General features: G+C 44.6%; 3 pseudogenes; 2 read left to right on the forward strand and 1 right to left on the reverse strand.

Annotated features, from left to right (window-relative positions):
- Positions 1–16,670: 16,670 nt before the first annotated feature.
- Positions 16,671–25,072, reverse strand: LOC102017057 (annotated as a pseudogene).
- A 124-nt stretch (positions 25,073–25,196) lies between these two features.
- Positions 25,197–27,619, forward strand: LOC106149081 (annotated as a pseudogene).
- Positions 27,620–27,637: 18 nt separating this feature from the next.
- Positions 27,638–30,127, forward strand: LOC102004518 (annotated as a pseudogene).
- Positions 30,128–72,089: the final 41,962 nt, after the last annotated feature.

Below are 72,089 nucleotides of genomic sequence, written 5' to 3' on the forward strand. Positions count from 1 at the left end.
TTGAAGCAGTGTCCTAAATGGTACTTTCTCCTATGATTAGGGTTCGTGAGTTCAGGAATCAAGGGGTGGAGGTGAGAAAGGTATCACTCACCATTAATGCTAGTGACCCTGTAGCAAGATTTCTGCTTCTTGGCCCTGTGACTTTACACTCTATTGGACTAGAAGTCTTAGTTTCAGAGAAATAAAGGCTTATACCAGGAGAAATAATTCAGTTGAACTGGAAGCCAAAATATCCCCTGCTCATTTTGGAGTCTTCATTCCTCTGAGTAAATAAGCTAAAAAGTTGTCAATGATGATCCAGGTTACCAGGGATAAATTAGACTATTACTCCACAATGGAGATCAGGAGGAATGTATTTGGAGTGCAGAAAATCCCTTCAAGGCATCTCCTATCACTACACTCTTATTAAGGTCAATAAGAAACAGCCTAATCCAGGCAGGATGACAAAGGAACCAGAACCTTCAGGAATGAAGGTATGGGCCACCCAACCAGGACCAGAACTAAGACATGCTGAGGTGTTTGCAGAAGGTAGAGGGAATACAGGATGTAGCAGAAGGCAGCTCTTCTAAATAGCAGCTATTACCACATGACCCATTACAGAAAGGGGGATAATTGTTCTTTCCCATTTTGTTCTTACATATTATGCAGATATCTTAGCACTATGGTACAAAGAAAGTAAGACTTCATATTAGTTTCTAAGTATTGCTGTACCTAGGTTTAAGTTATGCTAGTAAACATCACCAAAAGAAGCCTTTGCACCTTCTATTCTGGACAAGGAATTAGCGTGCTCTTATTTGTACACAGGATAGTTATATAAGGTATAATTATGAACTCACTATTGTATCTGGAGACTAAGTAAAGGTTAAGGAGATGTGGCTAGCTGTCAAGTCAACAAGGGGTGGATTGTGATAGCTAATTGTGGTGTCACCTTCAATAAGAAATGTTTAGTGGATTAATTTAGTACAGTTCTCTGTGTGTTTGGATGACTGACTCCCTAAAGAGGAAAGACCCACCCTGGGTGTGGGTGGAACCAACCTATCGGCTTGTGGCCTGGATGGAATAAAAAGGGAAAGGAGGAAGTCTCACACTTCTTTGTACCAGCTCTACTTTTTGCCATTGCCTTTAAACATCAGTCTCCAGGCTTCCAACAGCTGTTTTGGCTTCATGACATGGATTCAGATGGGACTGCAGTGTGTTCCGGGTCTTTGATCTTTGCCTGGGTCCTCCAGTTCTCTGTGCACAGTCCGTCCTTTTGCGTTCCTCTCTATCCAACTCTAGATAGCCACTATGATTCATATACATATATATATTTATATATATATTTTATATATAAAATCTGTTCCTCCAGTATGCTCTAATTGATACAATGGGTGATCAGGGGGCTAAGAGCCATTACCTCAAAGTTATAATCCCTCACACTCATTTCCTAGACATGAACCTCATTTTAGACCTGAACACTTTGATGACATGGCCAGGTCCCCTGAAGAAAGGCTTTGACACCACCAAATATACTTCTGGTCCTCCTACAAAGACCTACTTGTGTAGATGATAGGAATACCCAGTCATTCAGCTTTCTTGGGCACAAGGTCAAGTTGACAATGGGCATCTGGAGATGAGAAACTCCATCCTGACTTTTTAGTGTGGACCTATAGTAGTGATGGCAAACCTGTTAGAGCTTTAATGATAAACAGCCAGCTGCAGCACATGTGCTACAGTTTCACTACCACTGACCTACAGAGTTCGGAAGTAACTTAATGGTGCTGTAGTCAGCATGGGAGTCAGTGGATCCACCCAGAGGTCATTCCTGTCCCTGGGTACCTAATTGGCATTGGCATACAATTGAAGTAATCTCTACACTGGCTTCTTGGGTGGAAGGACAGGTAAGTGCTACCATGGGGAATGCAGAGTGAAAGTCTCTGAAGCTATTCAATCCCTTAGGTGAGAGCAAATCAAATGCTACATTTTGGAGTAAGATACATGGCATGTGTTCCTGCCAACTTCAAGAATTTTAAAGTTTTCAGATATGTGCTCTTCATAACAGTTCTACTTAATTTGCTTTTCTGGCTTACATGAACTTGGAGGGATCAGTTATTTATTGGTAGCTGTAGTTGTGGCTGCTATAGGAGCAACCATCTGGTTAGAGCTAATTAAGACCTCAGATATGGTAAGTGGCCATGGACAAGGTGAAAGGGTTCCTTTCTATCCTAAGAACAAAATTATCAGCAGTGAATTCATGTGGAATTAAAGTTTGAATATTTAGGAAGTTAATATAGCCCTGGGGAAAATCTCAAGTCTGTCGCAATATATGCAGAAGACCCAGGTCCATTGGGGTATCTCACAGAACACATTAATCCAATATAAGTGGGAGGCCTGATCACACAAGTCAAGGATACAGTACACCGGCAGCTTTCATGAATTACATGCACTTTAGAGGATGAATTATGAACTATAAAGATCAGAGACCTGTGCCTTCCCCTTAGAGAAGTCTAAAGTGGATGAAATGAATAATAACCCACCCAGACTAAGATAAGTTTAAGCAGCAAAGGACACAATGCCTTATCGGCAAGATCTATCTAACAATACCACTTCAACCCATACAAATTCACCCAAAGTATAGCTGGACTCTAGTAGAGTTAGACTGTAATATAATCACATTTCCCCCTTCAGGCCACATAATATGGCGAGCTTATGGACATGTCCATTACCATATGGTGATGGTTTCACAGGTCTTTACAATGCGTATGTTCAAACTTGAGTTGTATAATTATGTGCAGTTATTTGTATATAATTATATTAAAGGGGCTGAGGATATAGCTCAGTGGCATAGTGCCCGCCTGGCAAGTGCAAAGTCCTGAGTTTGATTCCCAGCACCAAAAAAATAATTATATGAAAAGCTGTTAAAATAGATCATGAGGTAAAGCAGCACCAGTGGTGGGCAAAGACGCAATTTGGAATTTTTCAGTCTGCAGTGAGACACACAATGCAGTCCCCCTGGGGTTCAATAGCAAGGCCACACCATTTGTAGCAGACAATTAGATCTTCTAAGGAAATTGTTTCTGTCCTACTGGACCCTGGTAGAATGACAGCCTTCACCAAGTGGTCCTAAATGGCTACACATCTGAAATCTCCTGTTATGTGCCAGAGCCAGTTAGACCCAATAAATCAAATTTGGCCACACTCAGGATCAATCAGACTGAAGTAATACCAGAGGTCATACAGTACATACAGATGGCTCAGGGCCCCTTTGCACCCATGTCTCTTGCCCTAGGATCTGTGAAGTTCACACCTATGGTATATGGTGGCCTGTTATGGCCACATGAAAGAAAAAGTACAGCCTCTGTTTCCACATGGATTGGTTTAGCATGCACAGCTGAAGTTTGTGGAAGCCCTAACATTCATTGGCATTTGGAAATATAGCAACAAGGAGAACTTTTCCCAGTGGAGTACTTTGAGCACTACACTATGGAAGGAAGAAGTCTTCTAATGGAAATACAGAATTCTGGGTACCTTTTAAGTGGCTTGGCTGGCTGGTCAGGGACTTAGAAGTAAAAAGGCTAGAATATCACAAGTCAGTCTGTGGCAGACGCATTTGGAAGAACATTTTTGGGAGTAGTCCTAAAGTGCAAAGACTTACATGACATGTTAATGCGTAATAGAATGCACTCAACATAACAAAGTAACTTGACCAGATGGCATTAGCCTTATCACTGCCATTCAAGAGCTCTCATGATGGCCGAATACATAGATTATGCACAGAGGCAGAGATGGTGGCTATGCAGGCCCATAAAAACATGATTCCCACATGCTAACATCAATATAGATCTATCTAGATCTGTCTATCTATCTAGATCAATCAATCTAGATCTATCTATCTATATGTATACCACCATCTATAAATGCCCACCACCAATCACCAATGAGCCTGATATAGTACTGTCCTTCAAGGAGATAGGCTACCTCCACTAGGCCCCCTTTCATACAAGAAGGGCAGCAATTCTTATAGGTGTAGACATGTGTCTTGAGCATGGGTTGAACATACTGCTCAGAGCTTCCTGCAACACTCATCTCTAGGGCCCACCCTATAGTGACTACTTATAGGCAGAGAATCTCCACAATATGGCTATGACCAAAGACATAAGCGTAAATGTATGGGAGAGTGCCTACGACAACCTTAGAGTATTGCAATGACATTTTATGAGCTGAGTTGGAGGCATTACTCTTCGTGGGTAGCAAAGTATCTCCAAAAATGTGCTGCATGCACATGGACTTCTATATAGGTACATATCCCACAAGGAAGATCAATGACATGAGAGCTTAGGGTACAAGCACAAAATTGTTGTACTTTTGCTCCCACAGCCTCACTGGTGAGTATGGGCTCTGCAATGCCAGACAGAGCCCACTTTGAGAAAGATCCCATTACCAATGACCAGTGTAATCATCTGACCACAATTTTTGAAGCCACTGTAGCATTTGCAGTGAGACCCTCCTCTCCCAATAAGTCAATCCTCAGAAGAATCACTAAAGGCTGGAGGGCCTACAACATCTGTCCTAAAAATGGAAACTCAATAGAGAATATTTGAGCTCAAGCTTCCCTGTGGTCTGAGGTACTTACCACCACACAATTCCCTCCAATAGTTGTCAGCTGGTTTGTATTTGAAGGACTTTCCTGGATATACCCGCCACCCCAGCTTCCAACAATGAACTCCAGTCTATCTCTGTACTTCTTATTCCAAAGATTCAACCAAACCTTTGGGTATGTGTCCAGTTTCTTGGACAGGACCATGCATAGGCTCAGTATTCAAATGTATACATATTGAGGTAGTTGCTTTTTTCCCTTCATAAAAGAAACCCCCAAATCTTCAAAGTCAGTTATAAAGGCTATACCTAGTAACTATGAAAGCAATGTAGCTGGTGCTTGATAGTGTTTTTCCTTTAGTTAGAATTACAGTACAGATCTGTGTCAGTAGTTGTGGGGGTCATGAGTCACCTTGGACACCTGTGCCACATGCACTCCCTTCACTGAAGTCACCCTAAGGGGAGAGGTCTGTCTGGATTACTGGAATCATCTTCCCCAGGAAGGGCACATAAATTCTACCAAGTTGATCTATATAATAGGGAATAAGGCCCAAGGTCAAATTTTCCAGATATATGTCATCTCCTGGACATCACAATACTGAGTGTCCAACAATGAACACAGGGGTTTAATCTCTCCTAGAGCTGAACATCAGAGGGCTTCTGTGGATCATGGTCATTGGCACAGTCATCTGAACTCCCAACACTTAGGTATTGGTAATAAATCAACATCTTTGAGGACATCAATACTTCCAATTGCTCTGGACGAAAGTTGATACATAGCTGGAAAGTATATTGTCGCTTTGCCAACAATGCAGCTGTAGGACAGCACAGTAATTCAATATACTGCATGATCTTGGGCTCCTCAGTTTATGTGCCCAGTGCTCAAATATTTAAATAGAACCCAGCGCAGAGCTAGAAAGGCAGAGAATTTCAACTTTCACTTTGACATTTTCGCTAGGGTAAGTAGGAAGCTAATGATTGGGGCCAAATATGGGGAGTAGAGATGTTTGTGTTGAATATTACACGGCCTAGAACATGAGTAGGTATCACCAGAAACAATATTTTGCCTTGATAAGTTGTCTGAAAGGGTGAAAAATAAGGACTATAGTAGAATAGAGACTTAAAACCATTTCCAACCCTTTAGAAGCATTGTATCTATAAAAGCATGGCATCCCACCATAGTACACCTTCTGCACCAGCCGGGAACATCATGGCAGAAGAGCGTGGTGGGGAAAAGATGTTTAAGTGCATCATATCCAGGAAGCAGAGCAGGGAAGCTATGCCAGAGACCATAGGTCGTACCCAAGGTCACACCACAACATACCCAGACTCACTTAGAAATGTACTTCAAAGTTGACACAATTACAGGTAATGTTCACATATGTAGAGTACATGAAATTGGATATCATACATTAACACCTTCAGTCTCATTTTTGCTGAAGGTTGCTTTGGCTATTTCAGGCTTGTACTGGTTGCCCAAACAGATCTCATCATTCTTTTCAGTAATAAAATAAAAAGCTGGGGGCACCCAGGAGCCTGGGCCTAGCCTGGCGGGACTTCTAGACACAGCTTGATAAGGAGGCTAGGCTTGTCCCCAGAAAAAAGGGAATTAGTCTATTATATCAGAACATCAACTTATGGAGCCAAAACTAATCCAGCCTTATGCACATATGATAAGAAACCTTATCCAGGAGTCCAAACTTCAGAGCACAGAGATAGAGGACAGCACCCAGAACGAGACGAGTGTGCAGCTGAGCAAGTTTCAAGAGGAGATGGATCAAGATTCACAGCCTTTCTTCAGAATGAACTCAGTGCTCTAAAAACTGATTATCCTGACCAGAATCTTAATTATGAAAGGGCTGTGGAAATAATCCGAGCATACACGAAGATCAAATTAGTTTTGACAGGCAAATTTGAATACTGCACAGTCTTATATATCTGATCATCTGTTCACTCAGTGAACTTTTCAATCAGCGCCTTTTACAGATCAGAACAGCTAACCAGAAGCTCCATGACAACAATGACAGGCTGAGGATCGCCCTGGGAAACAGCTACAGCAAGCTCAATAGGTTCTAGCACATAAATAAAGACTCTTAGGTTTTAGCCATGGCCAAAGCAAGGTAGTGCTGTAGGGCCAATATCAATGGCTACAGTGCCAGCTATGTTGCCACTTGGTCCATATAATCCAACAAATTTAATGACACCAGAGTTATCTTTGGTATAAAAGGCAATAAAGTACAGTATTAGGTAGCCGGTTAGACATTAGCAAACTTGAGGGACAAAAGGAGCGCAAAGTAGCATGCTTTGCCAGTCATAGTTAAGTAGGATTTCAGTGTATAATACATTTATCATTTATGAGGTCTCATAGCTTCAAAGGGCCTCTACTTCTAGAGCTAGGCACACAGCATTCCCGGCTACCATAACCTATGGCCCAATGATTGCAGAAAGTTTTCTTTAAAGATCTTCCCAACTGAAAGCCGAGACCCAATTTACATTAGAACCTCTTATTTTGTAAATTTCTTTAAGTTTCTATAAGATTCTTATGTGTTTAAAACCCCCCTAGGGAACACTGCGTATCTGAGAAGGACTGCGATTGTAATCGACTGATGGTCAACTTATAATCCCCAACTGAACTGAACAAGTGTGGTGCTGAGTGTGGGAGGCCCACCTGGGGATTGTTGCCGTCAGCGTAAGAAGCAGAATTGGAGAAGGATAATGCATTAATTACTCAAATGTTTGTTATCTGCCTACTTGTTCTAGTTACATTCTTGGTTCTGGTTCAATAAAAGGTGATTGTGATTGGTGATCGGCATGGCAGTCCGAGAGGCTGTAAGCCCCCTGATCCCAGTCTTTTGTCTCTCGTTTTTCTTGTCTCTTTACTTTTCTTTTTCGTCTGCAGACACCTTGTTCTCAGGACCCACTCACTACTTAGAAAGAACTACAAGTATCTGAAAAGGATAAGGCTGGCATTTTGCAGCAGTGACAAATAGGAATAACATTAACATTTTTCTCAGGTACTTTAGCCTCAGTCTTCCTACTGCTTCCTAGCAAGTTTTCTCCCCCTCTCCAGCATCACTAGATTCCTATGTGGCCCTCCTAGCTTAAAAGCCCCATCATGGGAAATTAGGACCTATATCCCAACAGTACCCAAGTGCCCAGCAATGCTGAGGAGGCAGAGAAACATGCCCTGGTGGATCAGTAATAGGAAGACTAAGGCCTAAGAAAAATGTTACTGGGAATATACATTGAGTAGATAAGACAAATGAGAATCACCAAAGTTCCCTGGGCCATGGGAGCAACTCCTATGCATAAAAAGGTATCAAGACTCCCACTCAGAAGATTTCTATGTTGGCACTGCTCACCTTCTTGCTTAAAGGTATAATTATCTGTATTTCTTTCATATAAAACTTTCCCATGCTTGTTTTCCTCGAGATGGGTCTCTAGAAGTACAGTAGTATAAAAATGTAGAGATTGCCTGTCATCTGCAGACTTTTGGCCCCCTCATGCCCTTGATCATGAAGTTTTACTCTGCCCTCATTAGCACTCATGTGCAGTGAGGAGCAAAGCAAATCACTAGGCAAGATCTGAATTTCCCCCACATAATGAAAAGCTAAAGGAAAGGGTACTGGGATGGGTCCCTGCAAGCCTGTATCATTGAGTTGGTATTTCTACACCAGTACTAGCAACTAACTGGTAGTTCCCCCATAAGATATACCTGACAAGTTTTAAGAAACCTTTCAGGACTATTTATTTATTGCCTCCCAGCTCCTACCAAGGTTTATTCCCAGATGTTAACTCCCTCATATTTCTCCTTGCCATTTTGTTGTGATATTTCATCTAGACTGAGATTCCCCATTTTTAGACTGCCTTGCTCCAAACTCCTGTGCTGCTTGTGCATACTCTTGGGAGCAATACCAGGGCAACCTCAAGTGTGACGTCAGCCTGAGGAGCCAGGAGGAGTTGGAAGCCATGGCACATGTACAGCAGGAGCAGGGCAGCACCTTCATGCAGCACATAAGCAGGTGCCTGTGGCCATTGGCCAGCTGGAGCTAATCAGAGGTCAAACTCACCAGGTACTTGAAGCTATGCATGCATGGCACTGGCACAGAGAATGTAGCCTGGTCCTTGGGCTAGGCGTGAATGCCATGTGGCATCACATCTGCTCAGTAATGTGCTCTTGCACGGGATGATGTGTTAAGCCTTTGATCGGGAGGTGCAGTGTGTGTCCTCAGCTTCCCGTACAGTGCACTGTGCTTCCTGACCTACCAACAGCTTTGATGAGGTCAAAGTTCACACTTCATCTCTTTCACCAGCCAGGGGAGAGATGCGGCCTCTGTCCAGGAGAACAAGCCTGGAAGTCTCAGTCCAAAGGGATTCTCTGACACTGGCTGTCCCAGTGAGAAGCCCCACCCTCTGGAGAGGCTTCCAATACACTCCTTTCCCCAGAAGAGGAAGGCCTGCTAAGACCCAGTGCTGGAGTCAAAAATCAAGTTGGAGTCAGAGGAATACAAGAAGATTCAACTTGGCCCCAAGCCCTGCCCAGCAGGCCTGGCACCCCCACACACACCTGGAATGCCCCATCATGGGAAATTAGGTCTTATATCCCAACAGTACCTAAGTGCCCAGCGATGCTGGGGAGGCAGAGAAGCATGCCCTGGTGATCAGCAGTAGGAAGACTGAGGCTGATACTTCTTGGGATAGTCAGGGTACAGTGAGGTTTTGGAGCGGATCAGAATTCATCTGAGAAAGTCCATTAAGAATGTGACAACTTCACGTTTCTTCCCTTTGAATGCTGCAAAGTTAAAAAAACAAAAAACAAAAAAAACTAAAATCACGATGTGGCCACAGTCATCCTTATACCTCAATGTTTATAGTTCCTACGTTTCTGTTTCCTCTAGGGAACTCCATGAATCAAGACATAACTGCTTGCCATACAGTGGGTGGCTGTTATTAGCTCCACACCTCAGAGAATCAGAATTGACCTGAAACTACTTTTTGGAAAGGAGTCACCTAAATCTGATGAACAGCCATAGACAGGTTATAAGCAGCTAGACTTGTCTTGACTCTGTCATAAAGATGTTTAAGACAAGCTTCAATAGTAAGGACACAGGACAAGTCAGGTATCTCTAGTTTCTCAAAGGTCTGTTCTAATGCCTTCTATCAAAAGGAGAAAGAATAGAAATGTTGAGTCACAAGTAGTCAAAAACATGGAACTTAAGCGTCACAGGTAAATCCATCTGCACTTATGGAGGTAAATAGGTCAAGATTTTATCATAGCCAACAAGCCATGAATGACCACCTGGCAAGGGAGGCCACTAGGACTCACTCATACTGTTCCATGAAGAAACGTTTGGAAATCACCTAATTCATCACACATCATAAGTTTATGTCCATGTAGGATAAGTTAAAATAAGTTGGCTATGCTGGTCCATGAAGAGCACTCATTCTTCTGGTGGCACCTGTTCAGTACATTGTTCCAGAACATCTGGTTGGGGTAATTCCCTTGCATTTTCCCCTGTCAGTGCTATATGCATGCAAAAAACCTCTCCACTTTCACACAAGACTTACTCCATAGCTTTTTCCTGTATTTATGCCAGGCCAGAACAAAAAAATCAGGGACAACATTAGTGTCTTGGCCTACTGAACCTACAAGGCCACACTGCATGGTAACAATAAGATATACAGTCCTAGAGTTTTCAGATTTGCTTTGACAGCCCCAACAGGTACATAGCTCAGACCATTCCCAGTCATATAGACACAGGATATGAGGTTCTGCCTCTTTGGCTGAGCCCTGCCAGATACAAGTTTCTGTATTTTAGCCAGCTGAAGGTATCCATGGATCTATCAGAGGTTCTAATATATACATAATGAGCATTCTTCTAGCTGTCCAGTAGGAACAGACACCCACTTTCCCGTGTAGCTGTATGAATATGGGAAGGGGAAAACACAGACTGCAATTGACTATTGAATAAAGCCTTAAACCTTGTAGTCAGAGTTTACAAGAAAAAGGTATACAGGAAAACTTATAGGACTATTTTATAATAGTCACCCCAAGAGTCAAACGCAAAAGTGTGGGAGATATGGCCACAAGCTAGAGACCCAAAGAATCCAGCTGAAGGCCTAGACGCTATGGCAATGTTCTGCATAAATTCAGCTGAAGACCTGGAGCCCATAGCAATGTCCTCCGTGAGTTCAACTGGAGGCCAAGAGCCCACAACAATGTCTCATGCAAGTCTGCCTTGAGGATCTGCACTAGAAAGGCCCAAAGGTGAGTGGTAGAAGCTAGAAAATCTGTGCCAGCAGGATGAAGGATCTGTGCCAGCCGGCTGAGGGATCTGCACTGGAGCCAGGAAGTGAGGCGCACAGTAAGGACCAGAGCTCCCCTGAAAAGAACCGCAGCCATCCTCAATGACAGTGAGGTCCCCTGGTCCTCCGATGATAACAGCCAAGTTCACATCAAGAAAGTCAGTGACAAATTTCTCCCCAGGAGAACTAAGCACCATCTCTTCCTCTTCATGTCTCCTTTCATGCTTTTGGCAACGATCCTCAGTGAGCTTTCCACACCCAGTACCCACGTTACCTCAGTTCAGCTGGGTGTTACAAGCTGACCACAAGTTGTCAATCCACCACAAACTTCCACTCATATAAGGCAACCTCAAATCAGATCCGTTTCCTTGCCTGAATGAGAGACTTCCGTGGAAGCCATGTGACCAAAGCCATCGTATAATGGCTCCAATGAGTCTGCAGATCCCCCGGCTTGGTAACTTTCCTGGTTCCTGCACGCTTAATCAGGATGAACATACGCAAACTAAACCCTCATAGTGGCTTTTAAATTCATGGATCAAAAGCTATCACGGTAAGAAATGCCAAATGAAATCCTCTAGGTCTGCTCTCATCCCTCTTGTAGCCAAATACCAGATGCTATACCACATTTTAAGTTAAAAAAAAATGACAGTCCCTATCTATCTGATTCACTGAGATGCCTTCTAGAAATTTAATCTTGACATATGAATACCATACATTCAGCCAAGTGACCCAAGTACAGGGTCATCGACTGCTGTACCAGAGATGCCTTTACTGTTGTCTTGGGCACGTTGAGGTTAGGTTACTAGCAAATATTCACCCTTCGGCCCCTCTAAAGGAGGCTGCAAGCCATTCAATCTGGGATAATAGTCACCCTCTTACCCTTGAGTCCTGTGAGGCTTTTCTGGAGCTACTACAATAAACTAATACAATTTATGTCCTGCATGTGGGATTTAGGGGGCAATGGTTTGGTGTCTACCAGGAAACTTGTTCCAAGCCAAAACTCGTTAGTCCATCTCATGCCTCCTACACTTTGTCAGGTCTCTCTAGGTTTGAGTGTGCACGATTCTTGGAAGTAGCATTCCAGATCCTTTCTAAGTCACACAGAAGGGCTGCCAGTTGTGGTCCAGTCGCTACTGAAGAACTCAATAGCAGGCCCAGAATGCAGTACAAACTCCTCTGCATTGTGCAGTGTGTGCCCCACAACTTCAGGTGCCAAAGCTACACTGCATTCTGGGAAAACAAAACAGTTACTAGCTTTATGCTGCAGGGCCTAAGCAATAGCTCACACTCTATTTCCAGGATCCGCTAGGAGCAGAGGATTTGAGACTCATGACCATGAAATTATAGCTACCATTTTGTGCATGGGATTTCAGATTCAAGACTGGGCACATCAGAAATGTATTGCATAGTGAAGATGATACAGTGGGTACACAGCCCACAGGCCCACAGCCCTATCACCTGTAACTCTCCAACTCATGCTGAAGCCTGTAGAGGTCTCCTTATAGTCAGCTGAGTCCGAGATAACCATCTGGATACTGCTCGAACCCAAAGACTGATGCTGTCCTGTAACCTCATTCATGGCCCAAAAGTAGCAGTAAGAGAAGTCCTCCCAGTGGGCTGAGACTGCAGCACTGTATTGTATACCACTAATTGGGGAGAGCAAATGACCAGAATATTCAGACTCCTGGGCAAGGATTAATAGCAAAGACATATCAGGAGTCCAAAGGGAGAAACACTAAGAAACCAGACATGTGGATCCCTAGGAGAGGAAGTTAGGATGTAAGAACAGTTCTTCATGCATCTGGGTGTGTCATGGGGACCATGACCTCGGGCATTATTCTGGTACTGGTCCCCTCCTCAGGCTCTTCCCCCCTTCTTTACTTCCTGGATGTCATGTTTTTGCCTCCAAGCCAGCTGACCATCAAGCAGACACCTCTGAATATACAGACCACAGACAAACCATTTCATCTTATCAGGGATTTTGTCTCAGCCATGAGAAACTGATTAATGCAATGGATACTCCACCTGAGTAATGACATTTTGCATAATGACAAGCAGTCTTTGTGTTGCTTTCAATGCAAGAGCTACCTATCTCCAAGGCCACAGTTCCCTGGCCACTTGATCTATATAAGCCTGAGGATCCACGGTTGGCATACTTGGTAACCCCACTCGCATTCTCAGACTCACTTCTTGTTTCCACCAATGACTTGAATTATTTCAATGGAGGCAACACAACCCCCTTTTGAGATGATTGCACAACTTTAAGATAGAGGTTCTTCCTGCATTTACCTTCAGCTTCAGCTCCCTTCCCCTAAATACTCATGGAGCTTACAAAGCTTTTTAAAAAGCTTGATACTGATAGGAGAGGATCCTCTCCTTTGCAGAAAATCTCACCAGGAGTTTTGTGGAAACTATGGGACAATCAGAGGAAAGCTGTCATATAACAGCTCCAAAGAGCCTGCAGATCAGTAGTATAATAAATTTCCCTGATTCTTGAGTGCAGGTTTCAGCAGAATTAAGCACCTGACATAGGACACTGAAAACATCCTTTTTATTCTTGCTTCTTTGGGCCATATTCATAAACTATTTCCTCTGTTACTACTTCCTTGTTGCTGGGACAAGATACCTGGCACCTACCGGTTAAAGATTTTAGCTTAGTTTGTGCATGTTTTGGTCCACAGTTGGCTGATTCCAAGGCAGCGTGGCATGGCAGAGGACAAACTGTTCATGGCAGGGCAAGCAGGAAACAAACAGCAAGCTTTTTAAAAATTCCATTCAAGCTACAAGCTTATTTTGGTTGGTGCTACTTACACCTTATCAGGATAAATTATATATAGTGCAGTCATGGTCTCAAGTTCAATACACAGCACATTTTATCGAGCTATTCCTCTGCTGGGTATCCTTCATTTCCGGTATCAGTGTCTGGTGTCCTCCTTGGGGCTCTCCCAGCACACAGGTGACAGGAAGGCAGGCTGTAGCACAGCTGAGATGCGTGGAGGAGACCTCACCTCCACAGAGACCTTCGTGTGCAGCTTCTGACATTTATTTCCATTTTTCCTTCAGCCACATTCCAATCCATCTGGCTCACTGATCCAATTTGCCGTTCCGCTTCCGGGTTTGTCTTGTTCCCAATTTTTCTTTCTTCAGTGACACTAATGATAGCAGACCTTTTAGAGTTTTCAATGATACAAACAGCCAGCTACAGCATGTGTGTCGTAGATTCACCACCACTGCTCTACAACTGCTCCTTGATGTGACAGGTGAGTTTCCAGCGTCTAGTGTAGCTTTCTTCTTGACCAATCAAGGGCAGATTCAACTCACATGCAGTCCCCTCAAGGAGTGGCTCCCTAGCATTGTTCAAGCATGCCTGGCAGGCTCCTGTCACATGCAAATGTGCCTAATGTGCTCACTTAAGCAATTTACCCCAGCAGGTGGGTTTGTCATACTCGTGCCAGTCAGCGTGAACATTTGCCGCTTTTCTTAATTAGATCATCTGTGTCTTCATTTCTAAATGGTTATGTAAAAGGTGTGGATAGCTAATTAAATGAGAGTTTGCCAGAATGAAACTAGTTTTTCCAGCTGAGTATAAAATGGCTCAGAACAGGAATTCTCAGCCCTGGCTTGAGACACATCAAGGTAGCTCTCAAAGGGAATCACAGAATTTTTGTCTAATCTCAGATGACTTCAAGTGACGGTGGCTGAGCCCTGGCCCTAGCAGTGAATGAGAACAAATAGAACCTCCCCTTGTAAGCATGCATACATGAGGTCGCTAGGTGGTAATAACTTCCATGCCTCAAGTCTGAAATTGAGCAAAGCCAGGCTCCTTCCTGAGAAAGGAAGTATTTCCATTCAAAGTTTATTGTATCATCAGCAGTAGGGAATCAACTTAGGTGTCCATCACCCAAGGGGTACAATAAACAGGGAGATGTGCAAAGCTAACCAAGTGCAGCCTGTAACACAAGTCCACTTACATATATATACATTCACTCAATACCTCATTTGTGAGAACATACAAGTTTAGGATATTCACCTATGAAGAATTAGCAGTTAAAGAAAATCAAACAGAAGGCTTTCATTGATCAAGTGTATCTACTTCTGAGTGCCAAGAGATTCTTCTGTCTGGAGTATGACATCAATGAATTCTTGGAATGTTAAGGTCTAGGAAACCTGTCCCAGTTTGAGGAACACAGATCACAGGTCATCCCTCCCTCCTATTCAACTCCAAACATAAGCTACCTGGACAAGTTTATCCAGGAAGACAAGCCAGATTCATTCTTTTGAAGCTTTAGGAGCTGAGAAATATCGAGCCTAGACAGGGTTTCTCTTCTATAACTTCCCATACCGTAGAATCGTAAGAACATCTCCCACACTGAGGACAGCTCAAAGACAAGTTGGGCATATGGCAGGACTTGTCTACATGGTGTCCCTAGAATGGGGTCTTCAATAGAAAAAGGACCATCCATACTTTTAGTCCCAATCTTTAGCACCAGTCTGTCACAGGAGCAATGTATGGCACTAAGGTAAGTCTAGCTTTGGGATAGCCAATGGATAGGCACAGAAGAACTGGGTAAGCCAAGAAGCCCCTTGGTTTAGCAGCTGGCTGGCTTTCAAAACTACCTAGGCTAATGGTATGAGACATTCCCGGGTAGGAGAGAAAAGGGGCCTTTAGATGTCAAAGGTCTAGAGGTCCTATTGATGAAGTTAGGAACAGATGTCCATTCAAATTTAACAAGCTCATTCAAGAATAGTGAGCTTTTCAGTATCTGCCCCTCCTCCTCAAATGGCAGGTTGGGGAATGTTTCACCTTAACCAAACTGCCCTAGCAAAGTTTCTTCTGCAGTACACTGTCTGAACAGCAAGTTCAGATAGAGCATTTGAGATATGAAATTTTTTTGTTTTCATGATTTTTTAAAAAATATAGTTTCCATCTCAATATACTATTAGGAACCTTCTTAATGACATCTCATTGATCCTTCTGTTGCATCACTTGGTGTCTTCCTCAAACCTAGGTCTCTGGTTGGGCGATAATAGGTAGCAGCATTAATTTTCTAAAAGTGGATTCAAAACCACTTAACTTTTCAACAGAATTCATAGAAAGTCTATTTCCTTCCTATAGTAGCTATCACTCCGGATTTTGGTTTTAACAGTCTTGGTGCTTCTTTTCTTCTACCATCCCTTTCTCCTTTCCCTCCTTTTCTTTCTTCCATTTCTTTTTCCTTTTTCAATAAGAGGCTAAAAGAAATAGATTATTAAAAGAAATCAAAGTCTAGTAAAACATCAAAAACAGCTCACAAACTCTTCTTTATGATGATAAGTTGCTGAAAAAAGTCTTCAGTAGACACACACCAGTGGTGCTGCTTTATTTAAGCAACTGACACTGCTTGGTGCTTTTGAGTCACTTCTTCCGGGGCTGTACAAAAATCATCATCTGAATCACTAAATTTATTATCTTCTGGTTCATTTCTGAACTCTACATTAGGAAACCTTTTTTCTGGATAAAGGTTCTTTAGAAGTTCTTCAAAATAACTAAGGTTTTATACCACCATTGGCTACTTCTGAATCAGGCTCACTGAATTCACAGTTCTAGAAGATCAGTCTGAGATCAACTATGAAATCTTCAGGCTTTGTGTATAAGGAAGAATCTTCTTTGCAGTCGTCTTGATGGTTGACTAGTCCATAGGATTTCTAATTATATTATAATAATCAGGCACAGTTAGAGGAACAGGGTCTTGAAAAGCCAGGCTCATCTCATGACAGTAGAGAAATAAAACGTGTTTACACACTTCCTTTTATCTATTGGTGTTAACAAGAGCTTCATGGGGTTTTTTCCCCCCTAAGTTGTGACTTGGAAAATTTGTCTATGTGGGCACATGACAAGATGGATGGAAAACTTTGGGACACTTCTCACAGCACAGCAGTTCCCCTCCACTTTGACAAACTGTACACCAAAGTCCTCAACAGGGTCATCTTTCCTTGCCTCCCTAACATGAAGGGGAGACTTCTGGGATGCATCGAGCCACTCGACTTCTCCCTAGACAGGTTCTCCTGGTGCAATCCAGGTTGATCCCCTGTGCTCTCAGGGGTATCAGATCTTACAACGGTCTCCTCAGAAGCAGAGCTCTGACTGCTATTTAAGAGCAGGGAAGTACACTTTTTGGATAGTTGGTATTTTGAGGCCTAGATTCTTCATTTTATTCCTGTTTCACTATAAACAGGAAAATCACTTTTCAGGTGGTCTGCTGTTTTATTTGGATTGGCTCCAACATGACTACTGTGACTTTGTGTGTAGAATCAGCTCCCGCTGGTTTGCTGGAAGAAGTAGAGCTTCCTCTGCTTCCAATGCTAGAGGCACTAGGTGAACATATTGGGGATGGACACTAGTCATAGTAACAGGGTCTGCAAGCCCTGGAGAGGCCACTGATGAGTTTGGTGACTGCACTATTCTGTTGGAGGGCGGTCTGGGCTGGCCGTGATCAGTGCTGGGATCATTTCTCTGGCATAATAGTACTTGATCAATATTAGGAAGAGAAGGAAGATTATAAGAGTCTCCCACTGGTGTGCTCAGATCAAGCATAGGTGAACCAAAACCATTTCCATCATACCCTACTGCACTTGTGATGGTGAGACTGGAAGGAGCAGAGCATGAGCTGCTGGTGGTTGAGGCAACAGTCTGTCCACTGCTGATCTGCCACTGTTTTATGGGTTGTTGAGCCAAGAAAGCCATCTGTAGGGCATTGGGCTTTATTGTTTGCTATGGTACGTTCTGGTTTGGTGGGTACCTCAGCTGTTGAGGATGAGGAGGAAGAACTGGTCCCTTGGGTTTAGGGTTGTGATTTTGAAAGTTTATCAAATGTGGAGGGGGTTGCTGCTGAGAGATGGAAGGCTGCTGGATGGGCCCCCCTGCGTTCTACTGTTTGGTAAATGCACAGGTGCTGGCCCTCCATTGCACCTGTTGCTTCTGAGCCATTATACCTGTTGGGGCATATGCTGGAGTTGTAACTGAGCTAGGTTGATCTGGGTTGGAATGTTGGATAACTGGGCTTGAAGATAAAACCACCTGGTGGCTGTGAATTCTGTTCCATGACAGGATTCTGCTTAGGCATTTGTGGCTGGCTCTTTATCCTCAATCGCTAAAGAACTTAAGTTGATAATATTTTGGGCCCAGAACCTAGGATCACAGTGAAATTGGATGGAGGTGTTGGTCACTGGGGAAGCATCACACCTTGCACAAAGGAGGCATCATAACAGGTATGCAATCAGTCAACTTAAAAGTAAAAGTAAAGTAATGCTGTACTACTGCCACTGGAAACTGCCTATTTAGAAAATGCATAACGTGCTCCAGCTGTTCAGAAAGCCCAGCCACTTCTTGTTGCTGTTGCTTAAGTTTCACATGTGATGGTCCTTTGCAAGGCTCTCTGATGCAGCAGAGCTTTTCCCTTTTTATTTCTACCATCACCATAAAAACAGTAACTCTAATATCCTGTTCCACTTGCTTTTGATTTTGGTTTAGTTCAATTATTGTTTTGGATCTGATTTCCTGTATATTTTCTGTATTTTGTTCTTTCCATCAGTTTGGTGATTAGTGTATCTAGGATCACTTTCCGATTCTCAGAAGCCTCAATAAATTCATATCTATACCCTTTGTGTTCTTGCAGCTGACAGTCCCGACATATCAGTTTGTCACACATCCCACAATAAAGCTTCAACTGCTCCTTTTTATAAGAAGGACAACACACTGGTCTCTGACTAGTCACACCAACTGCCTCTGGAAATACTTCCCATCTGATACTATGGTTTTCTGTGGACCTCACCCTCTGATGAGCTCTAATGCATATCCTACACAAAGCCATTCAACACACTCAACATGAAAATCCACTAGCTTCTTCATTGTCTTCACAGCTTGTGCATAACCTGATTAGACTTTTCCATTCTACTGGCTGGGAACCTCAGTAGTGTCCCTTTATGGAAGTTATCTAGGATGGGTCCCCTCCTTGGCACATTCTTGGCTGCAAATTGGGCATCAAATGACTCTAACTTGGGCAAATAGAGAGTAGCCACCGACCAGTGAGCTGGGCACTGGTAGTATGAGGTAGCTGTGTGGTGCGGGCAGAAGGAACACAGGAAGGCCGGCAGGTTGGGCACGCGGTGCAAGTGTCCAACAGGTTGAGCCAGGCCGCCTCCCCTCGCTGCCTCTGCAGGTTCTTGGCCTCCTTCTCTCCACTGGATACCGCCGCCTCCTCAAAACAAGCGAGGAGCGATGTGGACCCATGCAGAGGAAGCCTCCGGAGATACAAAATTTCATTCCCAAGTCCAAATCAATCTCAAGTCCAAAAAAGTCAATTTATAGCAAGGTGCCAATCCACCAGATTTAAGGAGATCGTCTTCCCTCTGGAGGGCACGGGCCTGTAAACGGTGAGGTCAGGTAATGCACAGCTTCCATCAGACTTGAAGCACTTAAAGTTCAGAGCCAGAAGGAGAATTTGAGCTGGAAATCTCTGAAGGACTCTTTCCTGGCCAGTGAGGACTTATGTGCCACTGACCTATCCTAATGCTTGCAACTGGCAAGCAGGAGCCTGGGAGATTACTCTAGCAACACAAGGCAGCTTCAGCTCTGCTTATGCAAGGAGAGCACAAGGAAGCCTACTATTAGTGGGACACTGGACAGCCCCAGGCACAAGAGGGACAGTGCTGCTGTGGAAGAGGTACTCAGCTCCACAGAAGCCTTCACAACTGAACCCTATAGTGCCTGCCACCCTTCAAATCTTAGTTCTCCACCCCAAAAATAGGCAACCTGGGCATTGGACAAAGTCCAGGTGAGAGGCCCACGGGTTCTCACGATGAGATGCAATTTTCCCTTCCTCCCTCCCTCCCTGTGACTAACTCTTCAAGTTGTCTTCCTACTTAGTTAGGAAAAGTAGGAAAAAAAAAAGATTTTTCTTCCCTGTTGGGCTGGACGCTTCTCTTAGAGACCCTGGACCCCTCATATCCTCAGCTCACAAAGGACAAGACACTCAAGTATGGGGAGAGCCTAAAAACTAATGTCCCCAACTCCTGGCCAGCAGCCGGGTTGCGGGTGGGGCAGGCTGAAGCAACAGGAACCAGTTCAAGTCCTCTTGCAAAAAAAAAAAAAAAAAAAAAAAAAAAAAAAAGAATATTAAATGGAGAAATGACAACAGAAAGTAAAGTTGAGGAAGTGGAAAAATATTGACATACCTAGGGATTACCAACTACAGCTACATCTCTGCAACTGCAGTTATGATTGGATAGGAGAAAGACAGTTTGAGCACTCTTTCCTATCTTTTTCATCAAATGAGTCAATTTTTCCATTTACCATGTAAGTTTGTAAACATTACTTGTGACCAAATGGCACCTGTTAATTGATTAAAGAATTTTCTACTGCCAGACATTTTGGGCAGTGTATTTTGTAATTCTTAACATAAGAACCAACAAGGCTCAAGAGGCTTTTACCTAGAGGCATAGTACATGATGACAGCAAGCTTCTATCTTGAAAGCTGCTGGTCACCGTGTATAAAGCACCTTACACAGGAAAACTTCCCCTTGGAAAGGAATGGCCCTATATCAGTCTCTATTCCCAGCATTCTTGGAACTGCTGATCCTCCATGGGAAGATTCTTACCTTCCTGCCTTACTTGACAGTGGAGTGGTGAAGGCTTCAGCATAGAAATGTGAAAAACTTGTAAAATTGGGGCCAAAAGAGGTATAGGTGTCTTCACCTATCAGCATCCAAAGAAACCAAATGCTTTGTACTGGGACAAGATGCCTTGAGGGCATCTCCATAGTCAGCAGGACCCCACCCATCACCTGCTCAAGGGTGCAAGGATGGAACCCTTTCATTGGAGGATAGAGCTTCCTTGCTCAAGGACCTCCTAGGGAATTGGTTTCCCCAGTACTCACTTCACTATGCTCAGCCACCCAGGTAATCAGTCCTACTCAGCCATGGTTTAAGGGTACCCAGCTGCTGCTGCTAGAGCAGATTTTTAGGATTATCTACTGTGTGATGTTGGTATTACTGGATTGCAAAACCCAAGCATTGTGGAGTCAGGGAGGCTTGCAGTCAGATTTCAAAGGCAGGCCTGGAAGGCCAGGCAAGGAGTCCTTGAGAAGGCAGTTTATGAAACCAAAAGTACAGCACAAACACCAGGAAATGAGATTACAGGCATGTGGAATGTTTGCCAAGGAACGTTGATGGCCATGAGTAGGTCCCAGCCCAAGAGAGGCCATGTGGGCTGTAATAAAGTCCTTTGGGGTGGGGTCGTGACATAAGACTTGTGAACCATCTCACCACCATGTGCTCCAGATGCCAAGTATACAGCTACAGGACTTAGTGATGGTCCTTCTGGGTTTCATTATTGCTTGTATCTCTCCCCTTTGGAATGGGAATATCTGTCCTTGGTTCATTTGGGTTGTATAACTTGACAAAAAAAAAAAAATAGAAAGAGGTTCACTGCTATGAATTTCCCTCAAGCCTAAGACTTTGCTTTTGTTGAAGATAATTGTATCACCTTAGGCAGAATTGATATTATGTCTTACTTTTCTCTCACTGATGAGACAAAATACCTGACACCCAAAATTAAGGAAAGAGGTTTATCTAGCTTACACTTTGTGGAGGTTTCAGTCCATACTTAGCTGGCTCTAAGGCAGAGTGGCACATGGCAGAGGGCAACAGTTCATGGCAGAAGAGGACAGCAAAAGCAACAAGAGTAAAAGGAAGGAGTGGCCACAAGCAGTCTCTTTCTCTCCTCTAACATTGTAGGCAAACTATCCACCCCTAGGTGGGGTTGGGCGTGGCACTCACACCCATAATCCCAGCATTGCACCACGGGATCAATCAAACTCTAAAAGCCTGTCCTATGACTGCAGAGGCTTTGGGGGAACATCCAGACACAGACTGTAACATTCCACCTCTGGCCTCCCAAAAACTCATGTACATCCCTTTATGCAAAAGACATTTTAGTCCAGCTCTAAGAGTTGCCAAAGTCCTAGCAGTTTCAGCATTGCTGAAGAGTCCAAGCCCCATGTCTCCTCAGAGATGTAAAACAAACTCTTAGCTGTGAGCCCAAGTACAAACAAAAACAAAGTTAAACACTTCCAATATTCAATGGCAAAAAATAAACATTACCATTCCAAGAAGTATAAACAGGGGAATACAGAACATTGGTCCTAAAGCAAGTCCAAAATCCCACAGGGTTAACATTATGTCCTGTAGTTCCATGTCCAGCATCTGAAGCAATTTGTGGCACATTGTGAGCTCCAAAGTGCTTACATGACTTCACCCCTATGGCACTTCCAGTGGTTACAGCACACATGGCTTCTCTCTTGGGCCCACTTACTCCCTAACTCCCTCCTTGCAGCCTTCCTCAGACAATCCACATTCCTGGCTTTTCCAAAATTCTGAGGTCTCTAGTGCACTTTTTGCTTCACACTCACAGCTTCACAACACACTGCCCGGCCTCCCAAGCCTTCTTCTGAAATCAGAGTGGAAGCCTTCTTGACCTCAGAACTCTTGCAACCTAAAACCAGTGCCATGTGGATGATACCAAGGTCTGCTGCCACCTGGAGTAGTAGCCAAGCTTTCCTCTTTTGGCCATAGAGATCAAGTGCCTGGATCACTGGGCACTCAATCGAATTCTGAGGAGAAAATTCTCTATGCTGCCACTATTCTGGAACCTGGTGTGGCTGCTGCCACCATTCTGGAACATGACGCTCAGCAGCTTTCTTCCCAAAGCACAGCCTTTCATTTTTGTAGTTTTGAGGCTGCAAAGGGTAGAGACTTGCTTCTTGTGATGCCCTCAGGCCATCTTTTCCATTCTCTTGTTCCCTCTCAGCAATGGAGATCTCCTCAGCTCTATCTTTGCAGTCCACAGCTTTACTGGAGCTTCCTTTCTGGCCAAACTCACAACATATTAAATCATCCTGCTGGGCTCTTTGCTCTTGATTCACAACATAAATCTGACTAAAACCCCCCCAACAATAGCCAGGCCACAGCTGCAATATTTGACTGCCTTGAAATTTCTTCTGCCAGATTGATTAGTCCACCGCCCTTAACCTCAGTCTCTGGACAGGAGCAAAATGCAAACTTTCTGCCAAGCCATAAAACACATCATCTGGAGTCCAGCAGCCAATGCAGTCTTTCTGCCCAACAGAAACCTCCCGAATCCGGTCTTTACTGGCAGGATTTCCTACCAGCCTTCTGGGTCTTCCAAGCTCTGACCAGAATCTCCCATACAGAACAGTCAAAGGTGTTGGAGCTCTACTCTTTCAGGCGACATCTCCAAACCTTTCCAAACACTTCCCACAAGCCATTTCCAAAGGCTCTTGAACCACATGGTCAGGTACAGTCACAGTAATGACCCCAACTCCTCTGGTACCAAATTCTGTCTTGGTTACCAGCAGTCTCTTGTTTATGAGACAAAATACCTGTCACCCAAAATTAAGGAAGGAAAGGTTTATCTATCGTACATTTTTTTTTTTTTTTTGTCTTTTTGAGACAGGGTCTCCCTGTGCAGTTCAGGCTGGCCTTGAGCTCACTTTGTAGCCCAGGCTGGTCTCGAACTCGAAACGATCCTCCTGCCTCCGCCTCCCGAGTGCTGGGATTACAGGCGTGCGCCACCACACCCGGCTCTACCGTACAGTTTGTGGAGATTTCAGTCCATACTTGCCTGGTTCTAAGGCAGAGTGGCACATGGCACAGGGCAACCATTCATGGCTGCGGAAGACAGCAAAAGCAACTACAGTAAAAGGGAGGAGTTGTGGCAAGCAGCCTCTTTCTCTCCCTTACACTGTATGCAAATTACCCACAGCTGGGTGGGGGTGGGTGTAGCACTCACACCCATAATCCCAGCATTGGATCATGGATCAATCAAAAACTCTAAAAGCCAGCCCCAGGATTAGCATGAGGCTTTGGTGGGGGTGAGGTTGGGGGTGGGGGTGGGGGACATTCAGACACAAACCACAACAGTTGAGGATTTTTTTTGCATTATATGTTTAAAGGACGGACATGTTTGGGTATGAAGTGGACAATGAGGGGCTGCAGCAGTAAATGGGTGCAGTGTCAACTAGACTGGCTTTGGGTCCTGCTCCCGGATTGGAGGAGCACACTTGTGGGTGTGTCTGGGTGTCATATCCTTTTCCCATTAGGCCTCTTCCCTGGAATCAGCCAATCATGAATGGAAACAGCAAACTACAACTGTTCCTTTAAATTGTGGGTGTTGGGTATTACGCCACAGCTAAAACATACACATTTACCCTCTGCTGAGTAGGGTTTTCCCTAGAGGATAAAGATTACAATTGCCAAGTTTCAACGTACATAAGATGATGGGGATCTGGAAAAGCCAGCCCTGGAAGAGTTGTTTCTAGCAATAGTGATTTCATCATAGATAGTTTGAGACAAGCTATCAGGCAACTGTTTGCTGAGGTGCCACGAAGAAAAGCCATTCCAAGACAACTGGATTGAACCATGAACAGACAATAGGCTGTGGAACAAAGCCCGCAGGGTCAGAGCAAAGTTTATTTCTCAGCTGCAGCAAAGAAAATGGTGGCAGAAAACACGCTTATTTGGGTTCTGTTTGTGTCTACCCTTATGATCTCCCCTCCTCTTCAGAAGGGAAAGAGTGGTGGCACAAGACTCCATTCCCTGGGGGCTATCTCTATGGCTTTCACGTGAATGTCTGCACTGTGTCCAATCAGTTTGAGGGCTGGAATATAAGGTAGCCATCTTTGGGAAAAGCCAGATCACACATGCTATGAATCGGTCCAAATCCTACTCCCAGGTCCAGGCAGGGAGCCTGGTAGACTGGAGGAGAAAGAGAGCTAGAGTCAGACATTCAAGAGACTAAGCTATCTAAGAGTCCCTGGGCTATGACAAACAGGCTGAGTGGAAGCCCCTCCACCTGAGCTTTTCAGGGCACAAAAGAGGTGCCCTTCCTCCAGTTCTACCCCTGCTGGAGTGCTGCCCCCACGAGGGCACCCAGTCCTTTCCCACTGCCACCCACCCACTAGGCGGAGTTAATCCGCAAGATTCCACCAATGAACACTGGAAACGTATACCCAGGAGCAAGTCCGGAAGAGGGCAAGCCCGTCCAATAGGAGAGCTGCTCAACTTCCGGGTTCCACCCCTTCTCCGCCTGCTCCGCCTGCTCCGCCTGCTCCGCCTTCTCCGCCCTAAGTGGCATATAAATGCAGCGCAGCAGTTTGGGATGCACCCAGAGAGAAAGGAGTTTCCCTACTCGCTGCCATCCGAGGTGTTCAGCGTTTGGAATCCGTCAAGTCTGGGGACTGATCGCCGCTTCCATCGACATGTCTGACCGAAGCTCACTCGTGAAGCAACAGCTCATTCAATCTAGGGCCGGAGCCGTCCCAGTCCGCAGTGAGAAACGCGAGATTTCAATGGAGAAAGTGAAAGTGAAACATTCTGTGTCCGGAAAGAGGCCAGAGGATGCTCCTATGGAGTCATGGGATGAAGAATTTCCATTTGTTCAGAATTTAGGCTTGCACCCCGCCAGGCTGGCTGGCGACTTGGGGCCACTTCCTTGCCCAGCCTTCCTTGGGCAAACAAGAGCTCTAGCCCTGCCCGAGGCCCCTAGGGCGCGCCCCTCCTGGGTGTCCCCTCAGGCCACCAGTTCCCCGGATGCACTCTGCCTCGGCCCACAGCCGGCCTTCCTGCAGGCTCCGCGGCCAGGCCTGGCGCCCCTGCTGAATCTCCACCCTCGCGTCCACCGCCTTCTTCCCCCGGCACGCAGCTGTCATCCATCCCTCGCTCGTGCAGTGCTTGCGCTCCAGGCCCGAAAGAAAAGGACCAAGGCCAAGAAGAACAAAGCCCAAAGGAAAAAGGAACCTCAGCGCCGAGGCCCCGCCCCCCACTCTGAGAGGGACCAGCCAGAGCAGGAAGAGGAGATTCTGGGATCCGATGATGATGAGCAGGAAGACCCCAAGGACTACTGCAAAGGAGGTTATCATCTTGTGAAAATTGGCGATCTGTTCAAGGGCAGATACCATGTGATCCGAAAGTTGGGATGGGGGTACTTTTCAACAGTGTGGTTAGCATGGGATCTTCAGGGAAAGAAGTTTGTGGCAATGAAAGTAGTTAAAGGTGCTCAACATTATGCTGAAACAGCACTAGGGGAGATCCAGTTGCTGAAATCCGTTCATAACTCGGACCCCAGTGATCCAAACAGAGACATGGTCGTTCAACTGCTAGATGACTTTAAAATATCAGGAGTTAATGGAACACATATCTGCATGGTGTTTGAAGTGCTGGGGCATCACCTGCTCAAATGGATCATTAAGTCCAACTATCAGGGGCTTCCATTGCCTTGTGTCAAAAAAATTATCCAGCAAGTGTTACAGGGTCTGGACTATTTACATACGAAGTGCGGTATCATCCACACGGACATTAAGCCAGAAAACATCTTGTTCTCAGTGGAGGAGCAATATATCTGGAGACTGGCAGCAGAAGCAACAGACTGGCAGCGATCCGGAGCTCTTCCTCCTTCTGGGTCTGCAGTCAGTACTGCTCCCCAAGCTAAACCAGCTGACAGAATGTCAAAGAATAAGAAGAAGAAATTGAAGAAGAAGCAGAAGCGCCAGGCAGAATTACTAGAGAAGAGAATGCAGGAAATTGAGGACATGGAGAAAGAGTCTGGCCCTGGGCAAAAAAGACCTAACAAGCAGGAAGAATCAGAGAGTCCTGTTGAAAGACCCTTGAAAGAGAACCCACCTAGTAAAATGATGCCAGAAAAACTTGAGTCAAGCTCCACTGGCCAGTCTCAGGCACTTAAGGAATGTGGTGTAGAGGGCGGTGCAACAGAAACTCCTTGCAATGGAGTCCTTGAAGTCAGTCATGATACTGAGAACAGTCAGAAAGAAATATTGAGGCTTCAAGAGGATCTCCATAATGCTAACAAGGGTGATGTCCAGCATTGGAAGCAGGAACCTCCTTTCCTAAGCTCCCAAAATGGAGACAGCAGCACATCTCAAGAAACAGACTCTTGTACACCTGCACCCCCAGAGGTGTCAGATGCCATGGTGTGCCAGTCTTCCCCAACTGGAGACCAGTCATTCTGTGAGCAGCACATCGGCCAACTTCATCAAAGCATTCGGGCAGAGATCCCTGGTGAAGAGGCACAAGAGGAGGGACAGAATGGACCACTAGACAGCAAAGGAAACTCCACTGCTGGAAATTTGCTTGTGAATCCCCTTGAGCCAGGCAATGCCAAGAAGCTCAAAGTGAAGATTGCTGATCTTGGAAATGCCTGTTGGGTGCACAAACATTTCACCGAATATATTCAAACAAGGCAGTATCGCTCCCTGGAAATTCTGATAGGCTCTGGCTATAGTACCTCGGCTGACATCTGGAGCACGGCATGCATGGCCTTTGAACTGGCCACAGGCGATTATTTATTTGAACCTCATTCAGGAGAGGAGTACACCTGCGATGAAGATCACATTGCGCTGATCATAGAACTTCTGGGGAAAGTGCCTCACAAGCTCATTGCAGCAGGAAAGTATTCCAGAGAATTTTTCACCAAAAAAGGTGACCTGAAGCACATCACAAAGCTGAAACCCTGGAGCCTGTTTGAGGTTCTGGTGGAGAAGTATGGGTGGTCTCAGCAGGAGGCGGCTGGCTTCACAGATTTCTTACTGCCCATGTTGGAGCTCGTCCCCGAGAAGAGAGCCACCGCTGCCGAGTGTCTCCGGCACCCTTGGCTCAGTTCCTAAACCACAGCCCGTCCCACAGCATGGACCAGGTGGGCCTTGGACATGACAGCGTTCCCTGGGAGCAGCTATGGAACTCTTCCCTTTACAGAAAAGCCAAGGGGGGTGGGCAAAGTGAGACCCTGCTGGCAAGCTACCAGTAAAGCTGTCTATATGGAGATTGGAATCCATTTTGTCATTTACCACCAATGACAAAGGTAAAGGTGGTGTCCCTATGCAGTCCATTTAACTCTTGAATGTATTACTCCAAGGAACTGGCCAACTGTTCATTGGATCTTTGATTGGTTACTCCTGAAATCAGACGTGTTCGTGTAGAAAGTATTTTAAATCAGGCTATCTATGCACCTATCAAGTATGGGGAACAGTTGATCTCAACGGCAGAGAAATTCAGCAGTCCTAATCTCTGGGTTGTCAACTGTATTTACGTCTAAAGCAATACTAGACTTAAGTGCAATCTCTCCTATTTTGGAAAATCCCCATGGTGGTGTAAAGGCCTCACAAGGAACGTGCATGGCCTCACAAAGAACATGAAAAATTACTGATTACTCCGCCTCTTGTCCTTTCCACCTGCGTCATTCCGCATTCTAGCCACTCCCTGAAATGTATCGTTCCTTTCTTGTAAGTTTGCTAAAGTTTCTGTAGTGTCTCGGAAGACTGCTTCACAAAGAGTTCATTTGCCAAGCAGGATGTGGTTTTTTGGTTTAAAAGTTGCTCTCACACCTGGTTTGCTGCTGACCTGATCCTACCCTGCGTGGAGGCTCTCAGTCAGTCGCTGGCCAGCTAAGAAAGGCTCATTCTAAAATCTCAATTGGCGATCCGTGTGCTCCGGTGTTTGTCGGTCGGTACCTTGGTTCGGTTCTGAGTCCAGAACAGTGGAATTATAGAATTCTGATGGTGTTAATGGGAAATAACCAGAAGACACGGAAAGGAACAGAAGGCTCTATTTTTAACAATGGACATGACAGGAATTTTTAATAGGAGAGAAAACCTACAACTTCATTTTGGAAATCTTCCCCACTAGATGAGGGCTTTGCCCCCTGTCACTTAAGGAGCCAGATACATTAGACAACCTGAAAAAGAGGCAACTGGAGACCTTGATTTTCCGTCTACTCCACAAGCCTTTTTGGAGCTCAATCCTAACACTCAAATTACAGTGGCCACTAAAGAATTTTACTCTTTAAAAAAAAAAAAAAAAAAAAACTTAGCCAAAGGACAAGCAGCAGCACCTGAGCACCTGAGGAGTAGGAAGAGAATTCCTCTCGTGACCTCCAGGCTGCGCTGTTTGCAGAATCAGATTTGTGAAGATGAAGAGAGATTGTCGTGACATTGGAAAATAGTGGGATCTGAAGTGGTGAGAGAAAGCGACTCAGAAGTAGGAGATGCTCGGTGCGTGGAACGAGAAGATAGCAGTGAAGACAAAGCAACCGATGGTGAGGAAATAGAGGAGTGCTGGGATGCCTCTGCCAGCACAGGAAAGGCAAAATAAAGAGTTAGAAGTCATGGAGGTGGAGCATGAAGGACGCTCCGGAAGAGATGCCAAATCCAAGTATGGAGAGCAGAGCACACAGACAGTGAAGACGAGATGGAGCCTCACCTTGAGCCAGTCTTCATTCACAAGGAGGACCGAGTGACTGTCCTAAGAATGCGAGGCTGAAGCGTTAAAGCAGAAGCAGCTGGAGCAGGAAACCAGGCACCTGGCTGAGGACAGGAGCATGTACACACATAAGATTGTAGAAGGAATCAAAAGAGAGCTAGAGAAAAGCTGTCACTGGCTGCACTGGACGCTCTCAATCCTGATGATAATGAGGAGGAGGAGGAGTATGAAATGGGGGAGATTTTTCAAGCTCAAGGGACTCCAGAGGGACAGAGAAGATGGAGAGGGCTTGAAAAGGAGAAAGAAATTGAATGCGTAAGAAACCCTACTGAGGAAGAGAGGAGAGCTGAGCTTCAGGCAGATGGCAAAGTCATTACCAACAGCGTTCCAGGCAAATACGAAGTTTTTACAGAAGTGCTATCACCCCCAGGTGCTCTCTTCAGGGAGGAGGAGGAAGTATCCTAGAGAGATTTCAGTGCACCTACCCTGGAGGATCTGTTCAATAAAACCATTCTTCCTAAAGTCATGCAGCTCAAGAACTTTGGACGTTCTGGTCGTGCCAAATATACCCACCTTTCAGACCAAGACACTACCTCCTTTGACTCAGCATGCAGCCAAGAGTGCTCAGAAACAAAATTCTCTAAACAAAAGGCAGCAGGGGCACACAGTGTATTTGAAGAGCCATCTGTCAAGAAGCGGGAAACTTCATAAAGATTCAGCCACTTCTTCCAACTGTGGGACACAAGAGGGAGTCTCCACATCCGGTCCTTGATTTTCTTTCTCCATTATATACGTGGTCCCTGTAATGGAGCTGGCTGACTGGACTGACTGGCATACTTGTGTGTTCCTGGGTGGCTCTTCTTGAAGGTATTTGAGATTTGGATTTGTGGTGGATTAACAACTGGTGGTCAACTTACAACCCCCCCAGCCGAACCAAGTAAGCGTGGTGCTGGATGTGGGAGGCCCACCTGGGGACTGTTGCCAGTAGCATAAGAGGCAGAACTGAATAAGTTAGGCTGTTGGGAGCCTGGTGGAAGCCGATAGAAGCTGTTAGTGGAGGAGCTAATGCTGGCTACCCTGATGAACTTAGCTGTTTTCATCTTGCAAGGAGCTCGGGACCTTGTTTGCCGAGAACAGCTTTGTTTCACTCTGGGGGAGCTCTGATCCTGGTCCTCACTTTGAGCATCACTTCCTGGCTCTGGAGGGGAAGATGTTGCATTGCTCAGTCTCATGGAGAAGCTTGTCACACTGGCTTTCCTGATGGGAACTCGGCTTTCCTCATCATCAGAGAAGCTCGGGACCTCACTGTTGGGGAGGATTGCCATGGTACTTTTCAGGGGAGCTCTGGCTCTTTCTTGGCATGTCACTTCCTGGCTCCAGTGCAGATCCCTCAGCCTGCTAGCACAGATCCTTCATCCTGCTGGCACAGACTTCCTACATTCCACCACTGACCTTTGGACCTTCCCAGTGCAGATCCGTGAAACAGGCCTGCATGACACATTGTTATGTGCTCTAGACCTCCAGCTGGTCTCATGGGAGGCATTGGTATGAGCTCTAGAGTTCTTCAGCTGGACTCATGCAGGACCATTTCCGTGGGGCCCAGGCCCTTGGCTGGATTCTTTGTGCTTAAGTGTGTGGGTAGATTTCCTACACTTTTGTATATCATTGTTTCAGTGACTATTAAATAATCTTATAAAATGTGTCCTGTATTGTATTGTTCCCCTCACACACACCAAACCACACAAAATTGGTATCAAGAGCCCCCAAACCAACACAGGAGTCAAACTCGTTAAAAACAAAACAAAACAAAACACTAGATAGGATCAGAGGCTTCCCAGTTTAAACCACTTCTGAAAAATCCCAGATTTCTCCATGCCACCTTCCCATATTTACTCGGGATTGTGAAGAGTTTCTTTCCAGCCCGATAGCTGGAGTCAGAAATGCTGGCATGCAGGCAACCCATTCGGGCCCCCTTCTGTCTCTCTGACAGAAGCTCTCTTTCCCCCTCAATAAGTCTATTCTGCTCTTAACCCTCCATTGTTCCTAAAATTATTCTTTGATTTTCTGTATTCATGCCCACTTGCTACGTGACTTGCTTCCGCCGTTTGATCCTGATTTAATCAAGTTTCACCTGAAGAATTGTTACTGGCTGGCCATAGTTTTGTCTCACCCTCATGCCCACCTTTATTTCCCATTTTTCCTCCACCTTGGACCCCCCCCCTTACACCTCGTGGTTCTGCTCTATAAAATTCCTAGGAAAGACAGGGTCCTAGACAACTCCTGGGGCCCCCTTCCGTCTCCCTCTCAGACAGCAGCTTTCTTTCCCTCAAATATATTCTGCTCTTCCAAAAAAATGGCATATAAATGGACAATGTGTTACCTTCTACCTTAGGGTTAGGAGGCCTATTATTACAAAAGTTAAGCTATTTGAAACCTAATTTGCATTTTTGTTGGAGTCAACTTTTCTAAGTGAACATTTTTGATCCATGTGTGTGTCGAGAAATAAAAGGATTATAACACCAGGGGGAAAAAAGGGATGCTTATGCTGCTCGGGCGAATAAGAGTGAATAAGAGAATATAGAGCAAATAAGGAGCTGGCACATCTGGTGCTGAGGCCAGGTGACCTATGCAGGTGTGGGAGTAGAATTGTCACTGTAGCACCAAAGTACACCCACCTCCCCACTACAATCAGTGAAGCCTTAGAATTTAGGGACGCTTGAATTCATTTTAGCAGCTTTAACCACTCACCTGATGACAGATGAGTGGGCTGAAAATGGCAGAGTTATACCTGCCCTATGAGCTCAAGCCTTTCAGTGTTTGGCCTTGGACTGGTTTGCCGGCCTTTGAGGGACCATCAAGACTCAGAGCCAAGCTTGTCATGAGCCACTTTCCCTGTGAGAGAATCAAAGAGTTTGGGTTCTACCTAGTTCTGGATCTACCCACCTCCCACAACTCACATTCTCCTAGTGCAATCGAAGTAGGGTGCAGGAAGCACAGGAAAGCAGCTGGCCTTGCTATGTAATCTCCAGCCAAAAGGGGAAACCTCCCGACCCTCAACCAGACTTCCTTCTGCACGCAGCACATTCCAACCTGGTTGCCAGCAGAGCAGGCTGGGACTTTCAGGGCCGCAACTCCTCAACGTGACTTTAGACTTGTGACTTGACACAGAGCCCAGTGTCACCCAACAGAAGCTGGTTCCATGCCACAGAACTCCTGGTCCCCTTCAGACTCGGCCAATAAGGACTTAAGCATTCTATCCCTGGGGTGCTTTCTTCATGGATGAGGATGAAAAATGTAAGAGAAGGTGGGGGTTCAAGCCACTGCCACTTCACCATTAACACCTTTTGCTTCTCGTCGAGAGGGACTTACACACAGCTATAACTGTTCTAGAAGTGAAGGTGACTTCAAGTGCCTTCATGACTTTTAATCATGAACTTTCTTACCACACAAAGTGCAGTCAGGTGTCCAAAATTGTAGCAAGTGACACTTGATGACTATAGGGAAACATTGCTTAACGTGTAAGATTTCACAGATTGCCCATCCCTCTGGCTTTAGATTTTGACTTTGTATAGGTTTTTCAGACTTTTTCTGGTTTACTGGCCCAGCTTTGACTTTTGAAGATCCCTTATACTCCTGGCCCCCAGACTCTAGGGCCTTGACAAACTATGCACCTTTCTGTGTCTTAAGCATTTTAGATATTCCCCCAGGACACAGCCTCATCCAATCCCAGGATCACATCTGCCTGCACAGTTGCAAGCTGAGCAGACGTGAACAAGGCACCATCCCTGGGCTTCGGGACAGCCAGCCTAGGGGGAAAGTAATGGGCACTTGGCCTTATTTTGTCACCAATGACCAGCAAGGGGATTCTTGCTGCACTCGTCCAGGTGTTAAGTGTGGACACCTGTGATAGCAAACAAGCTCAGAAGAGTGAACCTTGTAGCCAGCAGCTATTTCCAGAGCACTTAATTTGGATGGGCACTGTTTCTCCCTCTCACACCTCAGCATTGTCAGAAACCCCTTCAAGGTTAAACCATTTTCCCAAAGCTTAGCCGAAGAGCAGAGTGAGTGACAGGCAGAGTGCACCCAGATGATCTCAACCCATATCTGGCAGTTATTAAAAAAAAATCCAATTAATTCTGGGTTTCTTACATAGGACAAACCATGTGATATTTAAGCTTGTGTGTCTCATTTCACTCAATGTTGGAGCAAAGTACGTTAGTAGGAAACAGGGACATCTTTCTCAAATGGGAGGGCCACCAAGGGATGGAATGAGGGGGAAGGGGAGTGAACGTAAGAAGGATAAAAGGTGTTATGAACATGTTCCAACACTCCGTGGTAGGGGCTGGGGATTTAGCTCAGAGACACAGCACCTGCCTGGCAAGTGCAAGGTCGCGAGTTCAATTCCTGGTACTGGAAAAAGAAAAAAACAAACCACAAAACAACACCCCGTGGTAAATGTAGTCAGTGTACTGCAAACACATCCTAGTAAGTTAAAAAAACCCCTTCAAGAGGGCCAGAGACGAATGCTCTGGGCTCAAACCAGTAGCTCTACTGCAGGAGGGAGCCAGGTGCTTCTGTTTCTGAATGAGAACCCAGCACACCCACCTCCACTTTGAACAGAATCAGCAGCCCCTGAAGCTGCCCTCAGAAGGTCTTGATCTAGGCACTTTCACGGAAGCCCTCGTCGTTAGGCTCAGAACTGACCCAGCTGGGCAGACTCCCCTCCAACTGACCTCATGATTTTTTTCAAAGAGCAGAGCTTCCCACTCAGTTGAGCAACCTGAGCTGTTTTCCAACCCTCTGTGGTCCTCGTTTCTCAGATCAGCCACATCAAGTGGTCGGTCAGTGGCCTGTAAACTCCCTAGAGATCCCAGTGGGGACAAAGACCTTCACTTGCTTCTCTGAAGCACTTTGTACAGCTTAATTGACGTTGGGCCCTTCTGGGCTGCGAGAATCTGTGGTCCCTGCCATGTCTAGGTTTGTCTCTGACACCACACCAGTGAGCACTGCCCCCAGAAACCAGTTCCTGGGAGCTGCCAGGGAGAGAGAACCCTCTTGGAGGGCTCCACCACAGAAAGCTCTTATAAGCAGAGGATGCCCTGACAGGCCAGGCTCACCACAACACTGGCAGTAGTCACAGCTGTGGTGGGCTCCCCAAGTGCTGCCTTTCCTCAGAGGAAATAGGTGAGTGTGTGGCGTCTCAGAAATGGGCCAGCAAGGAGCTTCCAGGAGCTGTTCCGCTGTGGGTTTTATCAGAAGCTCACACTCCAAGCTACTTGGACACTCACTGCCCTGGGGTTTGATCTTAAGGATGTAACACTCCTATAGGGGGCAACGTGCATCTTTGAGGCCAACACCATAACCATCCTTTTCTGCCTCACAGCTCAAAACCTTGCCTGTTTCTCTTCAGCTAGATGAGACACGTGGGCCCGAGGTAAGAGATTAGGGCTGGGGCAAACCATACAGCTGGGTGGAACGCAGGCACCAAAGGTCAGAAAAGTTCGTGGCTAATACGTTGAGAGGTTTCCTAAAAGGAGGTGTGTGCAGAGTCCTGGACCTAAAATGAGATCAGGCTTACAGCTGGCACCAGGGACCAAACTATAAAGGTGCCATTTTCACCCCATTATTGTATGTGGGTACAACACAAAGACATTCTTAATGTCCATCTGTCAGGAAGCCAACCAAATCTACCCATAGGGCAGGGTAAATGTGGTACCAGGCCAAGAGAGTTTTTAATAGGATAACAGCCTCAATGCTTAGGTCATCTGACAGTAAATTCTGTTTTGGATCTAAAAGACCCTTTTTTTTGCCTTATCCTTGGGGGCCTTGGCGTCCTTTTTTAGTGAGCCTGCCCTTCCCCATAGAGTACACCTTTCCGCTCTGCTCCTGTCTTTAGTTCTTTGCTTAGGACACCAAGAACCTAAAAGAAGCCTCATAGGCTCCTCTCTCTGGCAACAGTCTCCAGATTTGCCTCAATAGGTTTATTCCAATTCATTGTTCACGTTCTCATGAGGTTTTTACCATAGCACACCTGCCCCTATTTCTGCAGAAAAGCTCTGCAGCAGCTTATTCCTCAAGAATATTGCCCTTTAGCAGAGAAGGAAGAAGGGCTATCTTTAAAGAGCCCGTTTCCAAACCAGACCCCTCATCTGCTCAAACCAGGGGCAGTCCTGTGAAGGAGAGTGTATTGCTCCATGACAGAGGAATGAGAAGTTACCGCCTGCCGGAACTTGAACTTCTGGTTTGAGAGATTAAAGACAGCAAGTCACCCCACAAGACTGTATGCTCCCCACTCAGGCCTATTTGCACAAGCTCTTTAGAGTCACCAGGAATGCTGACAGCTGGGAAGAGCTCAGCAGAGCTGGCCCCCACCACACAGCACCACAGTTCCCGGAGCAACCCACTCTCCAAGGCTCATTGCTGGAGAAGAGCTAGCTTTACCCAAGCCAAAAAGATTAACTTTGCTTCAACTTGGAGAACATAGGCACCGCCCCCCATCTCTCTCTTCCTCTGGTTGAAAGAGGCAAATCTATGAAAAATCACCCTCCCCGTCATTTCCCCCCCTCCAGACATAAGGAAGCAAAAAAAGCTGAAGAACAGGAGACAGAGAGGACTTCAAGAAGGCTCTACGGGGCTGGCCTACTGGTCTTCCAGGCCCCATAAGCCACCCTGGTGAGACAAGCAGAAACAGAGTGCTTTTGGGGCTTTAGCCCGCTCGGATGAAAATGCAGACGGGAAAATACGTGACCAGCTTTCGGGCACCACATCCTCCCCGTCTTTTCTTTCAAAACTCTTTAAAGAAGTTTCCCGTTGACCCCTTCCTTCATCCCATTGTCCTGGTTCTAACTTAGCAGAGCCCCAGCAGCCCTTACTGCTTTCTCCCTCAGTTCCTAGAGCCGCAGACATCCAGCAGAAAAGCTCTTAGCTATAGCCCCCATCCTAATATTTATAACTATGGAAACTAAGACCCACCCTCCACCCCAGAGCACTCTGGGTGATCAGCTGCTCCTCTGGTTTCTCATTGGCTCTCTCCCTGTCAATCAGTAGCTAGCTCCCACCCCTTCTATTCTTTTCCAGGTCTGCAGATCACCAATAGCAACAAAGGAGGCAGAGAGTTTATTGCCAGACTGTGTCCAGCTGTGGCTTTCTGGGCTCTAGCAGCAGCCTAATTGGAAAACAAGGTTTAGCCTCGTTAAGGAAAGGATATGTAAGTATCCTCTGCATTCTCTCATTGAAGTTCCTAGAAATCCTCAGGTTACCAAAGCACTTCCCTGGAAACTGTGGCTCAGGTGTTCGGGAGGACCCAGGAGTCTGTGATTTTAATAAACATCTCTGACAATTGTGTCTTCAATTTGGTGTAATACTAAAAAGTTAGTAGTCAAAAGGTCCTTTAAAAAATTTCTGTGTTAACCTATGTGTTTATTCCAATATTCAGTTCATTTTTGCATTTCTCTAGTGGCCCTCCTGTCAAAATTAGCACTGCTTTCTGGAAAGAAAAGTGCAGAATTTAAAAGGGGTTTCCTTACTGCTTATATTCACAGTCCCCTGGCCCCCCACCTCCTCAGTGACAGGAGCCCAGACATGTACAGGGTCATCTTTATCAGCCAGCTCATTGGAACAGTTCATGAGAATAGCTTCACCTCCCCCCAACTCCGGCTGAAAGAGGTAATGGGGGGCAGGAGCCTCATAAAGGAGAGAACTGGGGTGTGGAACGAGAGAGTTGTGGGCCTTGGAAGAGCAGATGTGGTGGCCAGACAACCATAGAAACACAGGCTTTCAGCAAGATGGCGGCTTTCTGTGGACCATGGACTGCACCATGTGAAAGCAATAAAAAACTTGCAGCCTGGACTCAAAAGCATTGCAAGAGAGGAGAAAGGTTAAACTCAGGTCAGTTGCCTTTTTTTTTTTCCTCAGTAGTAATTTGACAGCTGATTCTGTAAGTGTCGCTTGTTTTCTAATCAAAATAACTGTCGATTCAATCAGTGTTTCCTTCCTTTTTCCCAACTTTTCATCTTTACTGCTACTGTTCTGCCAACCAAAAATGTCCTCTCTCTCATCAACACAAATTGAAATTCTGGGCGTTACCTGAGACTAACCAGGGTTAGTCTCCTCTGATTTTGAGCTTTGATTTCACCTGCTCATCCAGTGTTTGCCAGGGATGTTTTGCAGCGCAGGTGATTGGGGGAATCTGTGATGTCAAGGTGTGGTCTTCTCCCTACGGGACCTCTCGCCCATCTCCCGCACCTCCACCTCATCTGCTCTATTAGCTTAGTATTCAGTTGTTTGACAGCAGTGGAGGGGGGATATAGTGCAGCCTTTAAATACACAGTTTCCATGTTCATACCTGGTTCTGTGGCTTACTGGCTCCATGACCTTATGTGACCTTGTAGAAATTACACATTCTCTAGGCTTCAGATTCTTTACCAGTAGGTGGAGATGGTGATGATAATGATGATGATTACAAAAGCACTTACCTCCCAGGGCGATGAAGTTTCAGTGAGCTAACACATAGAAAAGATCTGACACAGCAATTGGCATGGACGCAATAAGAACTAGCTCTTATTATTCACTTGGTGAACCCTCACTGGAAAAGTCAATTCAGCACAGATGTGGACCAAAGCCTCGGCAAAGAGGCACAGTATACTGAAAATTGTTGAGCTGTGAAGAGGGTAAAGGTGCTCACTAGAGGAGGTCCAGGCCTCTCCACACCTGATGCACATGCTCCTGTTAGAGCCAGAGCTTGTGTGGCTCAGGGTACCAGGGCTGACTGATGGATGCACTTGTGTTCCAGTGAGAGAAGATGACTTCTCTTTCCTTTGCCGAGAAATAACAGATTATAACTGATAAATTCTGGCGGGGATGCATAATGACTTCATATTATGATGGCCGTCTTTGCATAATGATAGTAAGATAAATCTTGGTCTTTAATGAGGCTCTGGAATAAGATTCGAGGATCCAAAGGGGCATGATGGCAGCCTGCCTCCTTCCCCCTGGGGAACCTGATGAGCATTTGTGGAAGTGGGGCACCAGGGCTGGTGCATATCTGACGTGGGGGACAGAAGTGCTAGGCGTGAGCCTAAAATCAGTCAGGAGCTGCTCTGCTGGCTAAAGTCACTGGGACCACCTTGTCGGGGCCTTGGCAGAGAAGGGTAGTTGGATGCTCAGAGTGGTGGCTGTGATGTGTATGAAGAGGGAGGAGGGTGGCAGTGGACTCAGAGCCATGAGAAAGCTGTTCTAGAGGTGCTGCTTTCTTGTTGGGGCTTTTGTGAGTCCCTCCCTTCCTGTCCCCAGGCCCATGCTTACCCCAGAGTATTCCTCAAAACCTCTGCTTCTCAAACTTCCCTGTGCCCATGGATCACCTGGGGATCTTGTTTAAATGTCGCCTCTGATTCAGGAGGTCTAGGGTGGAGTCTGGGACTCTGCATTTCCAGCATGTTCTTACATGATGCCCAAGCTGCTGTAATGCGGGACATACTTTGAATAGCAAGGTCGAAGCCCTTGTACGCAGCATCCTTGGGATCACCAGGGAACTTCCTCAAAATGCAAATTCTTGGGTCCCATTTCTGCATCAGAGATGTGCTCTTAGCAGCCCTGCATGATACTGGTGCATGCTAAAGCACTGTAATAAACTAGAAATGGGCTACTCTCCCTGAAAGGACAGGGTATGTCGCTAACACAGGCCTACCCTGGAAGATACCCTTGTTGTCTGCCAAATGGACCCTGGAAAATCTCCTGTGCTCAGGGGGCAGCTGGTAGGGGTTCTGGCATCACGACTTCCTCAGAGTACTCTAAAGGATGAGCGGCTGGGCCACTTCATCTGATGATGGAGTTTTAGCAACATTCAGGAAAGGTGGGAGAAATGAGAGGACAGTTTTCTCAGGCTGGCAGGGGAAAAGTACGTGCAATGAAAATGGGTTTTCTGGCTTTGCCTCTGGTACACCGCAGCCGACACAAGCCCAAAGTAGGAGGCCTGCTGAGTCCTTGTGCCCGGAGGACATGGAGAACGGACAGGGGAACCCTTTTCACAAAACTCACCAGCTATGTTCTCATCCTGTTAATTAACTAGGAAAACTAAATTAAACCCTAAAGCTTTATTCATTTTGGAGAGGACCTTTGATGTCTCTGAGTGCTGATGCCAGGGAGGTGGGCAGTGCCGGGCTGCGACATCTCCCGTGGATGGCTGAGCAGCATTCCGTTAATCGTAGCTATTAGACGGCTTTCTTGGGAGTTGTTTCTGATTCGTGTGGAATGGATTAAGAGTCTGTTTTGAATCCCCAGGGTCCCCTGGGGAGCATAATTATAGATGCATCGGAATAGGAATTCAGGTCAACAATTACTTTAATGAGATGTCTGAAGAGCGTGGCTCGGGGAGAGGGAGGCGGAGTGGGGAAGGCAACCGGCAGGTGGGGGAGAAGAGGAGACTTCCTGACTGAGGTGAACGGAAGAGGGCGAGAGCACACGAGGCAGAGGAATGGCGCCCTCTCCCCTGTCCTGAGACATGCGCAGAGAGGAACAGAGGCAGCAGGCCAGTCCATGGGGATGAGATTGGGCATGCGCGGAGAGACGCGCGGCTGGTGCTCCGCTGGGAGATCTGCCTGGAGACAGTAGGGTGGTAAGGAGATGAGATTTGTCATCACACAGAGTTCTGTCCCCAGTTCCCATCCATTTTGAGCTAGGTGACTTTTGGGCAAGTCACTTGACCTTTCTCAGCCTGTTTCCTCATTTGTCAAATGCAAGTTAATTCCACGGGGGTTGTGACACTTCTTAGCATGGGCTGTTTTCTGCTATGTGTTGGACACCCCATAAATTATGGGTGAAAGAGGAATCTGAGTGTGAGAGAGTTAACTTTACCTAAGAGCTCAAAGTTAGTCTGTAGCAGAACTGAAATTCAGACCCAGGTTGCTCTGAAGTCCACTGCCACCAAAGACAGTGGCCCTGACAAAGACAGTGTTTGGGGGAAGAGATGACCCAGCTCACAGCTGCAGGCCTTGTCGGTGGGTGCTGCTGCCCTGCCCCCCGGCCCCTCCAGCCACCTGAATGCACCCATCCTGCCTGTGCCTGCTGCTTCTCCCCTCACCTTTCACAGTCCCGCCCCCAAGCCCCTACCCAAACCCATGCCCTTTTTTGCGCCTGTTCCCCAGAAGACAAAAGCTGACAAAAGAACCAGAGTCCATATTTATTTTTAAATTGACAGAGTAAGCCGAATGATAAAAAAAAAAGCTCCAGCACTACTAAATGGCCTTTGGATCTGTCTGTTCTCCAGCTCCGGGGTAGCCACCAGCCCTGTCGGTTAGGATCATGGCAGAACACAGATGCAACATTCAGTCTGGTTAATTTGTTGGGAGTTTAGGGGACAACTTATAAAACTGAAATCCCACATTGATTCGAGGTAAGGGACTGTCCCCCAACCTCGCACTTCTTGTCCCTCTCATCTTCCTTCGTGCTCACCCGTGGCCAAGCTCCACAGGAGCTGGAGGGGACAGGTGCCCACTGACAGAGGCCCAGACCTGCTTCCCAGGAAATGGCAAAAGGTCCAGTGTGAATCCGGAGAGACCAAAAAGAAGCTAGCTGGTACAGTCGTGTCCTCCCCAAAGCTACCAACACTTGCTGTGCCCCACTGGCTCCCTTCCATCATTCAAATTGGAGTGACATTTTAGATACAGTGTCAGCCCTCCCAGCTACCTAATCCCATTCACATGCTTAAAATTAGAGATCAGCCTTCCACCTAAGTTCTCACTTCTTTTTCTAACTGTGCCTCCGGTGGAGATACAAACCTGACCTTGCTGGGGTTGTAGCTCAGGGTTAAGACATTTGCCTAGCTTTTGCGAGACCCTGGGTTTCATCCCCAGAATTAGGGGAAATCAAACCTGACCTCATCCTCTTCCCAGGCATAGCTCCCCTCAGCCCTTCTCCTAGCATCTCCAACTCATCCTTCAGCCATGTGTCACTTTCTCTTTTATACCAGGTTGAGTCCCTCTTAGTCCCCTCCCATGATTCCTGCAGTGGGCATACATAGCCCTCACTTGTTTGCCATGACTGACATATGAGGCTATTGATGGCTACTACAATCTAAAGACTGATTTCTGCAAGGTCAGGGACTCTAGCTAGTTTACCATTGGACTGGTGAGGCTGGGATGGTGTGGCAGCCTGCGTAGGAAATCACAGGCCATGGGTAAACCATATACAATGTATCACTGAAAAATATACTAGTGCTTAACTTTTTACAGTGTTGTGTCTTTAGCTGTGCTGTCGTGGCTGCCTTGATATGCTGATTGATTCAAAATATTTACCCTGATTTTCGGCAAGAGCCAAAGGTTGCATAGTGCCAGAGCTAGTGAATAAGGTGTACAAAGACGTTGTAATGTTTGCACAAGCCTGCCTGGTACCGGGTAGCAACTCTCATCATAGTTTTGATCATACCTCATAAAGACAATCACGAAAGAGGACTTCAGGAACTGCTTCAGAAAGTGGCAAGAATGATAGGATCAGTGTTCAAATCAAGGGGGAGTATTTTTAGGGGGATTAATAGCAATGTGTCCTTTACTCTATATAAAAATATTTTTTTTAATATTCACTATAGTTTTTGATCATCCTTTGTATTTTGAAGTCCTAGATGATGCTAATTTCAAACATTTCTTCCTCTTACTGAAAGGATAAAAATCCTGGAACTTTCAATACTTGTGTACCCAAGGTCCGTTTCTCAAGTACCACTGGCTAAGTGTGTACTGTGAACCAGACGGGCTGGCAGTGTCTCTGAGAAGAATGTCTCATCTGCACAGCCGGTGCCTCTGTCTGTCTTGCTCATTAGGAACTAGATCCGAAGGGAAGGAAGGAGTTGCCCATCAACCATCTGGTGGCCCAATCAAGAACAAGATCCAGTTCTTTCATTCTTCTCTGGGAAACCTCTCCCTCATGGGGACATTTTGAAGATTGAGTGATTAACTTCCATAAAGGGCTTAGGACAGTGCCTGGGTTGTGTTAATGTGCAGTTGTCGTTAGCCCTTGTTAACAGGACACCCTCTTCCTCAACTTCCAGGCTTTGGTACAGAATATTATTCCTGCCAAGTGGACCTTCCCACCGGTAGGCTTGCAAATCATATCATTGTCATTTCATGTAAAGATCTGTTCAACACAGCTGGCTTCCTGCATGCTGTCCAAGGCCTTCCCCTCCTGAGTGTATTGGCTGCGAGAACTAGGAAGCCAGTTGTCCTGAAGTAAGGAGGAGAGTATGGGGTCTAAGCCCTGTGAGGGGAAGAAAAGGAGCCCCAGGAAGGGAGCCTGATCTGCCTTCATATCAGGAAACCCTATACACTCGCCCACTTCCCAGCATTCCTTCCTGGGTTTGATGCCAGCTCTGCTCCCCAGCTAGGTTCTCCTGATCACGGAGCATGTGCCCCTGCAAGCAGAGCCACTGCCCCCAGTGCTTCTCCGTTCTGCTGCCTGTAGTCACACCCTGCGGCTTCTCCTGGGAGCTGGTTTACTGCAAGTCAGGGAGGGATGAGCACGTCGCACACACACAGGCACTCTTCCCTGTCTTCCACCCCTCCATTCCCTCCTTCCTGCTCCTGCTGCCCACACAAGCTGAGTTCCCGTCCTGGATCTGCAGGCACCAGAGATGTCCCTGTTTCAGCAGAATCCCTGGATCACTGAAACCAGATGCCTCCTGAGCATGTCCTTCCACCCTTTCAGCCCACTTTCTTGCAGCCACAGGTGGGGTGACCTGGTCTGTGGTTGCTTCACTCCATGCAGGTGTAGTCCACCTCCCTTTAGCTTGCATTGTAACCTTGGCTTCCTGCTGTGGAGTTCATCTGGTGCAGAGGTGCGGGACACGTGCAGGGCACCTCTGGGCATATCACTGCTACAGCTGCCAGCTCAAGGAAGGTAATTCCTTTGCCACTCATATCATCTTTTACCAACTCCTACCCACCATCTGCTGTGCAGGCCCAGGTGACCTGGTTAAGGTCCCAGCAAGAAAGGCAGACATCATAGGGCCAGCTGAGCAGCATCCTTAACCAGACTCCCACCTCCCCTCATCCCTTGCCTAGTCCCTCATTCTTGCCCTCTGGGACCAGCCCAGTGGAAGCTACCTGCACACAGTCATTCCTTAGGCTTTGCTTTTGGGGAATCAGAGTGAAGGCACCATGGCCTCCTGGAGCTGCAATATCCCCTTCTTCAGGTTAGTGTCTGCCTAGATTCCTCAGGGGCTCCTTTCCAAGCAAATTCTATTCATCTGCTATGGTTTGAATATGGCTTGGTCCTTCTGAAACTCACATGGAAATTTAATCCCCACGTGGGTCGTTAAAAGGTAGCACCTTTAAGAGGTGACTAGAACTCTGCCTTCATGAATGGATTAATACATACATTAGTCCATTAATGGATTCTGAGAGTGACTCTGCTATCAAAGCCGTTTTGGCTGGAGTTCCCACATTCCCATCGCTCACACTGTGATGCCCCAGGCTGCCCTGCACCACATACAGCCCTTGGACCTCAGATCAGTGTGAGCCAACATAAACCCTTCTACTTTCTAACTGACCCAGCCTGTGGCATTGTGTGATTAGCAACAGAAAAGGCTCTAAGACTCCACCCTTCAGGGATCATCTGAAATTCCACCTTCATCCCATCAAGGATCACTTCCCTTCCAGGGTAACTGTAGCCTTTGCTAAGCACTGGGAACAATGTGCTCTTCTTTACTTCTCCTTAATGAGTATGAGTAACAGCAGTTATCCACACATACAATCACCAGCTGACATTCCAAACCCAGACAGCCCAGCACAGGATTTGACCCAAATTCTGTGATTCTCTGGAACTCTTCAGCAGAGGCAGCTTTGCCTCAGGCTCCAGAGCCCCTATTTCCTCTCTCTGCTGACTCTTTTCTCAATCACAGGTAAAACACACACTTGATGGACAGCTCAGAGCTCTATTAGGCAAGTATCGCTTAATCCCATATCTGGGCCTGCAAATTATGCTTAATCTCCTGGGCCCAGCTAACCCTTTCCTCTTTCATGAAATCCTTGCAGAGGAGCCCTCTTCACTTGGAATTCCCAAAGCCCATTGTCACCACCCTGTTATGAAGCTTCCCCTCTTCAAGCAAATATTGTCCATAACTTGTCTGTTCTTGCAGTAATGCATAACTTCAGGGGAAGGGCTGTCTTCATCTTTTACGGAGCCCTGGGGTCTAGCGCTTAGTCACTGCTAAGTATATTTAAATGAATGAGCAACTGAAGAGGAAAGGGAGGCTGAGAGATCACAGGCAAAAGATAACCAGGTCTCTAGGCATCTGGATCAACCTGGGGGAGCTATCTATATATGGTAGAGTCTACTGTTTGTTTCACCAAAGCCATTGTTCTGTATGACATAAAATATCTTACTGGACACGTGGCCACCAGGATACATTTCTCTGCCTCTGTGCACCTTGTAAACAGATGCTGATCTATGGGAGGTGAGCAGAAGAGGTATGAAGCCAACTATCAGTCACATCCTGAAAAGGACACACATGGTGGTGTGGTCCTAATTGTCTCTCAAATTGGGCAGAGCCAACCGGGCTAAATGGTGGGCCCAGCCTGCAGATGGAGCTCAAAGGACCAACACCGAAGAGAAGGTTACTGTGGAAGGAAGCAGGGGGCAGAGAAAGCAGGTGGGGAGAACCTGGTGGAAGCCATTGAAAGTAAACACACATTCCTGACCAGAGACTTCATGTACCAAGGCCTAGGGGCCAGGGCACAGCACTAAATCCAAATCAGACCCAAGAGTCAAGAGCTGGTGTGGGCAGCCATACAGGCAGAACCTAAGATGCTCTCCATAAATATGGGTGGGCTACAAGGTGAGTGGTCATGTGTGGCTTCTATACAGGATCAAAGGTACAGAGGAACTAGGGGCTGCTTCACTCCTCATCATACATCCTGTGGTTGAAATATCTGCCCTGCTAGTCTTCATTTATCCTAAAAGACTCTGCCTGGCTGGTATCTTTTCCAGGAGGCCCATTATGACACCACCTGCCAGACTAAGTAGGTAACCCTCCTCTGAGCTCCCTCTAGATGTTCTTCTCTCTAGTGTACAATTATCAAGTCATTATTGCCCACAATGCGTGACTGGATTTAACAGGCTTCCCCAAGGACAGTGACATTTGCCTTCACTCCCTCAGGGCTTCCCAGGATTTCAGGGACACCTAGGAGCCTAGAGAACTCTATGGGAGAAGGGACAGAAGATTGTGTGGACTTAGACATCATTATCACAGGTTATGAGTGGTGGTTGCATTCTCTAAAAGCCCACTGAGACACTGGAGGCCTCGAGGGGGCTGGAGCAGAAAGGGAGCAGAAGGATGGCCAGAACCGAGCTGATTCTGGTTGAGAACAGCACAAGTCATATCACTCTGGGTCCCTCTATACCAGCCCCTAGAAGGTTGATCATCAACCCCAAAATGGCAAATAAACAACCTAAGAAATAGTGCTGTGAATCTCAGCTTACACAGGACTCACACTATCCGTTTTTCCACTTTGTGCCTCGGGAGAGGAGAGGCAGCAGCACATTCCACATCTCCCTGATACATACCCCCACACCCTCAGATGTACTTCCTTTGGGGAGGAAAGTCAAAAGGCCACATTTAAATCTATGGAGAGGACCCATTAAGAGGAATCATTATCTGATGACTTCTATTTAATCATTTCATTACTAATTAATAGAGTCATTACTGCCTTTCCAAGGGAACGAACTATGATTAAAGGTTAATGTCATTGCTGCACACATCACACCTCAAATTACGTTATAAAAATGCCCAGAATATTTAATTGAACCTATCAGTAACAATGTAATTACACTTAATAATGTATGTGCCTTCATATTTATTTGTTCCTCTCCGAGGTACAGAAAGCCTCATGTGGGTGGGTTAAGGAAGATCACAGTGACTCAAGAAAGTGCTTGTTCTTCATCTCTCTACTCTTTTCTGCTGTCTCCAAAGACACCCCTTCTTTCAGGACATGAATAATAGGTGGCCTGGTCACAAGAAATCTGCATGGTCTCCTTCCTTCCCTTCTCAATGGAACAAGTTCTAATGTTGACATTCCCAATAAGGGAGGGGAAGAGAGGAGGGGAAAGAGAAGGTAGCAGTGTTCTGAGCCTTTGTCACATCGCAGACTGCTAATGCACCCTGACCCTAAAAATCCACAATACTATTTTGTGACCCTATCCATCAAAAATACTGTTCCTCACCTTAGAATGCCCTGTAAAGGCTAGAAAGCTTAACATTATTTTTCAAGACTCCCTTGCAGCTAGGATTTTGGATGTAAATCAAGTCTCTCTACTACTAGTAGATGTATGTGTGAAATTTGGAAAACAACAGTGACATAGGCATTTTTTTTTTTTTTTTTTGCTGCTTTGGACATTTCAAATGGCAAGGAAGATTATGGATATGTTGGGTACTTCTTTATGTCAACATGCTACATCCTGGGGATGGTGAAGCAGAAATCCAAAGGAAGGTAAAAATCTTCCTGAAGCAGAGCTAGAATGCTCAGCTCCATACTTCATATGAAGAAATTAAAAATTCTGTCTTGTTTTACTTAGAGTTGTTCAATTTCTTTTAGTTTAACCTAATTCCAGCAGACTCACCCATGCTAGTTTTTTCTCTACTGTCTATCCAGACAGGTACACATATCCTGCCAGAATACCCCTGTTTGCTTAGCACTTAACTCTCTCTCTAGTAGCTTAAAATAATTTACAAACTCTGCTACAAATGCCTTCTTTACATGACTGTGATAATGGTCTGCATCCTTTGCCATGTAACATGTCAGTGGCCTCCTGTCATGGGCAGGATAAACTGTCCCATCCCTTATCTTTGGGATTGATAGGATAGTATGATTTTCCATGAAGATTGAGGCAGAAGCAGTGATGTGCCAGCTCCAAGCCTGAGCTTCAAGAAGTTCTTGTTCTTCCACACAGTGCCCTTTGCTGTCACCTAGAGAACACACCCAGGATACCTGCTAGCTCCAGGAACATGACATATAGAGTAGAACAGATTCAGCTGAGATTCGTCTAGGTGAGGAGTCTTCCTGCTAATCCCATTTGTTCTATAAGCAATATATGCTCATTGACACGGCAATATGTATCATTGGCCCTGTTTTTGAGGTCATTAGCAATGGACCACTGATGTGTGCACTTTCTCATGATTAATAAAAAATTTCATAAAATGATCGGTGGGTATGAAGCTCTTAAATGTCCCATTTAAAGATAACATAATTGGGAGTTAGGGAACTAACACTCTATTTTTAAGACATTTTAACTATTGGCTATGTGACCTGGGCAAGTAATTTATTTTCTTTGTGTCATGTCTTAAGTGACAACTTAATACATTTTTTGCTACCATTTTCACAATCATAAAGATGTAAATATCAGTTTTTCAAGAGAAATTGACAGCATCTTTTGTGATTATACATTATTAGTTCCATACAATTTCTTATCTGAAATCAGAGTTTCTTCTAAGCCAGCTGATCTTGAATGATTCAGTTTGATTTGCACTGTTTAATGATTTTAGCCTATAACTCTGAAAGCCTGAACTTGTTTCCTCTGCAGGTTGCTCTTTGTACCATTCACTTGTGGCTCCCTACATAATTCCAGGAGATTGAGGCAGCAATGATTTTCCTCTATACAGTCAAGACACCTTCCTCCCTGGATAGTGGTTTTGCTAGAGTTGTTCTTCTTTATTATAAAATTGGTCAGGTGCCCTGGCTGAACAGCTAGTCTTTCTGTTTAGCATTCCTAGGGACTTTATGGCAAGCACAGCCACCCTCTCTAGCTCTCTGGCATTGCTGCATCCCTTCATAATAAGCACTTGCACGTTTTGGGCAACAATTCTCCAATTTCACCCTTGAGTTCCTTCACTACTCTCAGGCAAGTGCCATCTGGTCCTAGTGATTTATCTACATTTAGTTTGTCAATTAGGTATAAAATCACTTGCACATTTACTGCCATTTGAGTTGGTATCTCTGCCCTGTCAGTCCCAAAAGACAATCAGGAAGTAGAAATTTTACAGAATCACAGAATTATATGTCCTCAGAGCTGAGATGGTTCTTACAGAGCTTCTTAGTGGAAATCTCATTCATGTACGTATTCATTTATTTAAGAAAGATTGACTGAGCACCTGCTATGTATCAGGCTGGGTGCTGGGATATTGTATGGTTATGAAAGACTCTAAGTTTGTCTCTGGTGACTTTCTTGGCTTCATACTCAAAATTAGTGGCTGATCTGGGTTAAGAACTGAGGCTTTCTCTCTCCCTTGCTGTTCTTGTGCCCAGAATCATCTCCAGTAAAGGTAGGGAGCCAAGGATGAGAAAGAAAAGTGGAGAGGGCTGAAGGTGAACAAAGGGAACAAGGAAAATGAGGGGTGAGGAGGAGGTGGATATAGGATGAGAGACCATGGGAAGCACCGCAGTGAATGGGAGGAAGAGAAGCTAGGAGAGAAGAAATACTGTGCTTCTGGTTGGGGCGAGGGTTGAAGAGAATGGCTGAGAAGGTGGCAGCAATCTCTGGCCCCTTTGTCCTTTTCATGCTTTACTCCTTCTTATGCATACTGTACTTGGCAGGAAACAAGGTGGAGGTGATGTGTCCACAATGTGTGTTCTTTTGCTCAGAGAGACCATTGCTATCATGATATAGGTCTTCGGGTCTGAGAGATGCTCCTCTAAATCTCTGCTGTCTCAGAGTGAGATTTCCAGGTTTGTAAGATATGATGAAGAAAGAACTCATGGAATTTCCCTAGTCTTGATTATGTGGGGCCCTGGGAGTATGGAGCCAGGGACCTGGGGGGCTAAAAGAAAGAGGCCAGAGGAGAAGGACACTGATGTAGCATGTAGGGAGATGCTAGGAACTGTAGATAAATGTCTTTCCTTACTTTCTGGACTGAAGATAGTCATAATAGCTATCCCTGATGCACTTCCACACAGCTTTACAATAAGAAGGAAGAGAGTTTATGCTCCAGAGCAGAGGTGCAAAATCCCAGTGGCAAAGTGAAGATTATTTAGTTCAAAGCAGAGGCCAAGATGCCGAGAGAAGGGATGGGTAGTAGTTCTTATTACTGTTTGAAATATTTGCTGCCAACTTCTATGCCATCATGGGAAAACAATACTCCCTCCAACTGTGCACAGGCTCGGTTATGTGGTTTTGAATGCCCCTCTCTGCAGAAGGGTAAAAATCTCCACTCTGCTGAATTTTGATGTACTCATATGGCTTGCTTTGAGCCATTAAATGTGAGCCACAGTCTCCTGCATTATTTCTGGCAGAAGCTTTCAGAGCCAGTTCTCCCTTGTCTGTTTCTCTTTCCTGTTATCAGAAGTCTGATACTGTTGGCATTCTCTGTCTGTCAACCTGGGCCCTAGAGCGAAGACAGCTTGGAATAGAGGCACAAAGAGACACTTGGAAGTCCAGAAAACATGGCATAACATTTGTTGACAGTTCCCAATAAATTCCAACACTGATATCGAACATGGGAGAAAAATAAGTCTCTGTTGTGAGCCATTTATGTTTTGGGACCATTTGTTATTACAACATATCCTAAAGCATACTGACTGATTCAGCTATGTGAGCAGGCAGGAAAGGACATCACTGTGTTGATGGCAAATTAGCAAAGGTCAAAGCAAAGGTCAAACACTGTGCAAAGTGTTCTGTACCAGGGAGGAATAAGTAATGACAAGTAGGTGCAAGAATTTGGGCATCTAATGGACTGGGGCTAGAAATTATAAGGAGAGGTCAATAAGCCTTACCTATTGGCAAAATGGGCCCTGGCATCAAATCCCTTTTCCTTTACTGCTTTGGACAAGTTATTCTGTGCTTCACTTTTCTGTTCTGTAAAGATAAATAAAAGAGCACCTAATTATTGGGCTGCTGTTTGGAAGAAATGAATTACCCACATGTTGTGCTTACAATAGCATCCAATACATAATGGGTGCTCAATACATGTTAGTTATGATTCTTCTTTAAGCACTCCTACTTTGCAGATAATAAAAAAGAGTCCCCCAGAGGGAGTAAGACTCACTGAATATCACAGAGCTGTCTGATAGCAGAGGCATTCCCACTGTAACAAGTCTGAAAGTGGGCTGGCTCTGAATGTCATGGGTGTGGGATGGCCAATGACAACCATTCAATCTGCACTTAAACCAAGACAGTTGTTAGTAAATTAAACATTGATTGTAAAAGGGTCTCCAATTAAGATTCACTAATTACATCACCAACTCAATTGTCATGCAATTTATACACAATTACCCCAGAACAAATATTTAATTACTTTCCTCTTAATACATTGAACTAATATTGTTTCTCAAGCTGTTGGAAAGGGATGTGAAAACATTTAATTGACATGGCGACATGAAATCAGAATTAATGAGACAACAGTCATAACATCCTGTCTGCTGATGTGACATAGCCCTGGGGTAATGAGAAGGAAGGGGGGATCAAGGAAGGGAATCGCTTTGTGTCTATGATATGGAGATGGAGGTGGTTGAGGACCTCCTTTGTCAGATCTGAACTTCAGCTCAACTTCTCTCTTCACCATGTCTTGCTTCCTTCCTTCCTTTCCAAAGGTTGTTGGTCCCCAAATCACTCCCAAATGTACACCCTGCACACTGTGTTGCCTTGCCTTGTCTGTTCCAGGAAATTCAATCACAATAGGAAGCTGCTGGATTTTTTTGAGCAGAGAATTGACATCAGACTCACACCCTAACAGCTTGTGACTGAAGGAAGAAGCTGAGATAGAGGCATCAGGAGATCACTGTTGGTAGCATGAGTCCAAGATGCTCTGCTCTGATGGGAGGAGTAAAGATCACAGTCAGAAGCTGTTGTGGTCAGGGTTTACAAGGGAAAAGATTAAATGCAGGATACATAATTTATAGGATCATTTTATAACATTCACCCAAAGAGTACAATACAAGAGTGTGGGAGATCTGTCCACACACTAGAGACCCAAGGAATCCAGCTGAGGGCCTGGATCCCATGGCAATGTCCTGCATGAGTCCAGCTGGAGATCCAGAGCCCACGACAAGGTCTCATGCAAGTCTGCATCATGGATCTGCACTGGGAAGTCTGAAAGGTCAGAGGTGGAGCTAGAACATCTGTGCCAGTAGGGTGAAGGATCTGGGCCAGGAGGTTGAGGGATCTGCACTGGAGCCAGAAAGTGACATGCAATGTAAGACCAGAGCTCCCCTGAAAAGAAACACAGCCATCCTCAGCAACAGTGAGGACTGAGCTCCTCTGACGATGAGAACAGCCGAGTTCATCTTAGGAAAGCCAGCATGACAAGCTTCTCCAGGAGAATCAACAGCACACCATCTCCCCTCTACCCCAGTTCTCCTTTTTATGCTGTGGCAACAATCCTCAGGTGGGCCTTCCACGCTCAGCATCGCATTGATTCAGTTCGGCTGGGTGTTACAAGTTGACCATTAGTTAATCCACCGCAGAAGCTCTGGAGCAGACAGGACCCGAGTGGAAAGGGCTGGGATGGGAACTGCAGGAAATGTCCATGTTTTGATTTTTTGCCCGTTGTCTGTGAGGGACTGTCGTTTCTGTCTTTTTTTCTTTTTTACTTTTTATTTTATTGGTACAATTTAGATAGGCACAATGATAACACTCATAGGGAATTTGCATCTGTACATGATATATCTTGCTTCTTTGCTTTTTTCCATTCCCCTCCTCTCCCTCCACTCCTCTTCCATCTTTATTTATAAAAGTTTTGTTTCCATTTTTCCTTCCATTCTCTTTGTTTTCTTCTCCCTTCTTTCTTTTCCCCCTTCCCTCTCTTGTTCCCCTTCTCATTTGAACACTTTTTTCCCATTTCCCAATATCTGCTATACATTTTGGTCCTTATTTACACTTTCAGTGTCTCACACCAGAGACACAATGTAGTATTTACACATGTGTCCAATTTACTTCAACTAAGAGTATGGGTTCAAGGTGCATCCATTTAGCTAGAAATATCTCAAGATTACCCTTCTTTATGGCAGAGTAGTACTTCATCATGTAAAAATCTTTATCATTCATTGGTCAGTGGGCATTTGGGCTATTTCCGAGATTTGACTATTACAAACTGTGCTTCTACAAACATGGGTGTGCATATATCGCTGTGGTATGATGCTTTTAATTATTTTGGGAAGATACCAAGGAGAATAGCTCAGTTGGATGGAACTTCTAGTTTTGGATTTTTGAGGAATCTCCATGCAAATTTCCACAGTGATTGCACCAGTCTACATTCCCACTAACAGTGGAAAAGTGTTCTTTCTTTCCCACAGTGCTGCCAGCATTTTTTTATTGGTTGATTTCTTGATTATAGTCATTCTTTCTGGAGAGAGATGAAATCTCAGTGTTGTTTTAATTTGCATTTCATTTTTAGATTGTGTCTTTAAATTTGGGAGTCTGATTTTTTCTGAATTCTTTATATATTCTCAATAGTAATCCTTTGTCTAAGGAACGGCTGATAAAAGTGTTCTCACCCTGTAGGTTGTCTCTTCACTCTGTTGGTTTCTTTTGCTGTGCAAAACTTTTTAATAAGATGAGATCTCAGTTATTGATTCTGTATGATAGTTTCTGTGTGATGGGGTTTTATTCATAAAGTCTTTGCCTACACTGCTGTCTTCAAGAGTTCTACCTATTCTCTCCTCCAGCAGATTTAGTGTTTCTGTTTTAATATTTAGACCTTTGCTCCATTTTGAATTGAGTTTAGTGCATGGTGAAAAATATGGCTCTAGTTTTAATCTTCAGCATGTGTAAAACCAGTTTTTCCAGCACCATTTATTAAAAGACTTTTTTTCCAGTGAATGTGTTTGGCTTCTTTGTCAAAGATAAGGTGGGTGAGTATGCCTGGAATTGTATTATAATTTCAAGTTAGGAATTCTTATGCCCCCTATGCCTTGCCTTTAATACACAGAATTACTTTTGCCATTCTAAGTCTCTGGTTCCAAATCAATTTTAGGATTGTCTTATCTAATTCTGTGAGATATGCTATTGGAATTTTGATTGGGATTGCCTTAGGTCTGTATAACAATTTTGCAAGTATGGCCATTTTCACTATATTGATTCTTCCTCAAGAGCAAGGGATAGCTTTCCATTTTCTAATATCCTCTTTCATCTCCCTTTTCAGAGTACTGTTGTTTTCAATATAAAGGTCTTCCTTTGATAGACTGATTCCTATGTATTTCATTTTTTTGTATGCTACTGTGAATGGTGTTGTTTCCTTACTTTCTCTCAGTGAGTTTGTTATTTATGTACAGGAAGTCTATTGATTTTTGAATGCTGACTTTGTATCCAGCTTCACTACTGAACTTGGTTATTAAATCTAGAAGTATTTTGGTGAAGTTTTTGGGGTCTTCTATGTAGAGTATCATGACAGATGTAAATAATGATAATTTAACTTCTCCTTTTCTTATCTTTATTCCTTTTTTTTTCTTTCTCTTGTCTCATTGCTGTGGCTAATGTTTAGAGAATTATATTGCATAACAGTGGTCATAGTGTATACCCTTGTTTCATTTCTGATTTTAGAGTGAAATCTTTCAGTTTTGTCCACTTAGTATGGTGTTGGCTGTTGGTTTGTCAGAGATGGCTTTTATCAGATTGAGATAAAAACCACTTATCCCAATTTTCTTTAGGGCTTTTATCATGAATGCGTGTTAGATTTTGTCAAATGCTTTTTCTGCATCTATTGATATGAACATATGATTTTTGTCCTTCGTTGTGTTACTATGGTATACTATGCTCATTGATTTGTGTACTTTGAACCATCTCTGAATCCCTGGGATGAATTCTACTTAGTCATGATATGTAATCTTCTTGATTTGCTGTATTGTTTGCCAGTATCTTATTGAGGATTTTTTCATCTGTGTTTACTAGGGAGATTGGCCTGTAGTTCTCTTTTTTGGTCAGATTTTTAATTACTTTTTTATTTCACTGACTGATATTGGATTATTTAGAATTTTTGTATCTTTTTGATTCAACTTTGGTTTTATATATATATACACACACACACACACACACACACACACACACACACATATACTATATCTAGAACTCTTTTCATTTCTTTTGTATTTTCTGTCTAATTAAAGGTTCACAAAGTAGGTATTGATCATCTGAATTTCTGCAGGATCCATTGTGATTTCACCCTTTTTATTCCCAATTGCATGGATTTGAGTTTTTTCTTTCCTTTATTAATAGGTTAGCTAAGGGTTTGTCAATTTTATTTAATCTAAAAACCAACTCTTTGGTTCATTGATTCTTTGTATTATTTTCTGTGTCTAATGCATTGATTTCTGCTCTGACTTTATAATTTCCTTCACTGTATGAGCGTTGGGCTTGACTTGCTCTTCTTTTTCTAGAAGCTTGAGGTTCAACATTAAGTTGTTTATTAGAGCTTGCTCTGTTTTTCTGAAATGGGAGTTCACTGCTATAAATTTCCCTCATAAGACTGCTTTTATTGTGACCCATAAGTTCTGGTATATTTTATTGGCATTATTTAATTGTAGAAACTGTCTAGTTTCTTCTTTGATTTCATATGTGACCCATTGGTTGTTCAGTAGGCTGCTGTTTAATTTCCATGTGCTCATGAAGTTCTTGTTTCTTTTGCCATTGGTTTCCCATTTCATTGCACTATGGTCTGTTAACATGCATGGGATAATTTCAGTTCTTTTGCATTTACTTAAGCCTGTTCTCTGAGCTAGTATGTGGTTTATTTTGGAAAATGTCCCATGTGCAGCTGAGAAGGATGTGTATTCTGATGTTGTGGGATGGAACACTAAATCCCATTGTAGAAATCTACTAAGTCCATTTGTTCAAAAGTTTGGTTCAGTTCTGATAAATCCTTGTTGATTTTTTTTGTCTAATTGATCTGTCTCTTTGTGACAGGGGGGTATTGAGGTCCCCCATTATAATTGTATTAGTGCTTATTTGATTTTTCATGTTCATTGATATTTGTTTTATATAGTTGGGTGCACTGGCATTTGGTGAATACATATTTATGGTTGTTATTTCTTCCTCTTGGATTATTTCCTTTATAAGAATATGATGACCTTCTTTGCCTCTCTTACTCAGTATTTGCTTGAAATCCACTTTTTCTGCAAATATAATAGCTGCCTCTGCTTTTCTTTGGGTTCCTGTAGCATAGACTGTTGTTTCCCATCCTTTGACTTTCAGTCTATGAACTTCTTGTTTAATTAAGTGTGTTTCTTGTATTCACCCTATTGCTGGATCTTGCTTCTTGGCCCATCCTGCCAGTCTGTTTCTTTTGACTGGTGAATTGAGTCCATTAACGTTGATGGTTATAAGTGATATGTATTGACTAATCCTTATCATGTTATTTTCCTGTTGTTGGTTCCTCTTTTGTCCCCTCTGTTTAATTGCTTGCCTTGCCTGATTGGTTCATGGAGTTGTAGTCCTGTTATCTCTAGAATGTCCTTCAGAACATTTTGGAGTGCTGGTTTGGTGTTCATGAATTTCCTCAGATGTTCTTTGTCATGGAAGTATCTTATTTCTCCATCAATTTTGAAAGATAGTTTGGCAGGGTACATCAAACTGGGTTGGGAGGTTGTTTTCTTTTAAAGCTTGAAGTACTTCACCTCAAGCTCTCCTTGACTTGAGAGTTTATGTTGAGAAATCTGCTGTGATTCTGATGAGCTTTCCTTTATAGCTGACTTGTTTCTTTTCTCTCACAGCTTTTAGTATTCTCTTCTTGTTGAATTTCTGGAATCTTGACTATTATATGACTTGGTGTAAATGTTTTTTGGATCATGGCTGATTGGAGTTCTATATGCCTCACTTAGTTATATGTTATATCCTTTTTCCCTGCTTGGGAGATTTTCTTCCATGACTTCTGGGAACAGGTTTTTTTTATGTTATTTGTACTATCTCCTGCTTTGTAATTAACTCTGATCAATTTTGTGTGATTTTTCTTTGCATCATCTAGCAGTTGCTGGATTGATTTCTCATGATATCTTGCCATTTTAAAGAAATCTCTCTTTTTGTGATCACTAACTGCAATCCTGTCTTCTATATCTGATATTCTGTCCTCACATTGGATCATTCTGCTACATGTACTTTCAGTGGATCTTTTAATCTCTTGCTTAAACAGTTTGAATCTGTTTTATGGTTCCATTCCTTTCCTATGTTGGGTGTTCATTGTTTCCATCATTTTCTTAAGCTTCTCTTTTTAAAAATCTGTATCTGCTCTGCAGTCTGTCTTTCATTATAGTCACCATCTCTGTGGTTATCTGAGAAATTATTTTTAATTTGATTTTTTTCTACAGCCTTGTTCATCTGCTTTGTTACTTCTACTGTTACCACTTCAGAAAATCCAGGTGGATGGCTTTTGAGTTATTTCACCTCATTGGCCCCTGGGTTTGCCTTTCGTGAGGGTGGAAGTTTTGATTTGCATTTTGTTGAAGTAGTTTCTTATTTTCTACCTTTTTAAAAGTTTAATTCCTGGGTTGATGCTTGTAAATTGCTTATGGTGAGTGGCTTTATTGCTAGTATTTAGAAATCTTAGGAAATGACTGCTTTTCAGAGATGTCTTCCAGATGTAGCTAGCTTTTTTGGTTTTCATGTGTTGCAAGATCCTATTGCTTCTACTTACTAGGAATGAGAAGTTGCTGCCTACACCCAGTTCTTTGGCACTGGCTTATAGTATTGTTTATAACCCTTTGGCAGTCAAGGAGAACAATTGTCAACTTGGCTAAAGTAGTACAATCAGAAATAACAGTAACATCAAACACAGCATAGAAAATGACAAACTAGGGCATTGATTAATTTGCCACTTTTAACTGTATGAACTAAATTTGTGGTTATATAAAAAAATCTAAAACAAACCAGAAATTGTATACAGTAAACAAGCCCACAACAAAGAAAGAAAACTTATAAGGGGCTAGAGGGGAAAAATAGAGAAATAGAAGAAGTGGGAGAGATTAGAAGCAAGGCTGGAGGACAAAAAATGATTATGCAAACTTTGAAAAACTGGTGAAAAGTTCAGGAGGGAAAGAGAGAAGGAAGAAATAAATACAAGAACAGAACAACAACAATAACAATAGAAACCATGTTCACACTCATATAAAAACAAGGACAATCAAGAAAAAAAACAAAACAAAGCAAAACCAAGAAAAGAATGAAAAAAAGAAAAAAGAAGAAAAAAATGTCCACTTCAAGGTATGTCTCTGCTGTCCCTGGTAGACATTGTGCGCAGACAGGATCTATGTCTGAGCTGATTAATCCCAAGAAGCCAGCTGCAGAATTTTGGCAGGATAGTGGGAAATCCCAGCAAGCCTGCACCTTTAGTTCCACTAAAGTTCAATCTGGCTTCTGGCTGTGAGGCTTGAACTTGATTTGTTCAGCCTGTATTACTCGGTGTGCCTCCTGCTAGCTTGAACTTGGCTCCCTGCTTGCTTGAATTTGGCTCCCTGACCTCTTGCTAACTTGAACGCGGCTGCCTCACCCTGACACTGGGAGCCACTAAATGGAGAGGGCCAGCAGCTGTTCTGAGTTCTGAGCTCAGTTTTCCCCTCTCCAAGATGGCTACCACCCAATCACCTTCTCCTGGGGAATGCCTGAACCCAAACAACCCACTGGCCACTGCAGTCTGCTGCATCCACCACTCCATTCCAATGGTGTGTTTCTCTGTGGAAGCCTGTAGAGTTGCCAGTAGTCACCATATGTTTGCAGGCTTGAGCTTCCCCTCCCACACAGTAAGTCTGGGCTCAAGGAGAAAGCACCACATGCCACCTCCTTCTTCTTCACTGAAGGCCATCTCTTCACTAAAGGTTCTCTCTTTGCTCTCCCTATGAGCTTCAATTCTTGCTTGAGATCCTTCCTGGGTCCCAGGGACCCACTTCCCTCCTTCTCTTCTTCATAATGCTGTATTCTAGTACCCAAACACCAAATCTTAGAGAGGCTCTTTTTCTTCTCCTTACCACTCCACCATCTTGCCAGAAATTTGTGGAAATTTCTGTCTTAGGGCAGAAACTGTTCCTCTAGCACCCAGAAAACAGCTGTTCCATGGACTCACCCCCTGAGACTCCCTCTTTTATATTCTGAGGCCATGAACTGAAAGCATCCCAGTTTCTATGGGATGTTAGTGAGATTGGTTTCAAGGAGCTATGAAATTTATATAGGTGGTTATTTCACGTGCTGAAGTAATAGATTAATAGCCTGCAATATAAAACTTATTACTTAAGCCTGTCTATTCAAAGAAAGATAAATTTGATTTTACAGAGTTCTAGAGGCAGGGAGAGAGAAAGAGAGAATGCAAACCTGGAGGGGAGGGGTGGGTCTTGGATGTACATCTTTTCCTTTCTTGAAGCCTTCTGAAACATGGGACTTTGTTTAATGTCAGCTAGGCCCATTACTAGCCATGTAACTTTGGTCAAGCATTTACTCTCTCTGAATCTCTTGCCTCCTCAGTAAAATGAGAATTGCTACATTACCAGGCAGTCTACTTCAGCACACTTGAGGAAAAAATGAGATACTGGATTGCTCTGGTGGAGAAGCTGTCCAATGGCAGAAATGTATCATGAGTGTTGTGGGTTCATCATTTCTTCTGGGATAATTGCTACAAGACAAAGACAGAAGATGTGAGGGGACTAGATCCCTTATCCCAAGAATTTCCCAGCCAGATGTGGAAATTGTCACCTCTGTAACCAGATCTCCTTGGTACACACTTTCTCGACAGCATTTGCCTCAAAGAGAATCTCCCTGTGACTTTATTAGATTGGAAAACAAGGCAGTACATTTTCCATTTCAAGTGCCCATGGTGTGCCAAGAACTGAGCTGAGTGTTGTATATGTATTACCTCTGATTCTGAGAATAGCCCTGTATCTCTGTTAAGAAAATGTGTGAAACATTTGAAATGAAAAAAAAAATTGCTGCTGAGTATCCCTTGTAGTACAATCTGCCAGGTTATCTAATTCTGTTGGGGCTTGTGCATCTCATTGCTTTTGAGATAGTTTACAATTCTGTAAGTCCTAGGAAATTGATAAGAGTGCAAATGATCTTCATCCTTAGAAAAGCAAATGAAGTGTGTCTGCTGGAGATATGGTTGAATACTGCCCAGTAGTTACTGACTAATTTTGCAGATATTTGTAAATTTCTTTCAGGATTCCCAGTTACCTACGTGGGTATGTGTTTTGAATTCTCTTCAACCAGTCACATCTTACTCAGGCGGTAATGGTGAAACTTTTAGAGACTTAGTGCTCAAACTGCAAGCCCACTTATCCATCATGAAGGGCCAAACTACAGTTAAACCTAAATATTGAGATTTTAGTTTAAAATAAATAACTGTTGTCCGATGCTTGGCTCCTGGGGTGACTTGGCTTGTGTGCTAAGAGAGAAGGTTCTGCATGCCTGATGCAGCACACATACCAGTAGGTTTGCCACCACTATTTTATTGGTTCTCTAATTAATGAGTTAAATCTTTGACATACAATCATTTTATGTTTGTCTGAGAGTCATGATCTTACCTTTTAGAAAAAAATAAACTTGTCCTTTAAGATTATGTATCAGAAAATCAAGAGGAGCTTTGCTGATCCCTGAGCTGGAACTCTCCAAGCTGATACTTTACCTTTGGGGTCTGTCTGCTTCTTTCTACTTTATGGAGCTGTTTCTACCTGTTGTGTCCTACTGGTTCATATTTTCGTCTTTTCTATCCTGCTTTCTGTGTGTGCTGGAGAACCAAAGAGTCTGGTATTGGGCCTTACACTGTGACCCCAAACTGGGACTTTTGCCCCTTTCAGAATTGTGAAACCAGTAACAAGACAGAGCCACACTGAACAGAAAAGGAGAGTTTTATTCTTGGCCAAGAATAGGAGAAGTGGGAGAGAAACTCACAGATCAATTTCTTCACCTGTTAGGGGTTTGGGAGTTAGAGATATAGGGTAAAAGAATGAGGGGGAGGGACATTCATGTCTTTTGGGAAAATGAGCGGGGATTTCCTGGGATTTTGTGTGCTGCCTCCTTTTGTCCCTTTTATAGTTCTTTTCTGTTTGTCCTCTTGGCAATTGTCAACTGTCATGGCACTAGGTGGAGTGTCATTTAGCATGCCGATGGCACCCTAATGAAGGTAGAGATTGTTGGCGCTCTGGCAGCCTTGTAGATCCAATCAGCTTCAGCTAACCCACTTGAAGAGAGACATCCAGCCTCAGGCACCCTGCCCTCAAAGATAAGCAAGATCAGGGTGGGGTAGAAACTAAGCCAGGTCCCCTAGGCAGAACAAGAACAGGAGAGAGTGGCAACACTTAAGAGCAGTGGCTTTTAGAGAAACGAGGGTAGGGCAAGACCAGATTTTGGATGTGATGGCAGACCCAGGAGTTGGGGACAGTGTGCTATGGAGACAGACTGGGATGTGGAGGCAGACAGGGAATGAATGGGTGGGAGAAATGTGGAGAAATCCAAACTGAGTCCCTGCCATTATTTCCCTTTGTTTATCACCACATCCTACTGCTTGCCTTATCCAGAACTCTCCCTGTAACTATGGTTTCAAGGAAGGATTTTAAAAATTCCCATCTCTGCTGTGAAGGATCTTGAATTTAGTTCTCAAATTGTTCTCCTTGGCTGGTACTGAAAATGCTCACAAACTATACACTGAATAAATAAGAGCTAGCTTCCTTCTTTCCTTCCTTCCTTCTTCGTTCGTTCGTTCCTTCCTTCCTTCCTTCCTTCCTTTCTTCTATCCTTCCTTCCTTATTTCCTTCCATCCCTCCTTCCTTCCATCCTTCCATCCTTCCTTCCTTCCTTCTTTCCTTCCTTCTTTCCTTCCCTCCTTCCTTCTGTCACTGGACAGAGTTCAAGGAGTTTCCCAAAGTACAACTGGAAACTCAGGTGGTAGGTTCTAGGGTCCTCTGACTTTCATCACAGAAAAAGAATTTTCAGGGCACCCCAGTAAAAGCATAAAGGGATCTATTAGGCAAAATTTTTCAAGTACACACTCCAAGAAATGGAGTGTAGGGCCTCAAAAGGGAGGGAGGGGAAGGGTGAAAGGAAGAGAGAGAGAGAGAGGGAAAGAGAGAGAGAGAGGGATGCTTGTGGCCCCAAGATGGGTATATTTTTGTGGTTTGTTTGTTTGTGTGTGTGTGTTTCCAGTACCAGGAATAGAACTCAGGACCTTGCGCTTACCAGGCAGGTGCTATGCTGCTGAGCTAAATCCCCAGCCCCAAGATGGATATATTTATGGGGGATTTGGGAGTGTTGAACAATTTGTGAATCTACAGAAAAGAGAGATTCAAGTTATAGATGAAAGGTGACATCTTTCTTTGCAGGGAAGTATGGTGGCCCACTCATAGGTGACAACCATCACAGGTGACAGAGCTGTACCACAAACGATTTTGTAGGTGAACAGAGATGGGGTGTATTCACAGGTGAAAAAGGTCCCTTTGTAGATAAAAGGGAATGACCTAGACTTACCATATCTTTAAGACCTCAGGAAATTTTGACTGCATTTGTGTCCTGAAGGGCAGCTCTTATTAAAAGTACAGTTTAAAAATTATGAGGTCCCTACCTCATTCTCCTTCAGCTTTGTTCCCTTCTTCTTAAGGGTTTCACAAGGGCAGAAGCTCTATCTTCTTAAAACTGCCTGAGGCTAATGGAGGCATTGACCCTGCCTAGCCAGGGACCAAAGGTCTCTTCCTGACAGATCCAAAAGAGACTTGAAAGGTCAGGTTTTGTTGTTTGAAGAGCCATATCCATTGACAGTCTGAAAAATAGGACATGGATACATGAGATATTAGTCTACAACAACAGCAGATTAAGCAGCAGAAAAGAATTCTTATGCATAGTATCATTACCAAACAAGTAAGAGGTTTTTTGTTGTTGTTTTTTCCCTGTATCAGCTTGTTTTGGAGAACCAGAACATCAGCAAGTCATTAAAATAGAAAGCAGAATGTGACACTATATTAATTTGTGAACATAGGTCTTGTAATGCAGAGACACATTTGTACAGCTGTCAGGAATATGTATACAACATTGCTTTAATAATAACACAGGTGAGCCTTACTTTGACCAGGAGTGGAAGAAGTCTGAAAGATAGAAATGTGGTGAGTGTGTTAAATAAGCAAGGGCCCAAAATTTAAAACTTGAATGGTGAATTATCTTTAATATTAGCCTCTATTTTCTTGAGATGTTTGCCCAAGTAGAGTGTAAGAGTATAATAAACTTTTCCCTATTGTCTTAATGAGAAGTCTAATTTCTAAATTGTAATTATACTAATGACCAAGGAGGAAACAGTAAAGATTATCTTTTTATTTTAATATCTTGCCATTAAAACTCTTATTACAGGGTTTAAAACCTAGAATTTGGCCTCTATTTTGTAGGCCCAACGATCTTTGGAGTGACTAGCTCTGGATAACATGAACAGATAATGTCTGGAGTAGATAACAAAGGATTAATTCATACTGCATGGTTGACAAAGCTTAGCAGCTAGAATATTCATCTTGGCATTGTTACCGTATGGGCACACCCATACAAGAAGACAAATATTTACCTAAGGGGCACTGGAAAGCACATTAGAATAACATAAAGGCAATACACTAAGAAGTGGAAAGATACATTTTTGGAAGAGCTGGTGGGCCTGGGAATCATGACCTCTTATGGATATAAATTAAAATGCTATAGATGCAGCCAGAGACTGTAGGGTTGGTATACTATTTGGAATCTCTTTATATCTACTCTAGATTTTTCTACTTTTAGATACTACTATTGTAATTTTTTGGTTATATCTTTCTGCTGGCTATTTAAAACCAAGTCAAAATAAGACTTGTGTTAATCAAAATTTGTGTGTGTGTGTGTGTGTGTGTGTGTGTGTGTGTGTGTGTGTTAAGGTTAAGTTATTTTAGGGGAAATGTGAGGAACCTCTTAGTTCCTCTAGTTTTTCCCTGCACCAGTTGTGTCCTTTGCCAGGATAGGTCAGTCTTTCTTGACCTACTGGCTTCCCTTGGAATCATGGGGGCAGCCCCCTCTTTAATGAACCTCATTTTTAAAGGATGTACACTGATTGAATGTGCTCTGAGGGCCAGCAACGCCCTTGCTTGAGAAGCTGGTTATTTCCTGGAGCTGCAGAGCCCTTTCACAGGGGTCCTGGCTGAGCTTGGAGGAAAAGGGCCAAATACTGATTGTCCTCAGCCCTTTTTTGTTTAGCGTTGGTCGCCAAGCTTCAGCTGTTGGACAGACAGAAGATCAGTTACACGTGTCTTGAAGTGGGAGCAGTAGGTGTTTATCCTATTGTAATTTCTATCTGAATATCAGTGCACTTGGAGTTATAAAGTATGGCCAGAGAGCAGCTATCATTTCCATTAATCAGCAGTAGGAGTCTGTGTTGTATTCTACCTGTCCAGTAGGGGATAGCCTATCATGTTAAAATACTGGTTAGATTGTCTTTTTGAAGTCATATTTCTGCAGAATGTTAACAGATAATAGTCACAAAGTCTTGCAAGGAAAAGGCAAAATAAAAATAACCAGAGCAAACAGCATTTTAGGATAACAATTATGATGATATTACTATATCAGGACCATTAAATTCTTTTTGGTATCTTTCTAAAAACACACTGAAATTACCATTTTAGTGTAAAATAATTTTATATGTTGCCTTTACCTAATTATAGAGGATTAAATTAGATAAACACATTTTGTCTATATTTGCTAATTTTAAAAGTAAAGTGTCTAAATAGAGTGCTCTTGCCTGCAGATGTACTCTAGGTGACTGATACCTAATCTTTTATTTTTTATTTTTTGTTGTTTTTGTTATATTTTGAGACAGAATCGTGCTATAGTTCAGGCTGGCCTTGAACTCACTATGTAGTCTAGGCTGGCCTCAAACTCACAGTGATCCTTCTGCCTCAGCCTTCTGACTGCTAGGATTACAAGGGTGCACCACCATGCCTGGATGATGCACAATCTTTTAATTATTACGGTGGTGCTGCCTGGACTACACGCTGTTTTAGGTCTGCTACCTATAATAATACACCTTGGAACACATAAACATAAGCCTGAAAAAAGCCTATCATTACAAACAGTTTTGTTTGAGGACACCAGTACGGTAAGATGTTCTAACTTTTGTATTTTAGAAAGCTTATGAACTTGGGGAACATAAATGTATTTAACATACAAAGAAGTGAGTATTAGTAGCCTCCCAGCTACACAGAAATCTTTGTATATTAACGTAGTTTTTACAAAGCCTTCAGCTGAACTTACTAAAGTCATAGCCCCAATGCTTCTTTACCCCTGCCTCTGGCTCACCAAAAGAAATGTCACTGGACAGAGACCAAGGAGGTCCTCAGAACGGAGGTGGGGAACCTTGATTCATTGCACCCACGGGGCAGATTGTAGGTTCATTGACTTGTATTACAGAGCAAGAAATTTCAGGATGCATCAGTAGGAGACATAAAGAGATATATTAGGAGGACTTTAAAAGTACACACTCAAAGAAATAGAGCACTGGCCCACAAAAGGGAGAGAGAAGCCCTTCTGTCCTCAGGCTGGTTGAGTTACAGAGGATTTGGTATTGGAACGCTGCAGAACTTGTGACTATGGAAAGGGGTTCTATTTACAGAGGAATGGTGAACGCTGTTTCTGCAGCAGGAGGGGCCTGACCTTTCCTAGGTGACAGCCGTCGCAGGTGGCAGAGGTGTTGCATCCATAGGGAAAGGCCCATTTTACAGGGTAAAAGGGAGGTCTATTCATAGATGAAAAAGGTGACCCAGGCTTATTGTGTCTTTAAGACCTTAGGAAGTTTTGACTGGGCTTGTGTCCTGAGCCTGCGGTTTTACTAAAAGTACAGTTTAAAAAATTTTTATTTTCCTACCTCACTTCCTTCCTTCCTTTGTTCATCCAACAGACATTTCTATGAAAAGATTAAATGCTTACCCCTAGCCCCATGGGCAACATTGTAAATGTTACATGGGGACCCCTGAAAGTGATAACAAAGGCCTTTAAAAATCAGATCTAAAAAGCTGCTCAGTAAATTACCTTCTAATGATATTGCAGTTCCTCTCTCCCTCCCCGCTTTGCTGGTCTCCAAGCACCAATCAGTCTCGGTCTGTATTTGTCTTGCTTATCATCTGTCTCTTCCATGAGAGAGTAAGTCCTATGAGGGCAGTGAATTGGGAGGGGGGTTATTTTTCATAATGAACCATCAATGATAATATTTGTTGAGTGCATGGATAATTATGCATCTCTCAAAGTCCCAGATAAAGACTAAGCATTTTCACCTGTTATCTCAGCATCCTATATGGCCTAGGGAAGTTCACTGATCACCTTCATTTTGCCGGTAAAGAAACCAAAAGTTCAGGTGCAGATTTTTCTAAGAGTGACTTTTTAGAAGGGTAGGGTACTGAACCCAGAGTCTGATGTAGGATTCCTCAGGAGCAACCCCTGCTCCTACTAGGGCTAAAGAAAAAAAACATCTGAGATATCCTACATTTAATTACTACAAGGGCAAGAGAAGAGAGGCGAGGAGAGGAAAGATAAGGGTAGTTAATCAGCTAGCTGCAGGACAAACCAACAAAATCCTGGTCTTTATTCCAAGTGTATTGAAACCTTGACTCGTAATCCAGGGAGCTGACTGCCAGGCACCACCAAGGAGGACCTGTGTATGAGTGAATTTTCGGGACTGTTAACTCCAACCAATCTAATAGCAACAAGCGTTTCTTCTCACAGACTTTTCTCCTATGCCCCAATTGTTCCTGCTTCATATTCTCTTTCCTATCTTTAGCCAGTGTGAGTAACAAGGTATGCTCTGTCCCACTAATTTTCCCTATAATGATGCTCTTGGCTCTTACATCCAGTGATATATTGTCAACTGCACTGTAGCTTTGCTGCTTGTTGTTGCAGGACTCATAAAAACACTATTATTTCAGAGAACTCCGCCTGAAGAGTCTTAGTTTAAGGCTAGTTGTGCAAGAATTACCCATAGGAAGCTGTTCAGTCACACAGCACGTCAGCAGGTAGGAGTCACTGAGAGCCCCACCCACCTGGGAGTTCAGAGGTCCAGGAGATGATGTGGGCAGGAGCAGGCAGGGGCTGGTTCTGGAGGAGAAGGGGCTGGAAGCTCAGAAGGGAGTGTGAGGGCATGACAAGCTCTGAGCTGTGGAATCAGAGAGCTAGATTAGGGCTTCTGAGCCTGAAGAGTATATGGGGGCAAAGAAGAAAAAGATAAGAAGTTAGGGATTGATTATTCCTTCATTCATTCAGTGTGTATTGAGCAGGAACTCCAGGGAAGTAAAAAGCAATTTTCTCTGTATTCTCTCTGAGTCCTTAGCTGGGTCATCTGTAACAAAAGGCAGATTAGCAAGAGAAAAACAACGAAGTATATTAACATGTTGACCCATCAAAGGTAATCAGAGAAACACATGAGTATTTCTCAAACCGAGGGACTTAGAATTCAAGCTAACCTCTATCGTCCACTGAAAGTCTTGGGGAGGTTAAGGGGAGGTGTCCAGGAAAAGTGCTGCGAACAAGAGTATGGCGTGCTGTACAGATTTAAGTCTATGCCTTCTGCCTGGCTTTCTTGTGGTTTTTGTGATCATTCTAGTAGGGAGGGAAATAGCCTTCCACATGGAGATTTTCTTTGTAAATGTAAATTTCTCTGATGAAAAGTTAACTTCTACTTTATTTTAGTTTCTCCTATATCTGCTCCTTCTCAAAATAATGCTTGTGCCGAAGAGGGAGATTTGGGTATGCATATTCTCGTCTCCCACACCGCTCTATTCCAGACACACTGCCAGGGCCCAGAGAATGAGAAAACGATTAAGAAACATGTGCTCCTTGGGGCTTGCTGTCTAAAGAGGCGGAAGCACACATAGACACAGAATTTGTGGAAAATACTTAGAAGGGCTCAGAGGGGCGCACAAAAACGGAAGCATTCAACTCAATGGGGGCTGGAGAGGGGAGGCTGCAGCTGATGCAGACATGGCATCTATTCATGCACGGTGGGCTGCAGAGAATGCATTCAGGGGCCGGGCAGGAAAGAGCGATGGAGATCAGGTCATACAGACTGCATGCTGGGCTAAGGAATGTGGACCTTATTCCATACAGCAGGGCCTGGCAAACTGCTTCTCTAAAGTACCAGAGTGAATATTTGATAGCTTTGAACTCTGCCATCGTAGTTCACTGGAAAGCAGCTTTGGACCTTGTCCATACATAAATGGGTGTGGCTGTGTGCCAGTAAAACTTTATTTATAAACACAGCCTGCAGGCTAGACCCAGTTCCTGGGCCCCATCTGGCTATAGACAGTCATGAGCAGTGTTCAGCAGAAGACAGAATCCTGACAGGATTTATGAGGCTGTAAGGTGCAAAAGAGATTGAAACAGACTTGTTGGGAGCTGGATGAAGCAGCCTGACTTGGATTTACAAGTCTGAGTAGGATAGCAGCTACGGGGATTGAAGAGATGCTGAACTACATTGTACAAAGAGTGACAGTGCCTGGCAGCTGAACAAATGTACAGGATGGAGACAAAAGAGTTAAAAATGTATTCCAGATCTCAGTCTGGGGAGGAGGGAGAAAAATAGCGACTTTGTGATTTAATTTTAGGCAGAACCTGCTGCTCTGTAACAGAAACACAGATAAAGATATTCATCAGGAATTGCAAAACAAATCAGAAAAATTACTTCCATCTTCCTGGAAAGGCAGAAATTCATTTCTAGATGCAAATATCACTTGCAGGTGGAGGAGAAGGGATTGGGGATGGCGGGAACTGGGAGAGGAGATATCTTCCCAATAAGCTTTTGCTAACACGAAGGGAAATGTATACATCTGGAAAATTCAAAACTGTTTGCATAAGTGAGTGCATGGTTCAGGTTATTTCTCAAACCCCAGGTGTTACATAAGATAATGTTGCTAAAATGTTTGGGGCTCAGGGAGATAGACTGTATAAACATGTGGTTTTACTATAGCTCATAAAAGATGATTGTGTGGAAATCTCGGAAAAATTGAAACTCGGTACAGTATAAATGAATGGCTTCCCTTCTCGTTTTATTGCTGCATTTCACTCAGAGCTTGAGGGTGTGATTAGAAATGGGTACCTAGGGGCCAAGCCAAGGTACTCAGGCTTAGCAAGTCGCCTCCACTGGCACCCTGGGGTCTGTTGGCTCTGGCAGGCAAGAGGAATGGAGGGCTGTATAAGATACATTTCGTCCTATTCCTGGGTGCTCAGGGCCGGGATTGGTAGGAAAAATGAACGACTGTATGGTCATCACTAGGGACAGAAAGAGTTGGTTCGTTCAGGTAGCCAAAATGCAGTACAAAATTTCCAAGGGATCTTGACCCCAAAGCATCTCTTTAGCATTTTTGATTTTCTCAAGTAAAATAAAATATGAACTAGACCTGATTTTTTTAGCAGCTACCTCTTGTTTTGATTCCCCCACCAGGGGACAGAACAGCCGTGCCTTGGAAAAGCCAGCTGCATGTGTAGCCCTGAGGACTGCTCTCAGAGCACTGGCGTGTGAGAACGTGTGTGCATCTAGAACGCCAGGAAATCAGGCAGAAAGAAAAGGAAGAGGGTGGAGAATGGTGAGCCCTTCACTTCCTGCATTCTGCAGAGTGCCCTCCTGGTGGTTCCTCCCTGGGATGTTGTATGGTTTCGCTTCCAATCAGACTCAGCCCACTGGAGTCCATGGGTGTGATGGGAGGTGAGGGAATGTGTATGGGGTCACCTGAAAAGCTCTCGTCATCTCAGTGGAAGAGTCCTCTGCTGGGGCAGGGGCTGTAGCATGGAAAGAACCCAGACTTGGGAACTAGGCAGTCAGGGGTTTCCTTCCTGCATCTGCCTCTTGCCAGATGCCAGGCCTCCGGCTACTCACTGCATCTCTTGGAATCCCCTTTCCTCATCGGGAACATGAGGGTGCAAATAATATCTCTGGGTTTTTAAAGTCTTTGTAAACCAGGGGCTCTGTTTAGTACACACCAGTCGAGAATGAGAACCTACAAGAACCAGTAAGAACCACTAAGCTCTGACCTTCCTCGCCAAGTCCTTCCTCGCCAGGTTTCTCTGTGTGATCTCAGAAGGCTCTGGGGGGATTGGGAGCCTGACTGTGGAAACCTTCTGTTAGTCTGCATGTCCCACATCTAGGCACAGTGGAGCTTGTGAAGGATGCCCGTCACATCATGTGCAGGCAGAGCACAAACCCCATAGGGGCAGGTAAAAAGCGATGCAGGTTTCCAAATTGCAAGTGACACCAAGGCCACCCTGAGGACCGTGTTCTTTGGCTTTGGCGGTTCTGTCACTTGCTGACTGTGCAGTCATGAGCAGGTCATGTGACCTATTTGAGCTCATTTCCTTGTCATCTGCGGAATGATGGGAACAATGACAGAGTCGCTGAGAGGAGTAAATTAAATAATATATGAGAAAGTGTGTGGCAAAGTGCTGATCTGGGTTTGATGGTAAAGATGAGCAGGTCTGAGCTCGTAAGTTAATGTTCACTTCTACCCCTCATTGAGCACATCTTGCAGTTGGAGCCTGGGAAACGGGGAAGATGGCTGTGTGCCCAGGAGAGCAGGGTCGGCATCCTCCTGTCCTGAGGGCCGGTGTTAGGCTTGGCTGTGGCTTACGCTGACCAAAGGGGACACAGCTCTTCCCTTCTCCCTGCTGGGTCCGGGGGAGATGACAGCACCCAGATGTGCAGTGCGCCTCCCTTCACCTGCACCTCTGTAGGAAGGGCCCCCGTGAAACTCCCCATGTGAGTTTCTCTCTGACTTCTAAACTTGTAAGAGGAGCAGGGAGACAGTGAATGAAAAAGGATGTGGTGCAGAAAGGGAGGTCGAGCAGAGCTTAGTTCAGAGCGGGGGGGCAGGAAGATGGGGCAGGAAGAACGCACTGAGTAGGAAGCAGTGAGCCAGTGTCCTCCATGAGAAGCAGAGGGTGAAGGTGAATCCCAGAGAGCAGAACCTATGGTGAATCTGCTTGTTCAGGACCAGGGAAAACAGCAAATCTCAGGGTGGAGCAAGGAATTGTGTGTGTCCAAGCTTGAACACAGAATGAAGTCAGATTCAAAACTCAACTTCTGCCCAGGACAGTGGCAATCTGTGATCCCCGCTACTCCAGAAACTGAGGTAGAAGGACCACAAGTTCAAGGCCAGCCTGCAACTTAGTGAGATCTTGTCTCAAAATCAAAAAGGGCTGGGGATGTAGCTCAGTGTTCTCTGGGTTCAACTGCTAGGACTGCAAAAACAAACAAACAAACAAACTTCATCTCCTCCCCGTAACTTCCTCCTAGTGTACTCTGTCGCTGCTCCTGGCTGAGGACAGTTTGCATTCTGCTGTGCAGGGCAGAGGATCCACACTGCACAGGAACACGCTATGGAAGTGAAGGGGGAAACCCAAGGTCTGTGGGAGGAAACCCGCCTTCCAGGGGAGAACAGCAAGACGAGGCCAGAAGGAAGCTCCAGGTATTGTCCCAAAGGACCTGGGGTTCCAGACTTTGGTCTGCTGAGTGCTTGTGGCCACCCTGTCTGAGCAGCCTGTCCCTATGAATGGGGTCACTTTCAATCAGGAAGAAGTGAGTGCAGGGATCCGAGGTAGGGAGGGCATCAGACCCTGGGTGCAGTGGTGAGTTGTCCGGCAAGGAAAATGAGCGGCTCAGCTTCCATGAGAACCTTCATTGTGTTCCAGGAGATGTATTGTTCTCATGACTGTCCCCACCTTGGCCGTGTCTTTAGGGCCCCTTGTTCTGCACCAAATAGGACCCAGTCTCCACCTTCATGGGGTTGAGTATGCTTGTCTGCGTGTTCCACAGGAGCCATGTCTATCCCAGCTGTAAAATCTAAAGGGGACACGGTCCTGTCCTCAGGGAGCCCCACTTTGAGGGAGACATGGCCCTGTCCTTGGGGAGCCTCCCTTTGAGGGGGGCACAGCATCTGCTTGGGGGAGGGAAGCTGCACTGCAGAGATCTTGATTTTGTAAAGTGAGTCAACTACAAAACCTCGTCTGGAGGCCCTTCCTAGAAGAGCTGAGAAAGTGATTCATCAATGCCTCGTCTTGGTTTGAGCATTGTAGAGTCAAAGTTGGCAGCCACAAGAGGCTGGCTCAGGGCACCCGTGCCAAGGCCCGATCCCTGTCAGCCTAAGGAGCTCCCAGCTGTTCTGCTTGCCACTGATCATTTTGCATGGTGAGTTTGCAGTATGGGCTCATGCAGTAGGGCCAACCTTGTCCAATCTTGTAGTCTGGTTATCATACTCAAGTTGTAGAAAACAAGCCAAGGGCTAAAGGTCAGGGGGCCAGTACCCAGCTGGCCAAGTCATGAAAGCAGGTGTGGGCAAAGGATCACCATCCCTTAATGTGACAGGGCAGGAGTATAGCTTGGCTGGGATCAGGTCAGGGACTTAGTGCTGAGAGCACAGCAGTCCCATTCCTGTGGGCTGTGGAGATGTCTGTGGAGGCTGGAGCAATCTGGCAGCTATAGAAAAGTTGCCCGCAGAAGGGTGGAAGGACAGAGAAGAGTTATGTTACCTAATGGCTGACATCTTGTTGCCATGGATACCATGATTGCATCCCATAGGCACATATGAATCCAGCTCTGGGGGACATAGCATGGCACCCTGCCTCTCCCTGGCATCTAGCACCTTCTTGGTGAGGGAGGGCAGAGGAGGACAGCAGGCTTGGGGACAAGTTGGAAGTGGACAGAGGATGGGACCACTCAGGTGTCAGGGTCAGCGCAGCTCTGTTGAGCCAGAGCCTATAGAATGTACCAGGAGAGGTCAAATCCTTCTCCAAGGTCATGCCAGTTGTTAGTGGGAGAGCAGGAAACAGTGGCAGCTTTTCATCACTGGGACCACATACTTGACATACATAGCTCAAAGAAGGAAAGATTTATTGTAGCTCCCAGCTTCAGAGGGTTCAGTCCTTGGCCTGCTGGCTCCAAGGCAGAAACATCATGGCAGAAGGGTCTGACAGAA

This window comes from Chinchilla lanigera, unplaced genomic scaffold, assembly GCF_000276665.1.
Source record: "Chinchilla lanigera isolate Chin_1 unplaced genomic scaffold, ChiLan1.0 scaffold00036, whole genome shotgun sequence".
Classification (NCBI taxonomy): domain Eukaryota; kingdom Metazoa; phylum Chordata; class Mammalia; order Rodentia; family Chinchillidae; genus Chinchilla; species Chinchilla lanigera.